Source organism: Notolabrus celidotus, chromosome 6 (assembly GCF_009762535.1).
Source record: "Notolabrus celidotus isolate fNotCel1 chromosome 6, fNotCel1.pri, whole genome shotgun sequence".
NCBI lineage: Eukaryota > Metazoa > Chordata > Actinopteri > Labriformes > Labridae > Notolabrus > Notolabrus celidotus.
In genome coordinates, this window is record NC_048277.1 from 29401415 (window position 1) to 29473503 (window position 72089).

The 72089-nt window shown below is 40.5% G+C and overlaps 3 protein-coding genes across 5 annotated transcripts in view; 1 reads left to right on the plus strand and 2 right to left on the minus strand.

Annotated features, from left to right (window-relative positions):
* Positions 1-4530: 4530 nt before the first annotated feature.
* fbln1 (fibulin 1) lies at positions 4531-46249 on the minus strand. 2 transcript variants are annotated; one of them, XM_034686592.1, is made up of 17 exons: positions 45981-46230; positions 39949-40057; positions 36504-36633; positions 33088-33247; positions 31104-31166; positions 30916-31002; positions 30689-30826; positions 30461-30598; positions 28949-29092; positions 28338-28463; positions 28059-28184; positions 27328-27447; positions 26792-26923; positions 26559-26682; positions 19088-19233; positions 17132-17272; positions 4531-5130 (listed from the first exon to the last, which is right to left on the minus strand). In XM_034686592.1, exons 1-17 carry the CDS (start codon positions 46033-46035, stop codon positions 4991-4993), a joined length of 2079 nt encoding a protein of 692 aa, XP_034542483.1. In that variant the 5' UTR covers positions 46036-46230; the 3' UTR covers positions 4531-4990. The 2 variants fall into 2 exon arrangements, with proteins under 2 accessions (XP_034542483.1, XP_034542484.1); XM_034686593.1 differs by lacking the exons at positions 4531-5130; positions 17132-17272; positions 19088-19233 and adding an exon at positions 21949-24611 and having other exon boundaries at positions 45981-46249.
* A 3551-nt stretch (positions 46250-49800) lies between these two features.
* Positions 49801-68580, minus strand: LOC117814770 (transcription intermediary factor 1-alpha-like). Of its 2 annotated transcripts, XM_034686279.1 has the most exons (19): positions 68412-68565; positions 67969-68303; positions 67647-67765; positions 65997-66144; positions 62307-62439; positions 62015-62131; positions 61693-61807; positions 61354-61500; positions 61038-61152; positions 59040-59416; positions 55769-55903; positions 55581-55686; positions 55437-55494; positions 55129-55261; positions 54220-54560; positions 53808-53937; positions 52036-52113; positions 51517-51666; positions 50559-51402 (listed from the first exon to the last, which is right to left on the minus strand). In XM_034686279.1, exons 2-19 carry the CDS (start codon positions 68261-68263, stop codon positions 51160-51162), a joined length of 2940 nt encoding a protein of 979 aa, XP_034542170.1. In that variant the 5' UTR covers positions 68264-68303; positions 68412-68565; the 3' UTR covers positions 50559-51159. The 2 variants fall into 2 exon arrangements, with proteins under 2 accessions (XP_034542169.1, XP_034542170.1); XM_034686278.1 differs by having other exon boundaries at positions 49801-51402; positions 67969-68580.
* A 2125-nt stretch (positions 68581-70705) lies between these two features.
* Positions 70706-72089, plus strand: part of LOC117814771 (aldo-keto reductase family 1 member D1-like) — a 5047-nt gene continuing 3663 nt past the window's right edge. Inside the window, exons 1-4 of the mRNA XM_034686280.1 lie at positions 70706-70755; positions 71340-71491; positions 71722-71889; positions 72050-72089. The exon at positions 72050-72089 is cut by the window's right edge and continues 77 nt beyond it. Of these exons, the coding sequence (XP_034542171.1) occupies positions 71399-71491; positions 71722-71889; positions 72050-72089 (301 nt within the window). The 5' untranslated portion in view covers positions 70706-70755; positions 71340-71398. The remainder of the gene's footprint in view (positions 70756-71339; positions 71492-71721; positions 71890-72049) is intronic.

The following is a 72089-nucleotide window of genomic DNA, read 5'->3' on the forward strand; positions in this document are numbered from 1 at the left end:
ACAGCAGATATCACTGGGCGCTGTGTAAACAGAATTTTCTAAATGTCACTGTGCAAACTGACGTTCCTCAGACCGCCAGGAATAAAGTAAACTGTCTGAGATAGTTCTATTTGCATGACTCTGTTTGTCCGCTAATATTGACATGGTCGAATTATCGTAATCAAGTTTCCTGTCACTGGGTTAAGACTGCGGCCAGGGTTCAAGATGAAAACCATGACAGATTTATCTTATGTATGGAAGACAGATTTTTGACATGTTCAAATCAAAAAGAAATTTAATCCAGGTGGGAAAAATTAGAATAAAAAATGGTTACTTGTTCCACTCAACGTCCAAAGTCATTCATGCTTTTATTTTTTCTCATCTAGGTTATATAATGCACTTTAACAGGTATCAGTCAGAGCTCCCTCTAAAGACTCCAACTGGTTCCAAGTGCCGCCCCTCAGATTATAACAGGCACAACAAAATACCAACACATCACTCCTTGCGAGCGTACATTGGCTGCCAGATTTTGAGATTTATCTATTACTTTTAAAATTTTAAATGGACAGGTACCAAACTATTTAAGAGATCTTTTAACCCCATATGTGCCTGGGCGGCCCCTCAGATCTGTGGATGCAGCTTTGCTGGATGTACCAAGATCCCGCCTTATAACAAAAGGTGACCAGGCTTTCTCAGTTAGAGCTCCAAGACTGTGGAACTCCTCAATACTACCGATTAGACAATCCACAACCTTAAGTGCTTTTAAATCTTCACTCAAAACCTTTTTATATAAGAAGGCATTTCTCATCCCCTACATAGAGGCTATTTTTCTGCATTCTGATGTCCTGTTTTGTTTTTTTACCTGTGTGCCCTGGTTTATCTGCTTTTTTATTTTCTGCATTTTTTGCAAAGCACCTTGTAACTTTGTTAAGAAAAGTGCTATATAAATAAAGTTTATTATCATTATTATTATTAATGGTTCAAAGTGAGAAAATAAGTTTATAAAAAATAGCGACACTGATAATTGGGATCATTTGAGGTAATAACTAACAGATTTAGTGCCGTACAACTGGTATATTTATTAGGCCTACTTGTTATATCCAAAATACTCATTATTTTAAGTATTTTAAAGGAAATTTTGAGGACACTATATAGTGCATACAAATTCAGAATGTAGGCACCAATGCTCTCAGATTTAAAATAGTGCACTAAACTAAATGAGGTAATAGAAAGGAACTTTTGCAACACATTTCTCCCATTTTACAAGCTGCTAAATGAAATTAGGGGGGCTATTATGTGGTTGCAAGTACAAATGATTTTTGACAAAGCAATGTCAAAATGTCAATATTCACTGCAGTAAACAAGGTTCAATTTTTCCTGATAAATCCATCAACAGAATCGAAATCCACCTCACCAGATGTCACAAGCACAGTTATTTTCCTGCATCACTATTGCACACAACATATGCATATAAAAAGTATACAACAAACACAAACAATCACTTGCATTTTTTAGTTTCAATGGAAACAGCATTCACAACTCCAGCTAGCAGTTCTGCAGACTGTAGCTAACATTGAGGCACCCAGCACGACATAAACACACAGCTTGAACTTACAGTAACAGTGCAGCTTGGTCCCTCTGACAACCCTCTTCATTCTTCTCATCTTTGTAAATCTCCATCTGCGGTGTCACAACGTCCTCCACCATGTTAGCATCCTCATGGTTAGACGCATGAGCAGTGCGTAAATCCTCCAAACCAACTCCTTCAGTAAGTGGTGAAAAAAGTAACGCTGCGCACAAACAGCTGATTAGCTTTCACATTATTGAACGCACAAACTTGAGTTTTCTCTAAATGCATTCATAAGTAGTAGTGGGATCTCCACTGACTTGTAGAGGCACGTTTGTTTACTCAATTTGAATAAGCCGATCAAAAAGCACCAGAAGTCACGGCCAACCTTGTACGCCTCAGACCTGACGCAGACGCCGCATTAGCTCTGTTGACGCGCTGCCACCATACGTCAGCGCGTCTGCCATATTGGAAGTGGTAGATCTGCCTTGTAAACTAATATAGCTTGAAGTGGACATTGTAGGTTTCCTGAATAAAAATTAATCAAATTAACATCAAATTGATTTTGGTGAATCAATGTTATGTCAAATTATTTATATCCATATAAATACTAATAATGACATTTACTGAGACAAAATGAACTATGTCTGCAGATAAAAATTAACAATGCAAGTGGCAGTGAGCCTGCTTCCTTTTCTCTTTTAGCAGTGAAATGAGATACCCTATGACAGATTATCAAGGCCGAGTAGTTTAGAGTAGTGATAAAAAGAAAAAAGTAAATGTGCAGTGGGCTACTATATAGAAAGGCCCAATATATTATGCACATCAGGAATTATCGTGTTTGTTTAAGCGTCCTGTTATGTTCGTTTCTCTGGAACAGCAATAATGTTCCTGGGTCAATTTGACCCGGGGCATATTCAATTATCCAAAATTGTCAGAACCCCAAAAAAACCCAATACACATTTTTTATGAAGTGATGTTGATAAATTAACACAACACCTCTTCCGCCACATGCTGCCCAGATTTTTATGATGCATTTAGCTAGTTTGGAAGGCATATATTGCCTAAAATAGACTTTAAAAAGGGCCAATTTGACCCGCAACATAACAGGAGGGTTAATATCGTATGAAGTGCTGGAGACATTTCAACTATTAAATCAAGTGAAAGAATAACTGTTTCCTCCTAACGGTATGGGACGAAAAGTACTGGAATAATACATACTAAACACAACAGACTCGTTCAAAATTCCTTTTTTTTCTACAGATGGCTTAGGTATGCCAAAAAAAAAAATCTAAAGTAAGCAGGACTTTCAGAAAGGAGAGTTACAGTACCTTTACCTGGTAACTTTCAGGTGTCCTAGAGTGGTTTTATACAAAGGTTTGACATAAATAGCCGTTCATATGAGAAGCTCTGCTTATGATGTATCAAAGTTGGTCAGAATTGGTATGGTCATTTATTATGATGTAGGATTAGGAACATATTAAGGATTTTAAAAAGTTATATTTTAAACTCAAACTTGTAAATTAATGAGAAAAAAACTCATACTTCAATGAGATTGAAGTCTTAGAAGTCTTAATCATACAGGCTGTGGTTTATCACAAAATACAGGGTGATATTAGAAGAGCAGCTGCCACCTGCACTGAAATGAGGAACATGGATCATCTTGTGAAGTTATACTCAACAGCTGAGGACAAACAGTGTTTACAGAATCATGCACAGGCTGAAATAGCCTTATCTATTTCATAACCGTCTTAGTTTCTTGCACAATCAATTCTAAATCCTGAAACTTATTATGATGTGGTGCTGGTGTGCTTAAAGACAGAGTATTCAGTTATTTTTCAAACCTATACTCAAGTATAACTTAAAAAGTTGCTCCACATTCCTCATTTTATGTTCAGGCATCTGGCCACTCTTCTGACCCTTCCCTTCAAAATAACAAACAGGCTAACCATAGCCTCAATTCATATGGTTTCATTTCATAAGTTTACAACCTTAACCTCATATATTTGTGATTTAAGTCTTGTAAACGTACAATTTTATCCCTGTAAATTTACGACTTCAATCTCAAAATCAAATTTTTGTGTCTTTTAAGGTTGCCCTAATGCTCCATTGTAATTCAACAACGGTCAGGAGGCATGTTTCTACTTAGTAGATGTAGATATGTAAAAAAAACAAACATGAAGAGAGCTAAAACTTTTTTTTTTTACACCCCAAAGCAGAATGAATGAGGCATCTTTCCAGAAAGCCACTTGCAGCATGGTGTAGACATCAACTTACAACCATAGACTGTAAAAAATATGGACGTAGGATCCGTGACGTCACCCATCTGTTTCTGAAGAGCTGTTTTGAGACCAATCGGCTGCGGCAGCCATATTGCTTCTGTCGAGCCAGTGTGACGTAAAGAGGCGGGCTTTGAGCCTCCTAGCCAACAGCTGCAGTGTTCCTGCAGGCAGCTGTGCCTTTCATTGGAAGACTAGTAATCACAATATCTTCTAAATTACCGAATTAGAAAAAAATTCACCCCTCTCACAGTGAGAGGACATCGAGAAATTAGCTATTCAGACTACACTCATCTTTTGTACCAGGCTGTAAACATGTTTATTTCTGCTGCAAAGATCGTCTTTTCCCCATTCATGTGTATGTGACTTCCGGTACTTCCGGAGCCAGCCTCAAGCGGATCCTCGATGAACTGCAGCTTTTAACACTTCCGCATTGGACTCATATTTTTAGACCGGAGGTTGCCGCTTGCTTACAACCCAGCAAGTCAATGGAGCATCTACATGTATGTGTTTGTTAATCACCTCTCACATTCCTGGGACATCATGATGTCAAGGAAATGCATACAATTTTAATCCATAAACAGTGAATTGTTAAATCATGATAAGTCGCCAATATTTATCTATTTACTCCCTCCATGAGCCAATAACTGTAAATTCAGTGAAATAATAAGCCATCAGTCTTAAAATAGAAATACAAAATACAAGTACGGTAAATAAAATAGTGTTTATTCCATAGAAAAAATACTTAATCTAATGCATACAGTGAGAAAGGAAAAGTGAATGCTACACAATAAAGGCTTAATATGTTAAAAAAAAAAAAAAGAATATTGTAGAATTGAATCATCATATCCTTTCTAAATGCATGCACTTTCAGTTTAAATACGTTCTGGAAACTTCAATTTTTTTTTAATCAAATAAAGCTTCCCATATTTGGCTCCATCATGCCGGATACAACACACGAGTGCAGTTCTGGCTGAGCTTGTCAAAACATCAGAACCACTCATCAAAAGCAGCTGAAAGCCTTTCATCTCAGAAACTGTCAGAAGTAATCAAACATAACATTGAAACCTGGACACTGAGCTATGCATTGATATTACAAAATTAATCTGCACAGTGTTGACAGCGTGTCAACTTAATACACATGGTGCAATTGAGTATCCATCTCTCAGAACCAAAACTCAGAGACGAAGACGTGGACGTTGATGATGTTCTGGCCGGAGTCACCCTGGTTTGTCAGGTTGCGCATCGACAGTTTGAGCACTGTAGTTACTGGACCAATCAGAGGCTTGACCTGGCGAACAACACCTGAAGGAGACAACAAAGGAAACAGTATTAAAAGGCAATAGGGACCATTGATTCAAGAAAAAAAACAGTGTGAAACTGTGATCCTGGACAGCAAAACCATGGCAGGGACAACCTGATCATGTACTTATCAAATCAATCCTTTGGTTAGGGTAATAAGGAAGATCATTTATAATGAATGGGTGTTTATGCAGGTTCGAATTCCTCTAGGGTGAGACAAGACCCTCCGCTTCACGTAGGGATCCTGCTCACCCTGTCAGGACTTTGTTGATTTTGATTCTATTGTGAAAGTTTTTATTGGGATTTTGTGTGAGAACACCCATGTACATGTTTTCCCACTTACCAATAATGGTACCGAGCAATGGAGCGAGTTTGGTTTTATGTACTGATGGTTTTGAGTTAGAAAATTCTACTGCCACCCCAAGACAGCTGAGCCCAAAGGGATTGTGTTTGTGGTGCTTTTGCTCATTGATAAATCACATTTTCAGAGGAGAAGTGTTTCTCAAAAACAACACTCTGATCTCAGGCTGTCAACACCACACATGTCTTACATGCAATCTTCAATTGTTTGTCTCACGCACATGTGACAGTTTTATAAATAATGTATATATAATTCAGTTTTATTCATAAGCTGTCTTAATTGGTTGCGTAAGAGCTTTGCGCCTTTCAGACCCAAAGCGTATTTGTACGTTTCAGCTCTTCTTTTCTTTTGACTTGTTTGTTGTTGTTTTTATGAAATGAGCCTATAGCAGTACTGTGTGAAGATGCTGCCATGTTGAGCCTTTTGTTAGCTGTTATTAATAAGATTTTATTATAGAGGAATATTTTTTCATTGGTTTTATTGGAGCTATTTCTCTGGGAGAAAATAGTCCAGTCATAGAAAAAAGGGTGAAAGGTTTCCCTGTGTGATCAAATTATCCACAACATCTAAAAAAAAAAATATGGACAGAAACAAGATAGTTTCCCTAACCAGTCGTCCACTTTGCTGACATCACTCACCACCAAAATACCTGTATTCAGGTGTAACTTGGGATTAGCTGGTACACTCAAAATGATTGTGTTGCTGGCAACTAAACAAAGCCCAGTGGTGTCAGAACACATGACAATCTGAATTTCATTTTCCCACAGTCTCCATGAACCTCCATCATGCTAAAACAGATGGGAGAATAAACATACAGCAACAGAGCCTTACTGAGTGCCCACAGAATTCATTGGATGCTCTTTTTCAGTGAACATGAGACTACAAGGAGAAAAAAAAAATTGTGTTTATTCAGCCTGTCAGCGGGCCTTTTCTCTGCAGAGAGATGGTGACATTTCAGCTCTGGCCTGTTTGAACAGCCATCGCCAGTGTGCAGCCAGGCAGCAAAATCCCTTCTCTGTCCACCAGTGACACCTTCAGCTGTCTCATTTCTGTTTCTCATGAAGTCCTTTTGGTTTCTCAGGGTTATTAATGAGTCAGTAATGTGCTGAAGTCTTTTTATGATGACTCAACGTTGATTAAAATGACTACAAATCACTGCCTGAATCATGACACCCTCTCTGTGGTACTTGTAACAAAGCATTAAAACCCATTTGGTTGTTGTTCACCACAGGACAAATGATGATCTTTTATGCGCCATCCGCTGCGCCCTCTGGGACCCTGGCATTGTGTGATTGAAGATCCCCTCCACCCACTCATTCTCCTCCTTCTCTTCCTCCCCTCTCTTCCCTTCCTGAGGGGGGGCCTGGTGTTTGTGGCACCATCACTACGGCCCACAAGGGTAAATGAGTCCCATGTGTTTGATGGAGGGGAGCAGTCACAGTCACGCGATTCAGCCATGGAGGCATTCCTCCAGGAATCCATCTTTAACTCAGGGAGCGGCCAGCAATGGGAGCTCAAACTTCCATCTCTCTCTCTCTCTTTCTTTTTCTGTCACTTTCTTTCGCTCTCTCCGTCCCTCTCAGAGTCAGATCTGTGGGAGCTCTAGGTTTCCAGCAGATTCTGGTGATAAGCACATGGCGGAGTGTGGATTGGGGCCCCGGTCCTACCAGGGTTGCCCCCTTGTTTTGGTGTTTGGTTCTCTGTTGCATGGTGACACTACATGGAGGAGAGCGGGGCTGAGATTTGACTGTTTCCGAAGCGTCAGCACCTTCAGACGGGGCTGACCTTTGCTTCAACCGAACAACAGCAATATGAGAGAACCATCAACATGGAAAAAGAGATTACATTTTGAGTCTGAAAATGATTCTCAGACATACACCAACTGAGAGCGCACAACACTGACTAAGATGATCGATGCAAACTCAGAGTGAGTTCAGAAGGTTCATGATTCTTCGTGTACTTAAACCAAAGAAAACCCATTAAAAGCTTCAGCGCTGGGTTGAGTAAGCACACAGTGAGGATGAGTAAGATATTATGAACACAATATGGACCACCTCAAAGACAGATGGGCTTCTGTCCATATTAAGCCTTTTTTTAATTGGAGGAAGTGTGGTCTGTGTGTAATGAAGACCAAACACCATAATAAGGGTAAACCAGGGGCAAGTTTTTCCACTCAAGACTCAAACCATTTTTTTTTTCTGATGAAAAGAAGCCAAAGAATTCCACCGCATAACTAAATGATGAAAACTTACACAATTTGTGTCTCATATATATTCAGTACGTCTAAATAGTGCAATATGTGGAATGTGTTTGAGGCCAATTAGTGTTTTGTAAAATGTTTTGTGGTCAAATTAGCACATGTGGAGAGAAACACTGTGATTTAGGAACAGAAATTCTGTGAAGTGCCCAACTGCCCCTCAAATCACTCACACTTTGTCCAAGCAGACCCTTTGTTTGGGACATGAGGTTTTGTTTAGTTGTTTTGGTGTTTATTAAGACGCTTGGTGACATAGTGATGACTTGAAATGGAACACAGAGTTAAGCCTTCCCAGTGAGCATGAACTGGGATTTTAATATTGAAAACAGGGTGAAATCAGGTCTGAATATCCAACACCTAAATTCAACCAGTTTTCAACAAGCTAAAATACTGTTAAGACTTCAAGGTGCCGAAAGAACAATCTTATTTCATATCCTTTATACTAGATTTTTGAAGTGAAAGGAGGATGGAAATGATTATTGTGATGGTATACCAATTTAATTTCCCTACAGTACTTGAAATCCTGTCTATGCACAGACATGATTTCAACATGTCTTATTGTCCATACAAAAAGAATCACTTCAATGCATTTCAGACTGTGTGACGATAACAAGAAGTTCAGAAACATGAAAAAAGGGAGCCGCTTTAAACTTTCAACACAGAGGAAGAAAAAAGGTAACTGCCCATTAATTGGTACTTAGGTTGTGTAAGACCCCTGGATGCTGACATTGTTGATTTATACCTTAGAGGAATGTGAATGACAGTGGTGAGCTATGAACTTGTATGCTGATGATCATGAGATTGATCTGAGAGGTACTTACAATTTTTCATTGGTGACTGGGATGCACCATAATCAAGTCATCGTTTTGTTGGAAATAACAACCACTCGTTGCTTAATGACTAACTCAGGGGTCTGTCTTCTTCACTAGGGGTTGACAGATATTTCGTTTTTTCAAGGCAGATGACAATCCACTGATTAGTAATACATGAGACCGTTAACTGGTATGTGGAACTGATACACATAAGCAGTAAAATGGATCATTCATAAAACTAGGCCACTTGGGGTGCCGTTGGCCTAGCGGTCTCGGCGCACGCCCCTTATACAGAGGCTATAGTCCCCGTCGCAGCGGTGGCAGGTTTGACTCCCAGCCTCTACCATTTGCTGCATGTCTTCCCCCACTCTCTACTCCCCACATTTCCTGTCTCTCTCCAGCTTTCCTATCCAATAAAGGCAAAAATGCCCCAAAACATAACTTGACATAACAAAAACTAGGCCACTTCATTACTAATTGCTACAGATGAATATGTGCAACAACAAGAAAGGTGAGATTTCATCTCTGTAAACTGTACACCTTTTACAGTTCATGTACGTATTAACCATAGACTGTATAAAATATGGACGTAGTATCTGTGACGTCACCCATCTGTTCCTGAGAGCTGTTTTGAAGCAAATCGACGGCAGCAGCCATATTGGTAATGCGGAACTCAACTAGGCAGAGTGTGATGTAGTGTGAGTCTCTTAGCCAATGGCTGTGTGTTCCCGACCGGGAGTCACGTCAGTCATGTCCTTATTTGGGCAAAACTCATAATCTTAATATCTTCTGAACCGTCACGTTAGAAAAAAATTCACCCCCCGTACAGTGTGTGCCATTAGAGAGATTAGCGTTGTAGGGCCAAGCCGTTTTTTGAACCAGGCTGTAAACATGTTTATTAATGCTGCAAAGATCGTCTTTTTCCCATTCATATCTATGTGGTTTCCAGTGTTTCTGCAGCCAGCCTCAAGCGGATTTTCGATGTATTGCAGTTTACAGCACTTCCGCATTGGCTTCATCATTTGAGACCGGAGTTTGCCACTTGGTATTAACCAGGAGTACCTGTCCTCAGATTTTTTACTGAAGTAAATATAGAAGTTGTTGGCGAGACATTAGATGAGACGGAGAGGTGAGTGAAAACAATCATAGAGGGAGAGACACACCTGCAGCAAGGTCAATGTAGCCCACATTTTAATTAATGAGTTTTATCAGCAATCTATAAAATTAAATGCTGATACAGATGATCAGACAAATGCCGAACATCAACTTCCATTAATCAGCCAGGCCATTAATCGGTCGACCCTTAGTCTTCACCGGTGAGCTGCATCATTTTTCTTTGATTCTTGGACAGATAAAGAAACACCTTCATGTTCAAACATGTTTCACTTCAGCCTTTGTGTAACTTATTTTCACTGCTCAATTCTGCACTAAGGAGCTTGATACCCAAGTCGGTGCGTGTGTTCATGATGACTCTATGTTTCCGTAAGCTCTCCATCAAAAGCACAGTGGTATCCTCAATGAGGGGAAAGCATCAGCTAACAGCTGGGCCTCTGCATACTCACAGTGAACTTGAGGTGAAACCACAACCACAAACTCATCCTTAACTTTTCATCCGCGCTGTGAGGCAAAACGCCAACAGCCACAGAACAGGTCGACTATGATTGGCGACCATACCACCTGAGATTCATTTAAATAAACAAGGGGAAATTTCCAAAACCCTAGAGCTGACAATGTGCTCTGTGACTGGGTTGCAAGGTCATGCCATTTAGGGGCCTGAAGTATACTCACAGGAGATCCAGTTGTCAAGCTTGAAAGGTTTGTGGTGTCTTTCCATCTCACTGAGGTATCTGCAAATGTGACTGCCCTGGCCTGAGCCGAAACCATCACACAAACAGCTGTACTATCTGTCCGCTCTCCAAAAACATTCCGCAGCACCATAAAGTAGCCCCTTAAGTAGAAAATAGCCTTAAATAAATGCATCCTAGTAGCAGAGACACTGCCACAAAACAAAGTGAGGCCAGTGCCAGGAGGCATTTGTCATCCTTCATGGCTACGGGGGCTGCAATATTGAAGGGTTACATGTAAACAGTAGAATTTCTGGGTTTTCTGGTTTCTACAACTCAGCGAGGAAGTGTATGACAGAATCCAAAATGAACGGGTTTAACACCAGAGACAAATGAAAAATATGCATCGGCCTCACCACAGTATTGTATAATGACACACTGGCTGTTGGGCTATGCATGCTCACTGCAGTGAAACCACTGGAGAGTGTCCAGGTGGTGTACAAAGTTACAGTTTTGCAAAGAGGGTACTGGAGGGCATTCGGCAGCATCATTATGGCTAAAAATGTGTTGTGTTTTGTTTCTAACTATAACAGCAATGTCCTGCTGAACACTGATGGCATAAACATGAACATGTCAAAGAGTTGTTTCTTCTTCAAGGGTTCTTTTTACTGCCTCAAACTTTTTCTGCAAAAAGTCCATAAAAAGCTTAGAGACATGCCAGAAGAAATGCTTACTAGCTCCCTTGTTACCCTATTAGCTAAGCAACCAATTTCAGTTTTGATAACCCATCATAAGGCAAAAATATAATACTTTCAAAGACTGTGTGTACCGGCCTCTAGGGGGTGAGATCTTGTATTTACGACTGGTCACAAATCGTTGGAACAAGGATGTCCAGTCAGGTCAGTCTGTCCAAACAAGCCTCTGTCCACTCCAAACAGAGGTCAGGAAACATGCCCACGCCTGCTCTGAAAGACTAACACATGATATTCCATGGTCAATTGACATTCAGTCATAGTGAGAGATCTCTCCAGTGGCCCGTGGGTCATTGTAGGACACCGTCACAATCTGGGTAGTGACATCATTGAGCGCAGCCGTAGGGAACCGGTTGGTTCTTTTCTAGGATTTTCAGTTTTAGCCCGTTGTGGGCCTGTGTGCAGCTGAGATGACATAACATGCACTATTATCTTCACCACAACCTTTGCGCTGTATTACAAGTGACCTTTCAAAGCAAAAGCCCATAACCAAAGAGCAGAAAATACACTTCAAAATGTTGACTAAAAGAGAGGATTTGACATGAAAATCTGCTGTGTTTGCAGTTTAAATCTGGGTTTAAATTTGTATCCTCCCTCTACATTATGGAAGGAGGCATAAAGTGCCTGGATGGGATGTTTAAGAGCTTTGCTATCTCTTTGGCATGATACTACATGAACATAGATAGAAAAAACCTCATTAATTTTGAGCTATTACTTAAACAAAGTTACATTTTCTTAAAATCACAGCGCCAGACAGCAAAGAATAAATGGGCCAGTAAACCAAGAGAGATAACTTGTGAGTTATTGAGACAGTTTTATTGCAAGGATTAAACTTTATGTGTACATACCAGCGTGTTTTTCACTGTGGTATGTCTCTGGGAGCGTGAAATATCTGAATCACTATCTCTTCATCAGTACATTGATGGCGGACCACCCCAGGGGAGTTTTTTGTGCGAGTCTGTGGGGATGTTTGGAGGAGAAGACCCTGTTTTGATTAGCTGCACTGTTCAGACAAGGATTCCTCGTGGGTTTGGCGCTCTCTGGTGGGCCGGCCGCTGCCAATGTCATGATTCATCCAAAACTCGAGGTGCGAGTTGTCTGCTTATCTCCGCCGCTGTCTTCAGCTCCTCAGCAGCACAGCCACAAGCCAGAGCCACAAGCTGCACCGGCTCTGAAGAAGTCATGTCTCACACAGTCGGCTCACATTCCTCCAGCATCTGTGGCCATGGCTACCTGCGCAGAGACAAACTGTCCGCTTCCTTCTCCATTCATCTTTCTGTCTGCCTCACTGGCTGCCGGCCGTGTGCCCATGGTCATCCAGAAAGAATGTATTCTCTGCACAGGATTTCAACCACAAAGGCATATTTCCACCTGCATTTCAAAAATGGTAGAAATTTAGCTGCAGTGTCCTGGATTTATTGAATCTCAAAAGGGTTTGGGTTGATTCTTTCAGAAGAGATATTGTATTATTTGTTGCTATTCAATGAGAAAAACATCAATTCTACATAATAAAGCCCTTTTCTGTCACTAAAACTGAACAGGGATAAATTCTGATACGATGGAAACCTTACAATAATTCAGATTGTATTGTAGATCTGAATTTGGCACATTTGATGCTGGTCAGCCAATCTCAAGGACAACCTGTATGTTACCAATCAGTGTAGTAGTACTGGGGTCCATGACTCAAATTTGAGAATGGGTGACTCAACTTTAACTCATGCAGTGAAGACTTAGACTTGACTCAGACTCGAGCAGAGGTGCTATAAATCGTTAGTTTTGCAGCGTATTTTACAACAAATCCAAACAAGATCAGTGAAACAGTCATAAACAAGACAGAGACAAGTTCAGACTTTTAACAGTCATCTGTTCAGGATGCACCCTGATGCTAAAGCTAGTCCATGTGGATAGTTGAAGACGTTGCTGTTCACAGGCTAATGGTAGCCTCACAAGAGACTACTGTGCCTAAACAATGAGACTACTCTCCATGAGCGTCTCCTTGCTAGGAGAGGTGCTGTGCACATTTTCACATGATGCCCAGCACTGTGATTTAACTGATATTTCAGATCTCTGGACTCACGTGTTAATGCTTGTTGTTGTCTATAACAATTACAATTAAATAAAACTAACAAATAAATAAAAAAGAATCTAATGTTAATCAATTGAGTATGTTTTCTGCACATCCAAAAGATCCCACAGTCAGTCAAGGATCATACAGTGAATAGTTTGGAGTGAAACAGCTGCCCTCCTTTTTAAACCCTGAGGTAATTGGACTCAATTAGAACTCGGATTTAGATAATCCAGACTCAACTTGGAATCTTCTATGGTGACTCGGTCTCAACTCTGGCGGCAACACTTGGGGCTCAAGACTCGACTGAGACTTAATTGTTTGGTGACTCAACTACAACACTGTTACCTGTACTGTATGTGCACATGCATTTGTATTAAGATTTAAAAAATGTAATAATTGTCAGATGATAGCTGATTGGTTCCCAGAGTGAATTGCAGCTTTTCTTTTAACTTATATTTTTTGCCTTTTTGTATTTATTTGATCGGACAGCTGAAGAGAGACAGGACATTTTGGGGAATAGAGAGCGGGGGAGGACATGCAGGAAATGGTCGACCAGCCGGGAATCGAACTGGCGACCCCTGCAACGAGGACTGTAGCCTCTGTATGTGGGGCATTCAGACCGCTAGGCCACCAGCGCCCCGCATTTCAGCTTTTCTGTGTGCAAACAAAACAGCTGAAACAGAGTTAGATAATAATACCAGGAATTAAAGGAGTACCAGAAAACTTGAGGCACCAAAAATCTTCCTTCCTAGCACACAATCTGCATCCATACAAAGATATCTGAACACACTGATCAGCTTATCAGTGTGGCCAAGTAAAATTGTAAGCCACATTATCGTATTGTTTCATCTCGCCGTACATTGAATGATTAGCACACCGCTTTTGCTATTTTAGTTGCGAACAGTGGGTTGTTACATTTTTTTTCCTTTCTTAGAATAATTTGAATCTGTTATTTTGTAAGAGTAAAAGCAAAACTGAAAGAAATGCCTGCTCAGTACCCTGGCCTTGTTACACAAAGGTAAAAAAAAAAACCTACACTAACCCATGAAATCTTTCCTGGGAGTGCTCAAAGACAATATTGATCCCCACAATGATGTATGTCACTGACAGATTAGCAAACAGGAGAAGCAGCAGCATTTTGTCAGAGGTGAGAGACTCAGCCCGGGACTTAACCCGTGCTTCCAGCAGAGACCACACTGTTCTCCAGTGTTTTCAAAGGGAGGACTCATCCATCCACCTGCTGTCTGCCAAAATCAATCATCCCATTATCTGCCCAATCCAAACAACCTGTCGCTAATCAGAAGTGGATGACAGTGTTAGCATGAGTAATGCATTCCTCCTCGGTTTCTGCTTCCAAATATGTTAGGATGTGCCATAAATGTTGTCTTAAGATAACTTTGGCGTCTACGTACCTGCAGGGGTTTTGTGTAGTTGCCAGTGTGCTACCGTTGTCGTCATGGGAATCTGTAAGTGTTTGATGGGTTCTGATTGTGTTTTCCAAGAGCTGAGGGCCGATTGTGTTTGCACAGATGCGTAAGGCTGTCAGGGTTGTCTACCAGATGTGACAGTGCTGGGAAAGCCAGTGATGGATGACCAGGAACTAGAAGAGACTGGTGTGGTTCTTACACTACTTGGTGCACTTTCAACCCCTACATGTGTGTGTGTATAAACGCTGCATGTGTGTTGAGCAGACTGGGTTTAGAACACTGAGTATAAGTGAGCATAGCTGAGAGGAGCTTAAGCCAATCAAACCTTTTAAAATTCGATTTTTCATGTTAGCAACGCATTCTTGGGATTCCTAATTGCCTCTTTTGTCCCTTTCAAAAATACAAAAGGTGGCCAAAAACAATGGCCAGAGTTTGCTTGAGTTCACGCACTTGTTCATTAGTGGAGCCTCAATGTCTGCTTCTTTTCACATCCCACCAAGCTGTAATACCACTGTTGGAGACACTGGAGATAGTGGAAACTCAGCTTCCTTAAGTGACACGTCAGCGAGCTTCATACAGTGGTTACACAACAGCAGCATCCAAGGGCCAAAGCACCAGCAGCACAACCCACTTACCAAAACCAAGAGGGGCCTTCATCGCACTGTGGACGCCACACTCCACGGCGAGCAGGCGGTGACCAAAAGGCACCAGTGCACAGGGCCTCAATTTGGATATGTGATGGGGCAACTGGTGCTAACATGCAAGAGCTGCATCCAATAAGCATCCATCCAATGGGTTTGGGAGAGAAGTGGCTCCTCACAAACACGCCTTTCATGTGGTCGTCGGTTTTAAGTGCTCTAATGCTCGGCGAGACACTGAGGCCTAGCGTGGGGAAATGGAACAATACATTTAACCACATGAAGCAAAGCGCCCAGGATTACTTCTGCACATATTTTCTCTCTCTCTCTTTCCTCTTTCATTGAATCGCAGTTTCACTCTTTGTCTTTCTCTCTCTCTCTGGAATCTTATTCTGTGCACACACATACATACTTGCCCTTGCAAATGAGCACCAGTATAAACAGGGAACCACTCTTAAATCCTCTTTACCCACAGGCAGAGACGCACTCAGTTGATGAAATATTACAAAATAAGGCTTATCTCTAATGCAGAAAGAGACGATTCCAACCAAAGCAAACCATTATAAGACAATAGAATGTAATGATAAGCTCTTTAAACAGTGAATTAAAGGAACTATTGCTAAATTTTTTTAATTTATTTATCTGATTTTTGGGTACGTTTGACACGAAAACATCTGTTTCTGCACAAGTGTATAAGAGAGGAACACTTGCGTGCACCCACAATCCAGTCTGAACCAGTGACAGTCACACTCTCTCCTCCTCCCTTCCTTTCATTTCATTCTATAAAGACAGATGTGCATACCAATGGGTTATCCATCCATCCATTAGAGAGAAGAATCCTCTGTCCTTCCGCTACCATCCTGCCTGCATCCCAGAACAAAACCAAAACAAAATAACACCTATAGGCAGACTCAACAACATGTCACCCTTAAGCTCATTCACCCAAAGCCCAGGCTCAGGTCTGCTCTCCTACAGTCGTGCAGCAGACCTGGGTCACCACCAGACTGAAGAATGGCTTTCACCCAAACATGTGTTGCTGTTACACACCACTGGAGATGGTATCTGCTGCTACAATTTCAGAGCTTGTTCAGTCTTTTTGCATGCTGGTGGTGGCTGAGCAGGTAGTTATGATGAATGTTGTGCCTGTCAAATGCAATCACCCATGCATATGTGCATTCGAATACACAAGTGCACTCTTTACTGTTCTTTAAAGGCGGTCATAAGTTATTCCGGAGAGTAATGATCGGCTCTAGTTATGCGTAGCCATAGATAAGTGAATTAAACATCGCTTTGTCTGACCACAAGCTTGTGAAAATCCAGGGCCAAATATTTGGTGGGACAGACACAGGACTGCGTCTGTCTCAGAGAGCCACTCAGAGGACAAGCACTGCAGAGACACAGACACTACGAAGCCCCCATGAAGACGATGACAGCTACATGATGCCACCGCATTGCACACACCATAACAGGCTGCGTCAGATGTACTTTAGTCAGGGCGTCCAGACATTCCTCAGGGGATATTTTTCTGCCTATTGTGTCCCTTCTCAATGTGCACATGTGAGTTTGATTTGCAATAAAAAACACATGGATTTCAAAATGAGAATTGGGTTGGAAAAAAAAAACGTCTCCCTTGTCAAAAAAGAGCGTACATATTTCCAAATGAGAAAAGGGAAGGAAAAATGCCCATGATGTGTTGAAGAAAAAAAGACATACTTATTTTAAAATAAGAATTGGATGGGGGGAAAAAAAGGCCCCTCCTTTGTCTAACACATAAAAAGGTAATCTCCAGTCAAGGAGTCTGTCAGGCTGCACGCTTAAAGCTTCCATTGTCGCTAATGCTGCTAATGTTTGCACTGGCTTGGTTTTAATCCAGACTCCACAACAACGTCAAATCCCCGTACTCACCCACATACATTCCATTCTCCACCCGCTTGAAGATGTCGAAGGCGTTCTCCACGTTGCCCTCTAAGATGTCGAACTTGACGTCGTAGGTGCCCAAGGTATGGGTCCCGTATGCTGGCACCGTCGTTCTCAGGAAGACAATTTCTGTCAGAAGATAATAATTAGACACATAAAAAGTGTTTCTGGCCTGCAGCTTTATTATCACACTGGGATTGTGTTGTTAAGCTAGCGCCTGCTCTTCCTTTGGTCTTTCTTTTTCTCTCCCTAAGACAAAGACAGTAAAGTTAGAAATGGAAAGGCCTGTGTTGTTTGTACATTGAGAGGGTCACATGAAGGTTGAGGCTTTTCAGTACTGTTCAGCGTTGCCTTTACACCCAGTCTCAGAGCTTACAAGAAATGACACAAGCTAAACTCCCCCTGACATTGAGCATGAGTGTGTGTGAAACTTGCGCTACATGCTAGCCAATAGATGCTTGTCAGCTGTCACTTTCTTCGACTGATTACCGAGCAGCATGGCGTTTACTGTACTCTCTGACTGCATGGAGGACATCATGGAAGAGCTAAATGGGAGTCAGAGGAAGTTGTAGGGATTTGGACAACTCCAGAGAAATACAGTTTGATGGGAGCTCTGAGATTAAGAGAGATAAAGTGGAGCTAACGAAATAACAGTGGAGGATCACACTGACATGAGAAACGACACAATATCGCATAGACTGTTACTTGTTTCCAAAGAATTTAACAGGACTTTCTTTTTTTTTTTTTTTATTCTACATGTATTTGTGAGCTAGTTATACATGTAGAAAAGGGGTTACTTTGAAGGTAATTATTTTTTATTTTATTGGTATGGCTTTTAAATAGTTCAGCACATTCACACAGTGGCTTTGTTCGTCTTAAATTCAGAGTGGGAGGCTAAAATTCTGCTACGAGATTATACTGCTGTGCTCCAGGGTGCAAATTGTGTAAAGTCAGGCTACCTGACATTCATTATCATTTCCTTCATTCATTATGAGTAACTGAAATCACATATAAGCCATATTACAGCTAATATTAGCATTCAACCATCCTAGCTAACGTTATGTTAGTAAGGAAATAATTCCTATCTTACTTTACATGACTTAAGACTTGTATTCTGTAACATTATCACAAAGTAATGTTAACACTAACCTTTTCTTAGCCGCTACAAATTGGCTAGGTGAAAGCTAATAATAGCACGTTACAACCATAGACTGTATAAATAATGGACGTAGTATCTGTGACGTCACCCATCTGTTCCTGAGCGCTGTTTTGAAGCCAATCGACGGCGGCAGCCATATTGGAAATGCGGAACTCAACCAGGCAGAGTGTGACGTAAAAAGGCGGGGTTTGAGCCTCCTAGCTAACAGCTATGTGTTCCCTTCCGGGAGTCACGTCAGTCATGTCCTTATTTGGGCAAAAACTTGTAATCTTTATATCTTCTGAACCGTCGCGTTAGAGAAAAATTCACCCACGTACAGTGTGTGCCAAGAGAGAAATTAGCTACGTAGAGCCAAGCCGTTTTTTGAACCAGGCTGTAAACATGTTTATTAATGCTGCAAATATCGTCTTTTTTGAATTGGTGTGTATGTGGTTTCCGGTGTTTCTGCAGCCAGCCCCAAGCGGATTCTCAATGTATTGCAGTTTATAACACTTCTGCATGGGTTTCATAGTTTGAGACCGGAGACCAGTTGTTGCTACTGGGTTATCAAAAAAAGATGATCTGATTTCCCTCCAGATTTTCACTATATGTCATCTATTCAGCTATTAGTCAATAAGGAAGCAATAATCTGTTCATGACGGTATTTTCAAAATGACAAGTTTGTATTTTCCGATTTCCCTTCTTACAAAGTTCCTTCAATGGATCTCGAGTATTTTTTCCCTCATCTTTTGCTGCATTCATTCATTTTCAGCATGAATTCACAGAAAAAACAGACTTGTACTTACCCTCTGGCTTGGTGAACTCTCTGAAGGTGGGCAGGGAAATGAAGGTGCGGGATATTGAGTGCGTGGGGTCCAGAGCACAGGCGACGTCATTTGGCTGACATGTCTTTAAACAGCGGATGGTGTCAGTGCGCTCAAGCCTCGCCACTCTAAAAGAGGAACAAACATACACACCCACACACAAAAAAAAGAGAGAAGACAAACACACACACGGCCTCTGACCTTTAGGTGATGTCTATAGAAAGACTTCAGAGTCGGCTTTTGTGGTTTTCAAAGGGCATCCTTGAGAGCAGGCCAGTGTGTAATCGAGAACTCAGTAAGACAACTCAAATGGCCGCCATGGACGTCAGCTACAGCAGTCAACATTAAAACAGTCAGATTTCTATGTGGCTTGGAGGGATAATGAACTGAAAATGGCCAAAAGGTTTATGCCGAAGCCAGACTTTGTAGCCTGTGGAGACAAGCTCTGCCATTGATGCGTTTCTGATGCACTATTTCAAGCTGTGTGGGAAATGAATTACTACACTCGGCGAGAATGATCCACAACCTGCTCAGGAAAATATTTGGATTTGCTGAACATCCCCGGCTTCACATCAGATAATCTCTTGAGGAGGATTTATGGGGCGGGGGAGTGTTCTAAAAGACTCCTAAATTGTGAGCAACATGACTAGACAACTCCCCAGCCTCTCCCCCCGAGGCAGCTCTCATCCTATTATTTAAGGCTTTGTTTATTTCACAGACTAATCACTGACAGGTCGGAGGGAATGGAGGGCCCCTGCTGGCTCCTAAAGCTAACGCCACCTAAAGTATTGCTATTCACTACCTGTCTGTGGCATAGGACTCAGAGAGGTTTTTGCAGCATTAACAAGCCCATAAATCAAGAGTTTTTTTCTTTGAAACCATGGGGAACTTGTGATTATAAAGCTCTATTGAAACAAAATAAAAGCCCTGACTTCAACATCCAAGATCTTAAATTGAAGCTTTGTCTTTGCAGAAGAGACAAGTCAGTACATGGTTATACTGGGTTATAAAAACAGCCAAGTTGCCATGTACAAGTCTACTTAATGTGTATGGCAGCCATATAGCCGCATTGTGAGTCATGTGAGCTGTGGATCTCTGGAGTTCCTCAGGGGACCTATAGGCTGCAGCTCAAAGCACAGGCCCGACTTGGGTTGCAGGGCTCCTTTCACAGAGAGCGAGGAGAGAAGCCCCTGACAAAAAGTCAAGCCACCACTGGGTAGGGGCTTGTAATTAGCAATTAGCGGGTGGGTCCAAGTTTTGCTTTGGCCCAGGCCAAACCCACAAAATGTTCTTCTAGTTTAAAATACTGCGGCCTGAGCTGCAGAAAGGCCTGAGCACGGCTCTAGAGGACGAGGTGAAAGCTCTGTTGGGGCAGAAAGTAAATTTATGAGAAGATAATGACCCAGGGTGAACTGCCCCCCCTTCACACAGATGGGCACATCAAAGCAGGCGCAGCAAGTGGAGCTAATTACAGCTCCATGTGTGTTTGTGCATGTGTATATCTGCAACAAAAAAGGCTTCTGTGTGTACGTTAACATGTGCATGTGTGTCTTTGTGCATGCAAACATGCTTGTGTATGTGTTTGTGCATGCACAGATGCACGTCCTCTTCATCGCTCCATGCCTCACGTGGCCCAGCCCAGGAGAAAAAACCCAATACTTTCAGACCAGAAAGAAAAACAGACTTTTTGGATGAAAGTCCTCTGGTCAAGCGTAAGGCCTTTTATTTTTTTGGTAATTATTATTTATAGTCGGCACATTGATAACGCCCCAACACAAACACTGCAGGGCATCATTCATTCTGTGCGCGGTGATGTTACTGCACCACAAATTGTTCAGACCACCGGCCAGAGCCCAGAGCCCCATAACTCAATGTCAGAGAGGAGGAAAAATCCTTCTGCGCGCCACTATGTTCTTATTTTAAGGATATCCCCACTAGGGACCGAGTGCATCCTTACTGGCCCTGACAGCTCAGGACAGGAGGAACCTACGACATCTGAATTTACAGTTATTATAAGCCACAGCCCTCGGGCAGCAGCCTCACAGCATGTCAGACTATTTATACCCTCTCCTGCTGGTGCACATTTCCCTCTCCTCTGCCACTGCATCCCATCGCATGTCACTTACTCAGCCTTCATTTGGGTTATCTGTCTGCTTTGGGGTTTACACCCGCAGTATGCAGTGGAAATCTGTGCATTTTACATTAAGCTGAAAATATAACAGGAGGTAAAGAGATGTGCATGAAAATAACCGCCACAGAAAGATGTATTTGTGGTGCATGGTAACCGATGTTTAGGAAGTGAGAGGAAGAATGCAATAAAAGGCTCAGTTTTGACTAGAATAATGGAGGTGTGGAATTACTTGACAGACATAAAGAGTGGCCAATTTTTGGGGATAAATGCACATCTAGCATAAAACTCAAGAGTTTGGCTCACAGATGTTAATAATGGGAACTGCTTTCTTGTGTTTTTGATTTAAATTTGTCAGGTTTGGTCTGTCTTATCAAACATAACTGCTGCAGGTGAACTTTAAAATCAACAGGAAAGATTTCTAACTGATAATAGCTAATAATGTTATCAATAAAAGTGTTTATAAGAGGGTTTAAAGACCTCGTGTGTAAACGTTTTACAGACTTTAGGAATGTTAATACCACTTTAAAAGCATGGATCATTTGATTCCCTCTCCATCAATGCCGTCTGAACAAAAGTCCCATGAAACTATGTGAGAAAATCTTCATGCCTCCATCTGTGATTCGTCCCTCACATTCCAGCTGCTCCCTTGGCTGCATTTGATTAAACCCCACAATGCACCATGATCAAGAACTGGATATGACTTGAACATGTGTTATTTCTATTTCAGATTTAATAGAAAACTGTTCATCCAACACATAAACCATAAAATACTGAAAACGTCAGACTGTATCATGCAACCATCATCAAATTACACTCAGTCATAGACAGACTCAAAACTTAACCATGACATTATTTACCCTGACCTAGAACGCCACCTAGCGGCTATCAGGAAGCCTTACCTCCAAGACAATACATTCAAGTGGACCTCATTTAGACTGCTGAGTATTGATCCTTATTTCTACTGTTAACAGCTGATTAAGTAAAATGCTAAAGTACTAAAAACTGAGCTTCTGATTTTGTGTTACTTTGTTATTTTTAAATCCACTCTTAAAAAATGATGTGTCATCTTAACACAATACTCAGGAAATAAGCCAAAACAGTTACCTAATGTGTAAATTGCAAAAAACAAGAATGAAAGAAATGTAAGTGATGACTGGTTGTGAAAAAAAATTCTGATCTTATAATAATCTCTACCTGTATATTTGTATTTGAATGTACCTCCCTTTACCATCAATGCAATCTCAGAACCAATCAGCAATTGCTTCCTTTTCCCTGCATGAAAAGTGGGTTTTTAAGCAGTAATCATCACTGTTAATTGCAGTGGAAGTTCAGTTTATGAGGAATTTACATGCTGCCTTTATGTTGCACATGTAAGTGCTGTCATTTCTTTGGTTTATTACATTCCTGGGATAGGAACGTATTTCATCTGTTTCAAGTACTTGTAGGCAATTCATCAGGAGACATACAGTGGGTACAGAAAGTATTCAGACCCCTTCACTGTTTCTACATTTTGTTATGTTACAGCCTTATTCCAAAATGGAATAAATTCCTTTTTTCCCTCAACATTCTCCACACAATACCCCATAATGACAAAGGGAAAAATGTTTTGTAGAAATTTTTGCAAATGAATTAAAAATAAGACACTCAAATATCGCATGTGCATAAGTATTCAGAGCCTTTGCTTTGAAACTCAGAATTGAACTCAGCTGCATTCTGTTTCCGAGACTTGTGGGATCAATGGAAGGATGAACGCAGCAATGTACAGAGAGACTCTTGACAAAAACCTGCTCCAGAGCGCTCTGGACCTCAAACTGCAGCAAAGGGTCACCTTCCAACAGGTCACTGATCCTAAGCACACAGCCAAGATAACAAAGGAGTGGCTTCAGGACAAGTCTCTGAATGTCCTTGAGTGGCCCAGCTAGAGTCCGGATTTGAACCTGATTGAACATCTCTGGAAAGACTTGAAAATAGCTGTGCACTGACGCTCCCCGTCCAACCTCATCAAGCTTGAAAGGATGTGAAAAGAAGGATGTGAAAAACTCCCCAAATCCAGGTGTGCTAAGCTTGTAGCATCATACTTGAGAAGACTGGAGGCTGTAATCACTGCCAAAGGTGCTTCAACAAAGTATTGAATAAAGGGTCTGAATACTTATGCACATGCGATATTTGAGTGTTTTATTTTTAATTCATTTGCAAAAATTTCTACAAAACATTTTTCACTTTGTCATTATGGAGTATTGTGTGGAGAATGTTGAGGGAAAAAAATAATTTAATCCATTTTGGAATAAGGCTGTAACATAAAAAAATTTAGAAAAAGTGAAGGGGTCTGAATACTTTCCGTACCCACTGTACATTTCACTCTGGCTCACTTCAGCAGTATGAACACAAAAACATATTTTCTTGTGACTTACTTACAATTTAGAGGTTTTAAGTTTGCCAATATATAAAAACATTCTACAAAATCCTAACTTTGTCAAATCCGTCCTGATCTGGGGAAGGTATCTGTTTACAGAGATTAATAAATCATAGTCAAATCACTGCTGATGGGAGCTGGGGTGTTATTACATTGGTATGTGTTACACCTGCTTTTGCTCTCCACACGGACTGTTTTTCCTGCATGCAACTAAAGCCTGCTGAAATGTGATTGGTCTGTTCAAATGTACTACAAAGGGAAACCAGAACACTCCCCATGCTACAAATCCAGACCCTATATAATTTTTATGTAGAATCTGTAAACAAAGATACCATCTATGTGGGTGAGTATGCTACACATATAAAGAGTACAACATATTTTTTCTGCATCTATCTTTGTCATATGTTCTGCAATCATTTGAATGTTACTGCATACTTTAGATTTCAAAAGACATAACTTATGGTTATCTGAGATGTATTTTGCTTATTTTGGTTTTGGAAACTTTGTTGGAGCATTTAAAATGACACATCGTTTTTTAAGAGTGTAACAGCTTGTGTGTAACCTTGCATAACTCTGGTGTTTATTCTAGAAGTGGGTTGTAAGGAACTCTAGGCTCCTCCTGGGTAACAAACACCAGCACTTTAGCGAGGTAAGTGCTACTTGCGCCGTAGCGCTTTAGGCTTAGCTCCACAGACAGCTCAAAGTCCTGCGGCTCCTTGATGAGCTTTGCCACCGACATCACACCGCCGGTGGGCACCCGCCCCGTCTTGAAGAAACCATCCTCGTTGCCAGCAATGATAGCAATCTGGAGGACATCGCCAAGCGCACTTTGGGAGGGGCCCATGCGGAAGATGTTGGTGGCGACGGGGATGTTGGTGGGGAAGGTGAGGTAGTAGTAGGTTATTTTCAATGGCATGGTCAGGCAGTCCGAAGAGCCATTGCAAAGCAAGCGTTCGCATCGACTGCAGAGAGAGGAGGATGGGGGACAAAAAGGACAATACGGGACATAACAAAACAGGCACAGAGAGAAAAAGAAAGAGAAAGAGAGACCGGGTGTGAATTTTACATTTGCCGTGCATAGCATGCAGTGTGAGGCCACTTCACAGGCCAGTCATGGTGCCCTCTGTGGGAGCATGCAAGACGTTCTGTCACTAGGTGATCAAACACAGCCTCTACTGTAAATGAGCAAATCAGAAAATATCCATGTGCATTTCATCCTTCTGAAACAACATGCTACAGCCGGCATCTCGTCTGAAGGCATTCCAGCTTTGTGCAAACTGGACATGCAGAGCCTTGATCCAAACATTTGAATGAGGGTCAGTTAAGAAGGCCTGAAGGTGGTCACTGATGGAGTAATAGCTTTTGATAGGATGATTGATCAACTTCAGACTCATCGGTGAGGAACATGGTCCTCGCTCTATGAGTGTTTATGCAGCTTCAGTTTTCTGTCAGTATTCACATTTTTAATGTCTATTTAATTATTCTCATGTTGGTATGAAAACAGGCAACACATAAAATCACAAAGCTATGAAAATAATATTCTAAAGCTCCTGTGAAGAGTTATTAGCAGGTTATGTGACAGAATGATATTTCTACATGACCTACAAAAACAAACCAGACCATCAGTGACGAGACTGATTATTTCTATTCAGTTACTTTTAACACTCGCATATCTTCTGTGAGTGCACAGTGTCAAGACCTTTCTGGATAGAGTTTCATAAAACATTAAAAGTATACTTAATATTGACCTGCCCTTGCAGTTTACTTCATTGTTCTTTGGAAGTGTAGATTTCAAGGCAAGGCCCAATGTAGGGATGTACAATAAATTGATTTAATCGTTTAATTCGCATTTTTTGTTTCAGGCGATTTAAAAAAAAGAAAATCTAGATTTACTCCGTGACCTCCTCAGTTTTTAAGGAGGTTTATTCTAGAAAAGACATTTTTTTTTCCAGAGAAGGTACTTTAATTGTTCCTTTTTTTAAGTAGTTTTGTTTCATGTTACTTAATGTCACAGTCAAAGAAATGATTATTTTTATGAGATGGAAATTTCAGTCTCTTTAAGTTGTACTGTAGCTTTGTTTCAAGCTAGACATCTAGCTGAAAGTTACACTGCTTTTATTACTATTTTCAGGGGAAAAACACAAAATCGATTAAAATCGTAAATTGAGCTTTTTGTAAAAAAATTGGGGATTTTATTCCTAGGCCATATCGCCCAGCCCTAGCCCAATGATAAAATCCTGTTTGGCATTTTGAGATGTGCTTGTAAAAAAAGGCATTGCAAGGTGCTGGTTACTTCCTTAACCCCCACAATACAGGAGTGGATTGATATAGGGAATTATATTTATGTTATGGAAAGGATTACTCTATGTGTGCGACTTCAGAGGGAGGTGTTTATCAAACTCTGGACCAAATGGACTAAATATGTAAAATTCCTACAGGTGGATTTCATGGTTGTTACCCTCCAAGGGCCCTTGTGACACTGTCCTGTCTTAGCAAATGACATGTTGTTGTTATTGTTTTTTTTGTGTGTGTTTCATTTTCTGTCATTTGTTTCTCCCTGATATGCTCCTGGTCACTCTAATGTTTACATATTGTCTCTCCCAGGGTTCATTTAGTTTAAATAATCTTTCAAATCTGAGGACTGCAGAGGACATTAACATAATTATCTCTTTAATATCTCACTACTCTGTATTAAAAACTGCCAAAGTTCCTGCAGGACTTCATGTTTTGTTATATGACTGTTTGTGTCTTGTATTGTTCTTTCTGTGTTTTTAGAATAATTTGTTCTGTACTGTTTCTTGTTTCTGACTTTGTTTGTATTGTATTGAATCAACACTGAATAATGAACTTGTGTTTGTGTGTACTTTTCAGTCTCAGTGGGTGCACTAGACAACACTCAGTGTACTCACGTGTCTCCCACACGTCTGTAGTTGCCGGGACAGTCAAAGGACAGGCATCTGAATCCTCCCTGTACATTGAAGCAGCTCTCATTCTCTGTGCACGTGTGTAGTCCTGCCACACATTCATCAACATCTGGGAGGGGAAATGTGTAAAAATGTGATTCCAAATTATTCATAATCATCAATGACTTGTATTACAGTAGATACAGGCTTAATGTGGCTTTACACTACAGACAGCTTACCCTGACAGCTGCGCCCATTCTGAGCCAAAGTGTAGCCGTTGGCGGGGCAGGAACAGTGGAAGCTGCCAGGAGTGTTGTGACAGCGATAAGAGCAAATATGACCTCCAGTGGGCAGAGCGCACTCATCTATGTCTGAAAATGTTACAGAGACGGACAAAACAAGACAAATTAGAAAACAGAGTTAAAAAAATGTATACCTCAAACACCTTAGGAGTTTGAAAATCTGTCATGTTCTTACTCTGAAGTTTCAAAGAATCCACTGAACACAAGAAAAAACTTAGTACTCTTTGGGATATGTAAGAAAAAAAATTTAAGTTATATTTTTGGGGCTTTTATGCCACAGACGATGGGACAGTGGATAGATTAGGAAACAAGGAAAGATGTAAGGACATGTGGGAAAGGAGCTGCAGGTTGGAATCAAACCCAAGCCGCCAGCTGAAGGACTACAGCCTCTGTACATGGGGGGCATGACCCAGCCACCAGGCTAAACCGGTGCCACAAGATGCATTGAAAGTATTTCAGTTGTTCCGCTTTACCTTCACATGTCATGCCATCGATGTCACTGAGCTGGTAGCCACGGCGACAGTAACATTGGTAGGAGCCGTACACGTTGGCACACTCTTGACTGCATGGGTTCGCCTCACATTCATTCAAATCTACACAGAAAGAAGATTAGAGATAGTCAGGAGGAGGAGAAGACATCCATGTTTAGATATCCATGACAGAGTGATGGATCCAGTTCTGTCTATTTGGGTATGAGCAGATACAGGAGCAGTTGATTTTATTGTATGCATTTTATTTCATTTTTCTGATCTTATTTTATTGATTTGATCATAATGATTTTACTTTTAAGGTGTCACATCCCTTTCCTTTCCACTTATACCTATTGTTGTTGTTTTCTGTCGCTCCTTTCTTTTGTGAAGCACTTTAGGCTGAATGCTTGAATGTATGAAAGTTGCTATATAAAATAAAAATTAGTTGAGTTGAGTAAAACTATTTTGCCTGATGAAGAATTTGCATGAAATGTCCAGTGCTAAGTTTTGCAAACATTTAAAAAACAGTTTCAGGCATGAGAATATAATGCAATTATCAAAACCATACGGATATTGAAATGAATGTGTCAGCTGTGATGAAACCCAAAAGGTAGACCAGCTCAGACCTGAAAAGGTGTTTTTATTGTTGCAGTCACTAGTACTATAAGCCCTGTGAGGCCTGTAGTACACCAACACATAATGAGTACTGTACAAAAGTATGATGTCCGTCTTACCGTCACAATTCCTGCCATCAGCTGAAAGCTTGAAGCCGGTAGTGCAGCTACACTTGTATGACCCCAGAGTGTTCTCACACTTATGAGCACACAGGCGGCCGGGGTAGTGCCTGCATTCATTTACATCTAAAAAACACAAAATGTCACCAAGGGAAGCTTTGATTTCTCTCATGCACGTATTGACCTGCTCTATTAGATCAATATATGCATGTTTTAATTACATACAAAAGGAAAAAGGCTCCTTGTATGAGTTTGTAAAATGTTATCGCCCACACTTACCCTCACAGACTCTGCTGATGCTGTTGAAGATGTATCCAGACTCACACTCGCAGCGGTACGAGCCCACCAGGTTAATACAGCCATGACCCTCACAGACCTTCTCAAGGCCTTTACACTCATCAATGTCTGGAGACAGAGACGCAAATATGAGAAAACACAACAACATGGAGCTCATCTATATCCTTACTGTGTGTATTTATTACTGCTGTTCACAGTTTGGATAAGTTACTATTGCTATATTTATTTACTTCCTGTTAAAAAAATGTTAAACCACTACATATTCATTAGTGTATAGCCTGTTTAAATTCATGATCCCGACCATCTATCCTATTTCTAATAGCATTATTCTGCTTTACATTCTATCATTTTATTCTTAAGTTTTTACGATCACACTTCATTATACTAGATGACTTTGATTCCCTTCAATTTCTTACACGGTTGTCCTTTAATACACAGTGTTTCGATCTTTGCTGGTGTGAGCCTGAGATTCACTACTTTTACTGCACTGGAAAATTCACTGTAACTGAGATTTTGACAATAAGGATCTTAAACTCAATCTTCGCAGATCAGTGAGGAGCTTTTTAAATCTATACTCCATTCCTCGGTCGTACCAACACAGCGTGTGCCCTCCTCATTGAGGTGGTATCCTCGTCCACAGTTCACAGAGTTCCTCTGGCAGGTGTAAGAGCCAACGTTGTTAATGCAGATGTGCCCTCTTTGGCATGGGCCCGCCTGACTCACACATTCATTGATATCTAAAAACAAACAGACAGTAAGACGTCAAATCAGGAATGCATTGCTCTGGTCTGTTCTATACAAGATGGGGTAAAAAAAAAATGGATGAACTTGTTCGTCTCTGTAGAAGATTGGGAAATGGCTTTATTAAATACTTGATACTGATTGGTCCCTTGACAATGGTTAATGACTCTGAACAGCAATGGGAAAACCAAAGACAGCGCACAGACGTCAAATCCATCTGTGGAAAGAAGTTATGGCACATCCAGTGTACCATTTAAGATTTCACCTCTTCCAAATTGAGATTGGTGAATGGCACCAGCAGAGAAAAGAAGACAGGAGACAGTGAGGAAAAGCAAGGGATGATCCAATCACATTGAAGGAAACAGACACAAAGCAATCACAATCTACAACACAGTGTGGGTTTTGGTAGTGTTACAGGACTGGTGGAGTGAGAATAAAATGCTGAAAGAAAAGTTATGTGGGAGAAGACCTTATACAGGTAGTGCTGTTATTTTCTTATTTTCTTATCTGAGTGTTAAAACTCTCATGTTTAGACTTCTGTTATGTCCTCAGCCTCAAGGAAACCTAGACACAACTTAGTGTATGACCTCCACTCTTCCCACTGCATGGAGAACCAGCAGCACAGGTTGGATTCAAGTAAAGCAGCAGTTTTGATAAACTGAGGAGATGGATCAAAAGATGTCTGAGTAAACCCTAAACTTCCCTAACAGAAAACTAAACCTTAAACAAATGACAAAAACTTTACCTGAGCTCCGAGGACAAAGAGGATCAAACAAAAAGGCCACTCACTCTTACTCTGCTGCTAAGTGTGCTCTATATTTACAGTGATCCTACCCACAAAATAATGGCAAGCTGACATTTAATCAAACAATCTATCAATCAAAATCTAAATGAACTCTATCTGAAAATGAGGCCTTTCCACAGTTTGCACAGAGGTTAGTGTTCAAATACACAGTCTAAAGCTGGTCTGTTGGAAGTGGCAGGAGAAGGAGTGAGCAGGCTGAGATTTTAAACCAGTGAAGTCCAACCTCATCCAATCAGGAAGCAGCAATTTGGTTTGAAATGGCCAATCAGAGGCCACACCTGCATCAGCACCTAATTCTTTGGCACACACCCACACACAGAACACCCCCAACACTCTGCAGAGGAAGAGACAGAGCTGCACAGCACAACAGGAACAGTTCACTAAACATATGATCTAGTAAGTTTACTGGGAAGAAATCCATTGACCAGATACTTCAAGTTCTGCATCATTGTGTCTACCTCCGTACTACACCTGCTGCAGGAAAACTGAAAAATCCACATGCACATATTTTTTTGGGGGGTGGGGTTATTTTGAAGGTCTGTTGTAATAAAGTGCTCACCAATACAGCTGCCGAGGGCATCCTGGATGAAGCCAGGTCCACACGTTGTCTTCGGGAGACAACGAAACGACCCCTGTGTATTTTGGCAATCAAACTCTGGTCCACAGTTATGGATCATAGTCTCACACTCGTCAATATCTGGGTGAGGGAATGACACGAGAACAGCCATTGAGTACACACTGTGTTGAAACACGGTGGTGAAAGGAAACCAGGGTCAGTCAGACAGACCTTTGCAGTTGTTGGTGTCAGTGAGTTCATAGCCGGTGCCACAGCTGACCTCTCTCTGACAGCGGAAAGAGCCCTCCAGGTTGATACAGCGTTCTCCTACACGGCAGTTACTGGCTCCCAGCAGGCACTCATTGATATCTGTGAGTATTTGAAGGTTCTTTTTCATTCTCATTGAAGACTTAAAAACATACAATTCAAATGTAAAGACAGAGTAGAGGATAACCTACCCTCACAGCTCCTTCCGTCTGGTTTGAGTTTGTAACCTTTGGTGCATGCACAGGTCATATTGCCCACACAGATATGAGCACACTTCCCTAAAAAGAACAAAGTAAGCTGTTTATAGCTGACACTGTAGTTTCAGGATTGAACAATTTAGTCACAGAATTTTTTTTCTTTGTGTAAATGTATTCCATACCATCACACGGATCACTTAGCACTGAATTATCTCCATTTTCCTCGGTTTCATCCTGGTTTGGTACTATGTGAAGGAACAAAAACATACTTGTGAGTTTAAAACACAGAATGCATCTCACATTTCACATTGTGTATCTCTTTTTTACATTTAGAAGAAGCTTGAAGACCATTAAATATTTTGGCAAAGTTTTACCATGTTCAAAAACTGACCGGCAATGACCATAATGCAACCACCAAAGACATACACCAGGGGGCAGTGTTGGCCTAGATGACACTAATATACTTACATTTGATGCCTTTGTTTTGACATTCAATTTGTTTCTTGTGTTTCACCCTTTAACAATCTAAAGCAATGACCTTGCAAATTCAACAGGGGGCAGTGTGGCGTTTTATATTTACACTTATGTGTTTCCAATTTATTTCCCCTCCTCTTAATCAACCACCATGTGTGTCCAACAGGGGGCAGCAGAGATTTATCTTGGACAACACAGGGCAGATGGTACATCTGATATCTACACTTTGAGCCTCTGTTTTCGAGCAGAAAGAAGCCCCAGCCTCAAATTAGGTTGCTATTTTACAAACTCCTTTATCAAGTAAGCAATAGCAAAAAAACAATGACCAAGAGGAGGCAGTGTTGGCCTGTAATTGACAACACCAGCTACACTCTTTACTTATTGTTAATGCCTCTATTTTATAGCAAAACAGCTCTGAAACTCCTAATTATATTGCTATTTTTATACCTTCTTGGAAAACTTAAAGCAACAACGTAAAAGCAATGACTGTTTGCATTCGTGGAATTTTCATAGTCTTATATATATGTATGTAAGAATGTTTAACTCTTGTATTCTCTTCCAGTCTCAGTCTCAGGGGCAGAGTAACTTCTCCTGAGTCAGCTGTGGCTACGGGGGGGATAGATGAGACAGGGTCAGTGTAGTAATCAAGCTCTCTCCCCCTGTTCCTGTCTTTATCTGTGTGTTGTGACCAACTTACTGTCTCAAGACTAGAGCACAGCTCTTCTTCCCAATTGTTTTGTTTCCTATTGTCCAAATATGGTTATCTAACTGTAGTGTCGTCTTTGGGGGGGAATAAAGGTACATGCCTGAGGATTTGTCTGGCAGAACTGACTTGGCATTGCTCTGCACTCTCCTGCCTGTGTACTGTTATGTTATTTCTCCTTGATCAAGTTCTACATAAACTATTGCAACGTAAGCCGTCAGAGTCTCCCGAGTCTTCTGTGTCCAGTCCAGTTTATTTGTGAATGCCATCACACTTAATGCCTATTTTTTCTAGAATAACAGGCCCAAGACTTTGATTTATGTTTTTGTTTTTTTTACCTCTGCAGAAATGACCAAAATGCAATGACTGTTTAGATTCAGCAGGGGCAGTGTTTGCCGAAGTTCAAAAGAACACATACTCTTGATATTAACATTTAGAACCTCTATTTTAGTGTAAAATATCAACCATTCAACCTTAAAACATGTTGCTATATTTGTGTACTCCTCTAACAAGGGATGCAATGACCATATATGTCCAACACAGGGCAGTGATGGCCTATGTTTGAAATAACAGTGGCCCATTATATCTAAGCTTAAAGCCTCTGTTTTAGAAAAGCAGTGATAAAACCTTCATGTATGATGCTTTTTTAACCTCCTGTAGTATCTAAAACAATGATAATGCAATTCCCACATACATCCAGTGTGATGCGGTGTTGTTGTTTTTTTTTATTAACACCAGTAACACATGAAGATAATTTGTTTTACCTATTAACCAAAAAGCCATGTGCATCCAGCTTTGTTAGCTTCTTAAATCAAACTGTTCTTCCCTCTTACATTTTTACCCCCAATGTTTGGAGATTCTGGACATATTTTGGAAACGTACTAATTTAAGCTGCTTTCCAAGAAGCCAGTTACCTCCTCAAATCCAAACAAACTCAAGGAATAAAGGTATATTTAGCCTACTTCATCCCTGTTTGTTTTCACACCCACATTCAATTCGTCCAGCGGCTGCAACCGGGTTGTCTTGGGCTATAAACTCGCAGCAAGCCCTGGATACCAGACCACACTGGTAGCCCACGGACAGGTTGTGGTCACAAGGAAGGCCCTGCCCCTTGGCGGCCTTCCCCAGAAGACAACAGTCACAGCACATCTGCAGAAGAAACGATAGAAAATAGTAGAAAAAGGTGCATTATGAAAAAAAAGAGAGAGAGATAAAACAATGTCACACGTAAGTATTTTCAACAACCGCCCAAGCTCACTTCTGCATCTCTGAAACAAAACCTCCAGATCAAAGAAAAGGATATTAAAGGGTGATGCTGGTTGGTAAAGCACTGCAGGTTTTTAGAGTAAAAAGGAGGAGGTGTACTTCACACAGAAACACAAGCTCTCAATCAACCAGACAGGCAGAGAGGAAATGATTGAGAAGCCAAGCTGACTGACAGGCTTCAGACAGACTGACAGACAGGCAGGTGAAATGCAGAGAGTCGGTAAGAAGCTGGACTGACAGACAGTGATGAGATGACATCATCCCCTCTGGCAGAAGCAGACTCTATCAATCATTATGGCAGCCAGGTAATGTAAGTCTGTGGAGGGGGGGATGATGAAAGGTGCAGAGTGTGGGGGATGGGTGTGTTTGTGTTTTACTTTGTGCAATAAGGGTATATACCTGAAATGAAACCATGTGTGGCATATTTGGTTGATTTTAAGATAGCACGACTGGATGCGTGCCTTAAATCTGCCATCAGACTTCTAATGCTGCTTGGGCTGTGTTGAGTCTATGTGGGTGTAAATCTGTGTAACATGACACTGTCCCAGAAAACTTTAGGGTTTTGGAACCGGAAACTTTCCAGAGCAGAGTAAACAGAAGAAGCTGTATCTACTTGAAGACTTTACATGTTTGAAAACCGTGCAAACTAAAGAGCCCACAAACAGAAAGTGATCCTTTTCTGATTGAACGGGAGTGATTTTAATCTGATTAAAATTCCATATCAGCAGGGCTCCCTAAACCGGGGTAGGCCACATTTTTCCATAACCTGTCCTCGACACTGTACTTCTCCTTAACTATACACAGAGATTTAGCACTCTCAAAATGGTAGTCATATATTTTGGTCAAATCTTTCCCACAGTAGTAAGTGTGGGCAACAAATGAACTTCTAATGAGAGTGATTTTCCATTCACTAGATTGTAAGATAATGACTCTTAATGAATGCAAACTGCATGTATGGATGCTTGTATTGACAAATGTCTCAGAGAAGATCAACTGAAAATGTCATATCATAACAAGTATGTGTTTACGGCTTGTTAAAATATATGGTTTGACACTTAAAGAAAATACTGCATATTAACCTATGCTTATTAACTATCTTAGTGAGTTAGAAAAGTAGCAGTCTGTTCAAGCACCACATCATAACCAGGAGATGGTTAGCTTAGCATAGCACCATGAGACAGGAGGAGTTTTAGCCTAGCTCCATTGAACTCAAAACTTTTATACTACTATTTCTAAACCTTGCTTGTTAACATGCTATGCTAATGTTTCTGTACTGATGTTTATGCCCTTACTATTATTTAGCAGCATCCACCAGATGGGCAGCCAAAAAATAGTCATGCACATAATTGCATAAACTCTCATTTGACAATTTATCTTAACCTTAAAGCTGCTGTTGGTAGTCGTGATATAAACATCAGTTCGGAAAGAGATTTCGAATGTCAACTCTACCCCTCCCCTCTCTGCTCCTGTAACCCCGCCCACAAAAGATCGTTGAACGCTTTCTATGAGGAAGTAGTGGCTTCCCAGCTAATCAGGGCGACGTAGTGGGGCCACCACTCGACCAATCAGGACAGAGGATTGGGGAGTAGCTATGATTGGTCCGTCATAACAGGAACGAGGGGAATAATAACATTGCTTGATACAAAGGCATTGGAAAACACAGAGATTTCGCGATAGTCTCAAATTACTTCACTTACAGATGAGTTCCGATTAGTATTATGACCTTTTCTCCAAACCCAGCAGAAAAAAGTAACGTTTTTTGACACCATTCCAACCAACAGCTGCTTTAAGGGGGAGGCACGTTACCTGTTTCCTTCTGTGTCTAGCCTTAATGCTATGTGAATCAAACCATCTCCTAGTTTTAGCAACCTTGCTAACATAAACATACTTGACAGGAGTGTGAATCTTCTTAGCTAGCTAATTCTCAGCTAGAAAGCAACTATGCTTATTGTTGAAAATGATTTATCAAAGTCATTTATTTAGTTTCTTTACATTTAAATTTCAGCCTCAGATTAACAGCTAACAGTGTTATTTGTGAATTCCTTAGCAAGGTCAGGAATAGGTCTGCACAATAGGAGAAAAAAATGTGATGTGTGATTACATTGTTCAAAATTACTGTGATAAAGATACAAAGTGCTATAAATTGAAAAATATTAGCATATAATAACATGAGCATACTAGCTAAAATTCCCTGTTTGTAAGTCTATCTGCTATAATCTTTATGTTTTACACAATAGGCGTGTTAACAACATGTCCCTCCTGACACCAAAGACAATCCAAATAGCTATTTAGTAGAAATTATTCAGAGGGAAGCTAACAGTATTCTTATTTCTTGTGATAAACTCAGTTTTTTAGATGTGTTTTTATGTAAATTGTGATGACAAATAGATCCCAATTAATTGTGCAATCCTAGTGGGTAATGTCATTACTTGTTTTTATAATGTAATCAGGGCCTTTTGTATAAAGAAGTGCATCCATAACTTACTGAGCCATCATAATCCCCTGAGATTACATGAATGAATCTCCCTCTTGTTTGTATCTTTTGTCTTATTAATGTTACCCTGGCACAGGTAAGCATGAGCCACCACCTGCATTTTACAACAGATCAAGTAAAGACAGGCTGTCTCGCTGTCAATTATCTCATCCTCTCGAGACAGTGCAAAACTTGCATCCAAGTCTTTTTATATTCTGCCAAGCCTTCATCTCTGCGACGTGTTGAAATGAATTATGTTGTGAAAATAAAGGGGCACATTGAGAGACGGAAAACATAGATGGGCTGAAAAGTGCTTGGACGTGCGCCCGTGGAAGATCCTGGAGTCAGAGCTAAATTTATAATGTATAATGTATCTGACAGCAACAAGCTTCATTCCTCCCTGGAGTGACATGCCTCATCCTGTTCATGGCACACACACATATTCAAGCGCACACACACAAAAAAAACTCACAGATACACTATATCCCTCATTAATCATTGGCCCTCTAAACTGTCTGTCCAGCAGAGTGATATACTGAACATAGATTGGCAGAGTGATATACTGAACATAGATTGAGTTAAGGGAGATTTTGATGCACACAGTGATTGATTTTGCCCTTTTTTTGTCCTCTGCACTCACACCCAACATATGTGGTCCCAACACACCTTTGTAGTCTTGGTCTCACAGGTGTTGGTGAACAAAGAATCGCACGCTCCCAGGTCTTTGGCCATGTTGATGCCAGTGTTGCACATGCTATCCTCCAGGACTGCAACACAGCACTGCTCCTGCACAATCCTGTCAGCAAGAAAATACACAAAACACAGGTGGTGCATTTATTCACTGCTCCATCCATAACCTCCAAGTCTGCCTTACAGGGTAGCCCATTAAAATCAGCCTGGGGCACGCCTGATGGGGATCTCAGAGTTGTCACACTGAGAACGCCTTGATGAGTGGGTGAGTAAGTCCTGTGTGAATTCTGAGGAGGGCATTGGAGGTTTATTGTGATTTGCAGCGCTGACATCACTGGGCTTCACATGGGTTGAGCAGCACTCCCGGAGGCCTGTGATCTGCAGACGGAGTGAAACCAGTACTTCAGTCCCAGGATGTCCACCTCCACATTGCTTTCTTCACGGTGGCTTTTTGTAGACGCAACTCCAGAATAATAACCACTAAAACAAACCGCTCCCTTAAAATAAGCATGCTGTGTCCTGTGAGAACAGCCGGGTGACTAACAGTTTCCAGTGCGTACAGTTTGCTTTGAGTTAATGACATCACTGGAGCGCAAACATCATTTCTTCAGAAATCAGTAATAAAAGGTTCCCAAACTCGTTTTCTCAATTTCTACAGAAAAATGCTGAATCTGTTGGCAGGGCCTTGAATTCGATTTTGTTTGGGATGTGCTCTGGTTTCCAGTTGAAGTAAGTTTGTTTTCCTAGTAGTATCCACCAATCACATATCAGCAGGCCTTGGAGCATGAAGGATAAACAGTTCATGTGGACAGCAAAAGCAGGCAGAACACAACCCCCTGTAATGACTTGGCAGCTGCCTTCTGCAGTAATCTGATGACTATAAATGTATCTCTAGAATAAATACCTGAATACAAGTGAAGCGAACAAACCTTTGAAGTGTTAGGATTTCAAGACTTTCTGGATTGCATAAGGCTCCCACCTCAGTTCAACAAGGAAGCATTTTAAAGGTTATCTTTTTTACTTGATTTGAATAGCTTGAATTGATTTTTTTACAAATCTTCATCATGATGTTACTATGTTGGCAAACTTAAAGGTGACATATTATGCTCTTTTTCATCAAAATATATTGGTCTAGGAGGTCCCCAAAACATGTCTTTAAAGTTTATTGCTCAAAAAAACACTTTGAAATCAGATTTTCTGTGTCTGTGCCTTTAAATGACAATGAGCTCTCTGACCACGCCCCCTCAGGAAGTGGATGTGGCCTCGGCTCTCCAGCACGTTGATCTAATGTTTACATGTTGGCTGAATATACACGGCTGCTCACTGACCCGCGTTACTTCAACCCTCTGAATTTGATCCAGAATCTGATCCTGACGGAGAGGCGCCTGCAGCAGGATCTTTCTGAACGATTGGTCACAGATTTTGTGTTTCTTGTTGTTTTATTTGTCAGCATGTCGACGTGTGTCTTGGTACACAGCTACGAACATGTAGCTATGTGGCTATGCTAACTAGCGCTAGCACTTTTCCATGAAAAATAAAAATCATCCACTAGATCTTCAAATCTGCAGCCGTGGGGAGTAAAACCGACCTTTGTGTTTATTAAGACAGCCTACAACTAGCATGCCTCCGTCCTAAGCTCCTTGTTAGCACACATTTGTGCAGGTAATGAAAAACAGAGGAGGGGTTGAGTTGTATTTTATACAGTCTATGGGCTGAACAAGCTCTGAGCTCTGACTTCCGTTACAGACCGGATGGTGTTATGACGTATGAAAAACACTGAAAACTGAAACGTCTCGTTTCACACACATTTACAGAAAGGTGGAGAAATTAAAACAGGGGCAGAATGGATTTTTTTCATTTTCGGGGGGTTTGTAGACATGCCAGGGAAACATATTTCAGGTAGAGAACCATTAAAAAGTCAATTTTGCATAATATGTCACATTTAAGACCTGTGCCAGTTAATCACGAGAAAATGGGTTTCTGTTACCGGCTTATACCACTGAAGAAAGCCAGAGTGAAGCCTCTGTGTGACTTACTATTTACAGTGAAACTGAGACTCACCAGAAACAGATGTACAGGGAATACTCCAGGGGATGTAATGAGCCAATTATTTTACAACTATTTTACCTCTCATACTTTTGATCTGTTACTTCTGAAGCTGCTAAGTGGACTGTAAACAATACAGCACAATCCTAGAAATGCAATATTGCTAACCGAATACAAAAGAGTTGGCCCTCGTTCCCAGAGGTATGCATTGTTAGAGATGATAGCCAGGAGGTTTAGAGACTGAAATGATACATACTGTATGTAATTCAAAGCATTTCTATAACTATGCTGAGATGAACTCTATGATGTACAGTGTAGGAAATACTGCATCAGATCTTGACCTCTGCATGCCTTGAACTCGTGGATCATAAGATGTAAATCTCTACAGGATCAAAGACAAGCTGCATACTAACTGCAATACTAATTTGAAAAGTGATGTTTGGAACGAACACACCCCAACACATGTGTGCATCATTACCATAATATCAGTCACTTAATATTCCTGTTTAATCACATCTCATTGTATTATCTGGCACTTGCTGTCTCTTAGAGCAGGCCCATCAGTTAAGAGTAGATGACTGTTTCTGTCTGGCCTTGATCTATCTCACTGTGATCTCACCTCTCCGCCTCCTCTCCCTCATTTCCAACAAGCCTCTCTATCAACTCTTACCAGAAATTTCATTCCACATAAACTACTGGAGATCTCAGATTCACGTCAAAGTACACACCTCCTCTGCAGAACCTTTTAAGGGCAAAGTCTCACTCCTGTTTTTCTTTTTCTACCTACTCTTTTCTCTCATACCTTTGTCTGAAGTAGTCGTCTGATTTCCTATTATTGCCTCTCTCCATCGTCACTCTAAGTCCTGTTTCACCTCCAAAGTATTTCCTCCTACAACCTCCCTCATCCCTTTCTCCCCACAATCCTCTGCCCTTTCCCTCTTCTCCCCTCTCACCACTGTAATTTAGACAAATTTGGGATCACTCAGGGTGGCGACGGTAAATGTGTTTGCCATCAGTGCTCACAGCAGCAGGTCTGCGTGGCCTACAAGCCTTGAACCTGTGGCACTACACCTTCTAGGGTTACCAGCAGACCTGTTATTATCCCATCACTATTAGAGCTCCCTGCTCTCACATGAAGTGAATAATGTGCCTCAAGATTTATGGTAGTAAGGTAAAGCAATCTTATATTAAGAACCTGCACACATTTCCCCCCATACATAGGCCAGATCCCTTAGGGCCAATCCTGCAGGAGCTTCTGTGGTGCAGACTGAAAATGAAAGATTGTGACGGTGCAGCAGGTAATGACATGTAAGTCTAAATAGGCACCAGGCAGGTCTTATGGTGGAGACAGAAGTGGCAGAAAACACCTACTTACATGCATGTGGTTGACCCCGAGATCAGAGGGAGGGACGTGCAGTCTTGGTTTTCAGAACTCCTCTTCTGACCATCCTTACAGCAGTCTTCCATCGAGATCGGTTCTGCTCCTAAAGACACCAAACACAGGGAGAAGGTCCGTTGTGTCATATGATCAGACAGTTTCTCATATGATAGTGTCTATTTTGCAGTGAGAGGACTTCTTCTTACATAGTCATGGCAGGAGAGGAGTAGATCCCAAATGTTACACTGCATCTGCATCTATCAGAGCTGCATGCATTTGCTTAAGATATTTGGCACACATCAACATAACATGACATACTCACCTTGAGACAAGTGCGAGGCCCATATTAAGAGCCTGTCTAATTGTCAGTAGGGGGCCCACTGTAGTAGTTCATGGTAAAAAATAATTCTAATACTATCATTACATTCATTAAAATGATCAACAAACCAGTCTGTACTTATACTTAACTTGATATATATCTTAGGTTAATAAGGATGGCTGGCCCTCTCTGCATGAAAGACGCAATATCCATTGGAATCTTTTTATCTGACTCGCACCTCAAACCAGCTACTTTTGCATGTTGCTTGAGTTTGGTCAGAACTGGGAAAAACTGCCTTTTGTTTCTCTGCTCCTGAGTCCTGGAGCAAGTTGCAGCAGCGTCTTGAATTAAATGCACTTTCAGACAATTCAGAGTCCTAATTCTTAACCTTTCAACCCCGCTCTGCAACTGTTTTAGCTAGGTTAACCTGTGTACATTATTGCATCATTTGTATCATTGGCCCTTCTTATTTTAGTGCTTTAATAGTCAATCCCCAACACCTCTTTTTATTATTTTATTTGATCTTTTAATTGTTTTTATATCCAAATAATAATAATAATAAAAAAACTATCCTATTTGATTACTTTTATACTCTTGATGCATTGTTGCTTCTTTGTGTCTGTTTTTTAAATGTCACTGTAAATGACTTGATATCATTGTAAATGAGGGTTGCCCCTCAATGATTTCTCGAGTATAAATAAAGGCTGATTGATTGATTGATCTTAAAAAGTGGCATGTTTATTAAGGTTAGTGAATCCTGTTTAGGACAGGATCAAAATTAACAGCTTATTCCTGGTAGCTGCTCAGGTATTTTGTGGCTAACATGTTTATTAGTCAACCAGGACTGGGACACAGTAATGCAAACACCCTCTGTTGATCAGATCTGGTGCCTTTGTTTCCAAAAATCAGATGACGTCATGGTTGCTTGGTCGACTTCTTTTAGGTAGTTCATTATTTTTTGACAAACATGTTTTCTCTTTGGAAAAAAAAAGTATCATGATTGACATCCTTTACTTACAAAGTGATAAAACTTGGATATCTACCTCTTAAAACTTGTGCCATTGTTGACTAAGGGAAATCTGTTGTGGATGGAAAATCTGAATTCACAATCTGTCTTGCAAATTAAAATGCCTGTAAGCATTATATTTGCCAAAGACAATGAATGATAGCTATGTTGTTGCAGACATAAGAGAAGCTTTTTTGCCTGGAGCACGACCAGCACTGTGGTAATCTGGCTGTTTATTCACGTGGATTAGAGAGTGTGGAATGTCTCGACTCTGTAAACAATCAACCCTCGCAATCACATCATCTACATTCATCCGTCTGTGGTTTTCATGTGATCTGCCAAATGTGAAATAGCTTTGGCAGATCAGTTCCTTGATTTTTTTTTTCTTGCCTCTAGCTCAACCCAGGATCAGTGAGTCAATTTGTTATTATCAATACGATCCAGAGAGAAAAAAAGAGAAACAAAGTCAATGTGAGATACGTTTTGTTGATTCACTGTAATAGGATACCAATTGTTGCTGGTTGCTGACTCAACTCTCTGAATTAATTGGGAAAGTGATTGTGAAATGCACTGAACAAATCCAGCTGCGTCTGCTGAGAGGTCTGACAAGATTTAGCAACTCCAGATAGAACGTAGATTTCGTAGGGAGGACAAGTGTCTGGAGGAGCAGACCACAGTTTCGTAGATTTGCTGCTTTCTCCCAGAGGGACAGGAGGAATTTTATTATACCCATTAAATTAAAGATGACACAAGAGAGTAGTTATCCTCACAAACAGCATTCTGCACTGATGAACTTTGCTCAACACTATGCGAGCAGTGCTTTCAAACTTTCAATTTCTCAGAATTGTTTGCAGATTTCTATAAACTCAGTCCTGGAGTCCAGAACTAAGTATGTGAGAGATATAAAAATGAGTTGATTAAAATTAACAATGTGGTTTTTCTGAGGAGAGCACGTCATTTTTCAAGCATGGACCTATAAGGAAAACAAAACTTTAAAACCACTTCTCCTAAGTGAAGGATCAACCTGGCAGAAAGGAGCAGATATGTGCTGGGGATTTAATAGGCAGACACATTAGCTGACTCACGACTGACTTGTGGAAGTCTGGCATATCCCAGAATCCTCTGGCCCATAAACCTTGTAGCAGCTGGATGAAATGAGATGGCACTTTAGAAGCTTTTCACATAGGCTTACCAAGTAGGTCGTCTAAAAGTCTCTCCTTGTCTCTAAATGCTAAAGGCCTCCATCTGTTAGCAAAGGAGGATGTTCCAATGAGAGTGATAACAATATGTTGAAAATAAGATCATAAATATGAAGGTACAATATAGCCTCATATTTAGAGTGAATGATAAGAAGAGCAACTGTGAGCACTCTTACAAGTTTTCTTTTATCATTTATTAGTAGGGTTGCAAAAGGATGGAACATTTCCAGTAAATTTCCATGGGAAGTTAAGCTGGGGAATTTGGGAAATATTCCAAATTGGCAACTTTTCATGGGATTTAATGGGAATTTATGGGAATTAACTAAGAATTAACAAAGAATTGATGGTAATTTAATGGAAAGGTATCATATCCAAGCATAAATATTTGTTTTGTTATAACAATTATTTATAAGTAGAACTTTATCAAGTGTTATATATTTTATTGAACAATCAATTATTTCATTGAAGAACAAAAACATGAATGTTGACTTAAATATTACTCAAATTGATACTGATATTGGTCAACGCTAAGTTAGCTTCCCCTGATACTAGCATGAAAATAACTAGAAAACCAAAAATATTAAGTGACAGCTGTATGCTATATTTCTATCCCTGTATGGATGTGAAATGATTGCTATCATTGCTGTAAAAACGTACAATGCTAACGTTAGTGCTACCTTAATTCAGGGCATTATGGATGTCCTATGTCAGTTTCAAAGTGTTAAATTCAACCTAAAAACTCATTTAACTTTTGTTTTACTGATTTTAATTACCTTAACTGTACATTTAAAGAGAGCAACCTTGAGATTTGTAAATGACAGACATTAATTGTGGACTTTTGCTAGCTTTCCTACACTACACTACACTACGCACTTTCAACGCTGAGGTCTGTCATCCTCAGGACTGAAACGCACACACTCACTTTGATTTTAAATTGCACTATAGCAAAGTTTTTGCACTGTTTCAAAACTGTATTTTATTATTTTTATTAGCTTTTTCCTATGTTTATCTGGCATAGTCATTGCTAGGGTCTGAGAGAGAAAGGTAATATCAAATCCTCTGTATGTCTGGTGCATATTGCAGTTTTTGACAATAAAGAAGACTCTGAACTTTGAACTATCTGCTAGCAGCGATCTTCTCTTCACAGCTGCTTTAAAACATTTGCTAATCACAGCCATAATAAAAGGTACTGCTGTTAAGGTTTCTTTTGTAAAAAAAAAAAGAGACAAAAAAGTTTAGTTTTTGAAGCACTAATACATAGTGATATTGGTTCAGTGCATAAACTGAAGTGTTTGCAGATGAAAAATATGTATTTCACGTGTTATGAGAGGCATTTCCAATACTGGCATCAGTATTTAAACAAATCTGCTGACATGCTTTTGCTTAACTAAGCACAAATTTGAATTAGACTAGAAAGGGAAAATAGGAGCACTTAAATAAAGCATAACAAATATCCAAAGATTGTCCAACCAAGGATGCAGCATGTTGGTTTTTAAATGACATGAAAAGTTGGTCTCAGACTATTACTACTCCCTCATCTCTGTCCATAAGCTTTCTCCTAAATGTAGCTCACCGCTAGTTGATCACTAACTCTAACCCACCAGGCATCACAGACGCCACCACTGTCTGCTGCTCTGAAATCCTAAATTGAAAGACCAGAAGGGCCTTTAAACTGTGTGCTGCTGCTGTTTTATCAAAAGAAGTAAACCAGGCACAGCCATGTCCCTCTCTAGATAGAGCCTGCAGTAGTTCTCTGTCTCTGCAATGCATTGTCTGTAAGGAGAAGCCAGATTTCCATCTTGGATGGCGGTGCTGGTCGTGAGGGCTACTCTCTCTTGGCAGAGCAGCACATGGCTTGCCTGCGTCTAGACGCCTCATGTAAACATGGCTTAATGATCCCAGTAGCAGAACTCTGCCCAGACAGAGTAGTTAGCCATAACCAGACATCACAAGAGGAGCGTGTGCCTCTATCACAGGCCCTGCACTCCAGGCTTTTATTTTGAAGGTTGTGGTGATAAAAGCCCTGTCCATCTGTGAATAAGAAGTGTTCAGATATAGTTTTTTCACTTGGCAATGTCAAGTACCCAAGAACTTGGTCGATTACATTATTGCTTATAACATTTAATAGCACCAAACTTTTGCTGATGTCAAAGAATAATTTACCTTCCTACTGACCGACCGTCCGACCAACCGACCGACCAACCATCCATCCTTTGATCCATCCATCCATGTTTTATTCTGGATTATCTACACATGAACATTAACCAATAGTATATTTCCCTTCCATACCAGAGCTATACAGTAATTTCCATCATATTTATAGACGACCACTGTTTGCTGATAAGACTTAGAGTCCGATAACACTCTCTGCAAGCAAGACACTTATGTTTAGCCATATACTGGTGCAACATGTCAGCACTCACTGCAGTGGTACTTCACATATCCCAGTAGGCGGAAATGGACATGCATTGTCCATTCTATATACAGTTAATGATGCAGACTCACTTCTATAGGATTTTATATTGTAGCCAACATGTTCATGTAATTACTTGAGCACTATCGGAGGCTGTTACCAATACTGGTAAAGTTACTGGAACCAGTCTGCTATCTCTCTATTTACCCATCTATGTCTATATGAAACAGTAATTACCTTGGGGGGTCTGGGTAATTTAACTGGTTCAGCTGAAAGTTGACCTGTGACATAACTCCTAAAGTAGTCCCGCTGACTGTGAAAACTGTCCCATGTGTGACCATGGGGGCAATAAAGGTTTGGATATGGCTCATACCATGCCTGAGTGACCCTGCTGTGGGGGTTTAGGGTATAAATCACCCCCCTCTGACTCTCCTGGTGAGACCCTGGTTGTACAACTGCAGCATCCAAGCATACCAGGGCACTTGGCCTTTGACACAGGGGGATGTAAGACATCATGGACAGGAGGAACTCTGAGGTACAACTTGGGAAACAGCTTTTTAACACATTTTATGTTGAATGACACCTTTGACTATCACCAGGCTGTGAAACATGAGAAATGCAATGAAAGGAATAGTTTTAACTTTGTTGATTGATTTTTTTTAAATACAGATTTTCAAGAGTTACAAGATTTTTAACTTACTCAAATGGATTTTATGAACACTCAGTAGAATTGCTTAGATTACCCTTATCCATAAAAACAATGGGAAACAAAAAACTGCCAACTGTCAAACCTCTTGTATGCACTGAATAAGAAATTTGAGCACGATTTGAGAACAGACCAGAAAGTCTTTGAAGCAGCCAACTCTATGAACTGTACTTTCATCACATGCCTCAACTAGTCCTGTAGCACATTCATCACCTCCCTGGGTCTCACTCTTTGTCAGTTTGATTCCATCTCAACAGAAATGAACTTATCTTGCAATATCAAACTCACACACACCCTCATCGCACAGCAATGCCAATCTTTGCTTATCTTTAACTTATTTAAAAGACGACACGCTGTAAACAGTTACACACAGAAAGGTAACTTACCTTGGCCAAGGAGAACTCCGAACAGAGAGCAGAGCAGCACCACACACGGACCCATTGAGGCAAAGTGAATTCAAATAAAGAGATAAAAGAGATTTCCGAACGTCTCAAAGTCACTTATTCTGCAGGGTAAGCGAATTAGTGGCAGAGCTCCTTTCAAAAAGTCCGAGGCAGAGAGAGGTGGATGTGATGGAGTTGGGTGAGTCGCAGTTGCAGCGTGACTGGAGGAATGAGCGTCTAATTATGGCACTGTGAGGGGCGGGCTGGGGCCACAGACACAGACCACTTACTGCTAATCAAATCACATTGTTTTTTCCATCATTAACTCCAAACGAAAGCTAGGAGCTGACAGAGATATTGAGACTTTTAAACGTAAACCAAAAACGTATTTATTCAGTCTGGCTTTTATGTAGGGTTTAACAATTGTATTATTTACCTTTTACTGTGATATTGATTTAAATGTTGCTTTATTGTTTTAGTAATTTTAATTGTTATCTTATTCTATTTTTATTTATTTATGTATTTATTCATTTATTTATCTACTCAGTTTTATTGATATTTTTTAGTTTTGTTTTCAACTCTTATCCTTACCCTTTTTAAAATCTATTTATTTTACCTATTTGTATTCTTAATTTTGATGCTTTAACTTGTTTTAATTACACATTTTTTATTTTTGGTGTGCATTAGTCTCCATTTTATTTTTTTATTTTAATTTGAACTTTTACTATTAATATTATTATTATTATTATAATTATTATTATAATAATAATTATTATTATTATTATTACTATTATTATTATTATTATTATTATTATTATTATTATTTTCCCCTAATATGTCTTGCTATTGTTTTATTTCTGCTTCTTTCTTGTTCTTCAATCGCTGAAAACTATTTGTATTCTTAATTTGGTGCTTTAACTTATCTTAATTACACTTTTTTTGGGGGTGTGTGCATTAGTCTCTATTATATATATATATATATATATATATATATATATATATATATATTTTTTTACTATTTTTTTTTTTATTATTTATTTTTATTATTATTATTATTATTATTATTATTATTATTATTATTATTATTATTATTATTATTATTGTCTGCTTCTTTCTTGTTCTTCAATCGCTGTAAAGCACTTTGGGTTGCATCTGATTTGTATGAAAGGTGCTATATAAATAAACCTTGATTGATTGATTGACTAATCACGTGCTCATTTGCATTTTATTTCATTTAAAAAATAAAGTTTGTCTAACATATATATTTGCCCTTACAGGATAAAAGTTCCAACACCCAAAATGATTTATAGGCTACATCAATATATCCTTATAATTTTGAGAGGAATGTTTGTACAGAAGGGCTATCCTTTCAAATATTTTATATGATTGATTCATTTATGCATGTTGGAAAGTGTTGGACCTGAAATACTACCTTGGGAGATGTGGGCTGCCATATTTTTTATTGCCTGGCTGCAGGAGGAATTAAAAGTGTCTTCAGGCTACTGTGCTGCAAGGTATGCATGCACACATGGAAATTGTCTTCCCATCAATGGCAGAGCAGACTTTCTCTGTCTGTGACTAATGACTGTGCTGATTACTCAACATCTGGAGCCAGTTTTGGGGTATTTTAAAAATCTGTTGTGGCTATGTCCAGACTGTAAGTTTCGCAACCTTTTGGAGATCTCAGTCGCAGGAAATGAGAGAAATCAGAATATCAATATTTTCACTATCATCTTCTGCAAAGAAAGGTGTCACTTACTCTCTTGGGAGAATGACTTGAGTGTTGCTTTGTACTGTTGCATCCTTCTGCTATTGATACTGTATCTGTTATTAAAAACCCCAATGGGCTTTCTTTTGAGTCTATTTTTCTCTTTGGTAACTAAAGTTCAAAGCTTTACCAAAGAAAATGAGTCACTTTCCTGCTAAGTTAATGAATTAAAGCTTCTGTAACAGTGCCACAGATGTGGGCTCACCATCAGCCAAAGTGATCATGAACTGTGAGAGGGAGCAGGGTATAAACAAGCCACAGACGCACAGACACAGACGCACACACACGAGTCTACCAGAGTTGGCAAGAAGCTGCAGAAATAATTGCTAGACTGCATTATAAACATTTTGTACCAACTAAGGCCCTCTGCAAATTCAATCAGTCTGCTGACTCTGGGCATGGTGACAGAGAGAGGTTAAATGATCGTCTAATCAGAGCCATATGTCTCCACCACCAGTCTAGCCGGTCTAGAAACATCACCAAAGACTTGATATCAGCACACCACAGGCATACAGGGCAGCCCACAAGTATACGACAGTTATAAATGGGTGACTGGTCTGTTTTAGTGTGACGGCTCTCATCTCAATCTGTGTTCCCCAGTCCACCACAGTCTGCTCTCTGCTAGTAATTACACCCTGTTTACAGTCTTCCTAAAAGACCACATTTTAATAGACCATGCCAGTGTTTTGGATGTTTCAGCCCATTAAAATGCATAATTTACATTTATGAATGTTTGTTGTACCTTCCAGACAGCCACTTAACTCCAGTAACAACACACCGGAACACTGCTGTTGCAGAACTGAAGTACAGGGTAGAGGAGCTGGGGGTTTGAGTTTAGATTTCACTTCATTTATCTTCTTTATTCTGACAATACAACTGCCTTTATCAATGCAAGTCTTCAAGAGTCAATTTGTTCCAATAAAAGCTGTTCAAAACACCACTCTGGTGTAAAAATGAAAGAACCAAGGGGTGATCCATCAAAATAAACAGTCTTCTTTTTTTCTTTGCATTAATGCATGGTAAGGCATTTAAGATTATTCAATCTACACCTAGCTTTGACAGACTTCAACAAAAGCAGAAATGGTGTTTGTTGTAATGGATTAACTTTGGATCTTACTTTAGCAGCCTTTCTTCAAGTTGGTAGTAACACTTTGAGAAAATGCTGAGCATTGGAAGGTAAAGAGAGAACTGCTGCACAGCTTGAATAGTTATGTTTAGTGTAGAGAATAAAAAGAGCATGCAATAAGAGTTAACTTATAATGAAAACATATTTAAATTTACAAGATCTCTCGGTTCAGACTGTATCTATCACAGCACTTCCTGACATCTAATAGTTATCTAACAGTTAATGTACCCCCCTTCTTTGCAGTGTAACAGTTATCACAGCAGCAGAGGACTTCCTGTACTGATCTTTTCCTTATCACTGCCATGGTGTACTGCTGAAAAGAGATAACAGGTGTTTACAGGCAATAAAATAAATAGAGAAAGCCTCGATTGACTGCAGAATCAGTGGCACTCTCCAAGTGTACAGTAAACACCTGAGCTTTCCAGAAACCTCCAACCCTCCTCTCCAACTTCCAATCTACTTCAGGGCTTTAACTAGAACCAGCAGGGCCCGCTGACCCCCTCGCTCGTAGGTGCGGGAAGTTGGAGTGGCCGAGGTCGCTTTCAAACAGTGATAATCTTGTTGTTGGGGGTGAAGTACAGTTCCTTTGAAGCTCAACACAGCTTGTCCCGCCACGTCTGTGTCAATCAGCTGAGGGCCACTAACACAGCAGGGCCATCAGCGGGGCTGCACCGTGGGGCCCAAAGGACTGGGTCACTGTTGGGAAACACAACTGTGGAAACTTGTCAAGGGAGGGGAGAGTGGAGTTAGCTGATATTTAAAGCTCCTGTGAGAAGTTTTTCACTCGTTATGAAACAGACTCAAATTAATACTGATGTCTCTACATGACCAGTAAAAGCAAATGAGAGCATCAGTGACATGATTGATTCATCTTACATTGTTATTATTAATGCCTAAAAGTGCTGCTGCAGGGTAGGTGTCACACAAAGTGATAAGAAGCTTTTTATTGATTCTTTTTCAACAATTTTCAATGTACATAAACTTACATGAAGTTATGAGGTAAAGAGCTGTATGTTCAATATCCATTGAACAAAATTGTGTTTTATTCTACCCTGTAAACACCTCAAACTTCCCTCCTACGCAAGCAGGTTTTTGGTTCTGGGTTCTGGCTCTCAGATTAAAAAATCAAAAGTTCAAAATGGTGATATTACTGTTTCAGAATTAACTTTGAAAAAAAGTCTATGCTAAGCTCTTCACAATGACAGGTTTTCTTTAAATAAACATTAAAGCTTGGGTTGGTAGTCAGATTTAGAAATACTTTTTATTATACTGGTTAAAATTATCTTTATGTCCAGATAACAATCAATACATAATGTGTTCCTAAAAAAGAGCGGAAAAAAAAGCCGCTATCTACAGCCGGAGTAAACCTGGGAAAACACCAACCAATCCCTGCCATCAGGAGCCAATTTATGAAACCAATCAAATCCCATCCTGCCGTTCTGCCCGCCTCCTGTGCATACATTTCATGTTTGTTTGTGTTTCTAACTTTCACTATGGTAATGTTTTGGTGTTTTCTTACTGTTGAGTGAGACATGAGTTGAAGTGGTGCAAAACACAAACGACGTGCTGAGGACCGGTTTTGAATCAGTCACCATCATATGGTCATGAATCAGCGGCACTCATGCATGTGAGCGGGGGCGGCGTTTTAGAGGAGCTCCGAGGGGAGGGGGGGAGGGGTTAGATGGAGTCCCGCGGAAATGCTACATTCAAATTCATGCTAGTTTTCCGTGGCTACCAACCCTAGCTTTAAAACACAACTTAACATTTACCTGTGTAACATTAAATCTGCACTTTTGCACTTAAATGAGTTTAAATGAGTAAAAATGGCACATCGTAAACAGTTAGTGGTGTTAACACATAGCTTGTTACCATTTTACTTGCCCCAAAATAACTTTGGAACAAATCCTTATCCTCAATAGACAGCAAACAATATCAAACACAGAGCTTAGCAGGAAGAACACACCAGACCTGAACAACCCAGTAATTAGCTGTGTCAGTCACCTGACGTGTTCTGTGAGAAGTCTTATAACTTGGTAAGAGAAAACTGATAAATCAAACTGGTAACAAACCACACTTTCCAGTTAGTTCCACCCTGTAAACACATAAAGGAGCTGCATGCACATACTTCTGCATGAATCCAAATTCTAAACTTCACCATTCAGCCGGAGACTGAAGGTGCTTTTACAAGTATATCTTTTATCAAAGTTTGCTTGCAGTATAATTTAATAGTCAAACATATAAAACCCTTTGATGACACTTGAAAGTAAATTTGCATCACAAATGTTGCTTCATACGACTCCCTGCTCTCCACTGGGGCAGCTCAGTGTATCCTGGGAGTCTGAACACGTGCGCTGGCGCTTTGCAGGAGGGGACACATTGTGAAGGAATGAGAGCTGAGAGTGAGGAGGGGCAGCGGGACTCATCTCAAGTTTGATTTCTGGAAAGGTCTGATCAGGGAAGGTAGTTTTCAAATGCTCTTCAAACAGATCCTTCAGCTTCACGCCTGCTTTGAAAACCTCTGTGTCAGCCTCCTGTGAAATAAGTGGAAGGAATGAGGGCAAAATATTTTAAAACAAGGTGCCAAGAGCTGTTCAATACAGCAGAAAAGGAATTCTCACAGACATTGGTAGTTATCTCTACAGTACCTCACTCGTACAGTTCCCAAGGACAAGCCGGATGTCTAATACAAACTCTGCAGGGCTGTGGTAGCACACACTCTGTTTAGCCTCCAGTCGTTTTTTCACAGTGCAGAGCTTCACTGGTCCCCTTATAGTCAGCCTGTCATTAGCACATAGCTACAGTATTTGGAGAGGGAGAGATAATACGACAATAAAACTTCATGGGAAGATGTTGCAGTGAAATGGAGATTAATATCTCACACAGAGCTTATGCATGCATTGTGCACAAGAGGTTACGGGTAATGTAAGGAGTGTAATCTTTCATAGTTAATGTCCATGCTATAAGCCATACAAGCCCTGTGTCAGCAAAAAAGGCATGTACAATAACAGTATCTTATTAAAGTTGCTCTGCCTCAGACTTAATTTCTTTTTTTTCACTGATACGTACTGCATAGTACACATGATTAAAATGACACTTATAGTAACACAATGCGACATTAATCTTGTTAACTTTTTGTTTGTAGGCAGTCATGCTTCCAGACTCACCGAGGGGGGTGATGCAGGTTTTTTAAAGCTTGGGCTCAGGTCACTGCAAAACAAGAGCAGCAACAGCTTCTCGCACTTCTGCAGCAAGAGAAAAACACATCTGACTCAACACAGAGCAGAGAAACCACGATTTCAAAACTATAATTATAATTATAGTCTATTGCATCCGTGCAGTTTATTATTAACCTGGCACCCAAGAGCAACAACAGTGTTGAGGTTTGTCTTTCAGAAATTATCTTGCAAAGTTTGGCACCATCGTATGACAACATGAAGAGTTTCAAATTTATAATGAATCTCAGATTTGATGGATTTTAATCTCTAAATATTCCTCTTCTTGTGCACAATATATTCACTGGATAATAGTTCAGTCTAACAACTCATACTGTATGAATCAAAACTGTATTGCAGCAGCAGACCAGAGGTTGTGTCCGGGCTCTGAATCTCACCACTCCTTGCAGTTTGACTTTACATGCATGAATCGAGGAGTGATGAGATCATATCTTTAACCCCTTACAGCCGGAGCCTGCATGTGGATGCTAGGGAAGTGGTGGTGCTGAAAGCTTGGGTGCAGCTCTGATGCATGGCAGTGGTGACATTAGCAAAGCAGAGGCAGAGACCGGATATCTTGCAGCTGAAATAGACCGCCTCATTGTGAGGATACATTTGTAAGGGGATCGTGAGAATGAGACGTGGCAAAAATGAAATCAGTGCAGCTTGAGATTCCTGCCTGAACTAGCTTGCAAGCGTTGCTCCTTTTATGACTACATTGTTGCTACGTAAACAGTTATTAGGTTATGTGATGTATTTTTATTAGGGAAACTTTGTGATTTTATCTCCAAATTGTTTTAGTATGTGTTCACAAACTACTTTAATTTGCTCACCTAACTTCCTTTAAGTTCCATTATCCAATCATGGACGTGCACACACATGCACAAAAACACAGCAGCCTGTTTTGGCACTTCTACTTTTTCTCAGCCTGTGTACGTCTGATTTTTTGACTAAATTAAGTAGCGATCCAAAAGATACTGCAGAACCAGCTACTCAGAACTGTTAAAGTAGCGATGTGGGGGGTGTTGGTGGCCTAGTGGTTTATGCGCCCCACATACAGAGGCTGTAGCCCTCGTCGCGGAGGTCGTCGGCTCAGCAGTTCTATCATAAAGGCAAAAACGCCCCAAAAACATTATTAAAAAAAAAAAATAGCAAGGTGAAAAGGATCATATTTAACGCAATACGTTACACGTCAATCAATGCATTAACGGCCCTGGTTAACATGGAAGACATGCATTTGTGGCATAAGCTAGAACTCTATACAATAAAGAAGCTAGATGAGGGGACTGTAATATCTGCAAACTATTGCATGCATCTGCAAACAAGCTCCAATCGGCTTTGAACAGGGGGTGGAGACTGAAACAGATCGGCATGTTTGCGATCCAGAAGATTGATTTGAAGGATTTTGGGATGTATCATCATAAAAAGACCAACAATGTTATTATAATGACATCATATGTGTTAGGGATTTGCAGGGGAATATGTTCAACTGCGTTGCATAGAGTGAGAGAAGTTACAGAGAAGCCTTAGTTGAGATCATCGACAGTTCATTGTTCACTGATGTTTACCAGCTGATTGAACAAACAGAGCTAGATCTCTCTCGCTAACTTAACAATGCTTTATCCTGACTTTGTGCCTACCAATCTCACTGTCTGATTACTGAAACGTGTGTGATCTTTAGTTGTGAGAAATTGATTTTTTTTATTCAAAAAATGAATACTGACTAGTTTGTCCACAGGGGACAATCCTCCTTCAGAATCAGGTTCTGTCTTCACTGTTTTGGCTTCAGGTTTGCTTCCATACTCCATCCCAGGCACTAATAGGTCACGACAGAGAGAGCAAAGCCAATCCCCGCTGGAAAAAGAAGTCCAGACACAATAAATCTCTGTTAAAGCCAGTAAGCAGGAACATCTATTAACAACAGCATAACGCTGCCGTCAGCTCTAAACCTCACACCTCCAAAATATGAAAACAGCTCATCAAAAACTCATTGTTACACAGCTGAAGGGTCTTTTTCATCTCATGGAGGATCATAATTCCTCACTTCTAGTATAAACTTCAAAATTAGCTATAACATGAGTTATTAGATTTCCATCTGAGATCAGCATTAGATACATTTCCCCTGACAGAGCTTGCCTGGGAGATTTGAGGAGAGCTGGAACGTGGCACGAAAGGTGAAACTCCTTGAGACACTTTTTGCAGCGCAGCAGTTCTCCTCCAGTCCGGCACACAGCACACACAGCTTCATTAGAGGCTTCCAGTGGAGCTTGGTGCTGGTCTGCCTGCTGTTCTCCACCCAGTAAGGGGATGGGATTTAGAGCATTGGTCTTACTCTGGTCCCTGAGGCTGTTTGGGCGGTGACGTTTGTCGTCAGTGCTTTGAAGAGGAGTTAGGATTTTGTTCGGCTCGCCTTGGGCACAGGTATGAGGTTGGTCACCTGTGCTATCAGGGAGGCTGGCTCTTTGGTTTGGAAGGACCTGAAATCCACAACAAAGAGAGAACAGTGCTGCATAACTAGTCTGATCATTAAACCTGCTGTGAGGGGTTTCACAAGTGATGCCTCCAGATATTACCAATGATACCGACTGTTTCAGAGGAAGCAATGTACCATCATTATCACATGCACCTGCACCTGCATTTCCCAAAACAGTTTGAGTGGAGGTGGATGTGTCAATACAAACACCAGACTTTGTTTACTTGGATTTTATGCAGACTTTTCCTGTCAGCTTTAGAAAAAGTCTGGGTGAGCGGATGTGTGGACACAGCAGGTAATAGTCTGGAGCATTGTGGGCAAGCATGTGGGCAGGATAATGATGTTGTTCACATTGTGCAGAGTTTTGCTGCTTTATTACATGATATCAACCCAGAAACGATTGTGTTTATGGAGATCTAAACCCCCTAAACTCAACACTCTTCACTTTGTTTGTCCAGTATGTACAAACCTGGTCTCAGTGCACCACTTTTAATAAAAGCAGCTACCAAAACTAAATCTACTGTACAGATGGAGTATATTTGGCCGGTATTAATAATTTATTGTCTCCTTACATAGCTACTGTCATCATCCGGCTCATCTTTTATGACTATGATTGGCCCTACTGAGGACCTTCGTCTTCTCTTGGCAGCTGATCCCACTGCTCCACTCGCCTGGTGTGTTTCTGGAGGTTTCCAGGAAACAGACCTGGGGAGAAAAGCAAGGACCACTTTGAATAAAGAAATCCACAGGAGAGAATAAACGGCACAAAGGGACTAGGGTTCCTTTAAATGTAGTCGTATTCAAAGCAGAAGAATAATCAGAGAGAGAGAAAGAGAGAAGCAATCTAAGCTTGTGTGTGTGTGCACAGCTGTGTCCTCACCCTGGTTTCTCCTCCTGGGATACAGCAGCGTACCCTGGTGAATACTGCTGTCCTTGCACTTGAGAGAATTAAAAATGTCCTTTATCAAAAATACAGCAAATCACACAGTCTGCACAGTAAAAACACACTGATGCACAGACTCACCATTTCTATGTGGTAGAGTAGGCAGCAGGCTCTGAGGATAATTTGTTTTCAGCATACACATTGGACCACCGGACTCATTCGTCCTATTCAGGTATGCAGGCTCAATCTGAACACACAATGCATGTTGTTCAGGACATTATTAAATAAATATCTCAGTGTAGTCTACATTAATGGATCCAGTCACTTGCCGTGTGCCTGGACTGAGATGAACTGACGCCCCCACTGATGGGCACAGGTGTTATGTGGCTGTACAGAGGTGAAGAGGAGAGCACGTCCACAGGCTTGGGTTGATAACTGGGGCTGCTTCCCGTCATCCCCAGAGGCTTTAAATAGAAGAAAGAGAAAGAGAGATATTAAAGAGAAAATGATGCAATCCTTTTCATGTACATTCCTGTCGGCTACTCCATACATGTGAGGATGGAGTTGGAGATGAAAGGGTGCACCTTTAGTGCCCTGATGATGGCTGTGTGGGTAGACACCTTCTGGCAACGACTGGAGCAGAGTATAAAGCCATTAAAATGAAAGAAGGACTCTATGAATCCAGGATGATCTTTTTTTGTGGCCTGTCAACCTTGATGGTGCAGCTAGTCGCCTGGTTGTTTCAACAGAAATCTAATATCCAACTAACAGACGAGTCTAAAGTTAAGAAAACATTAGGGAACAGTCAAAGTTGAGCACAATTTATTCATCATAACTCAACTTAGGATCACAGAGTCTAGGTAAACAATGCTGAAATGTAGTTGCCAAGTGCGGCTAACATTGTTACAGTGGAACAAACATCATGTGGTGTCATATTACATTCAGCTATTGTGCGCCAGGTCTCCACGTGCGCTTTTTAAAGAGGATCAATACGCAACAACGACACGGATACGAAGGTTGACAACTTTAAAGAGGACATTTCCTCACTTTTGGATATAGATGCCAACAGACTGGTGGGAATTGCTAGAACGCTATGTTTGTAGACCAGGAACATCGGAGCTGAAAATTAGACACTGTGAGTCTGTTCAGTTCTCTGTGTGCAGCAAAACCACAATTAGTAGTACGAGCCTTCATTCATAGACTGTATGTCCCCGGAGAATATTCTTATGAGCCTGATCGTTGATATTCACCGTGTTAAACACGTTGTACCCTATTTAATACCATCAGTTATATGTATTTTGTTGCTGTGGAAAATATCATTTTGGGGGGAAAAAATGTATTTTTTATTGTTTTTGACAGAAGAAAACAAAATGCTTTTTATTGATTAATCGATAATTGATTGTGAACATTTCCAAAGATCGTTCAGGGAAAATACTTGAAATTTACATCTCTAATTTGTATGCTTCAAAATAACTTAATAATCTACTTTTAATACATTGTCAAGCTGCATAATACTATTCTTCCAAAATATAGTTATACATTATATACATTCAGAGCGTCCTCCAAACTACTGGATGGCAAAAAACAGACACAATGAGCCTCTCTCCATGGCTACACACAGTTTCTATCTGGTTTCTATTCATCCATAAAAAAATCGACTATAGGTCTATGGAGTCTGATCAAAAATGTAAGTGGAAGCAACGCGTAAGACACAAGCTAACACTTCAACCACCACCTCAACTTATCGGCTTTTCCAGAGTTTACATGTTTAGAGTAATGCTAGTTGGCCGGCAAAAAAGCCATAACGAAAAAGTGGTTATGTCAGGATTCACCTGCATTAGTAGACTGGTTTAATATGATGCATGACATTTGTGTAACGGAAGAACTAACGTTTACCCTGAGGCCCAAAAGTGATGTGTTCGATAAATATTGGAAAGGGTGGATTGAGTTCATTAACCCACATAGAACAGATTTCAGGTAAAGATCTACAGCTGTACTGCAACTCCCTTGGTTCCCTGTTACACATGGACTGTTATGTTTTATTTGTTGTTGTATTTTTGTTTGTCATCTGTGTTTTCTTTTGTGAGAAAAAAGTGCTCATTTGAGAATGTGTTGTATAAATTTATCTTAAACTTAAATAAAAAGAAAATTGAAAAAAATAAATACACAAGATAACCGTTATTTACAGCATTTCAGGCATAGAATTATGAACTAGTGATAACAAGTAACTGACTAGTTATTGTGGTGCTGACAAGCGAGAGTGATGACATTCATTAACTTAGTAAAAGTAAATGGTTAATGGACTTGTACTTATATAGCGTTTTTCTAGTCTTTCTGACCACTCAAAGCACTTTTACACTACTTGTTCACCCATTCATACCCATTCACTCACTGATGGTAGAGGCTGCCACAGTGAGGGCCCATCAGTGTTAGCTAATCTCATTTGTTCACATTCACATACATCTGAACAACAGAGGTAGCAATTGGCGGTTCAGTGTCTTACTCAAGGACACTTCGGCATGTGACTGCCAGAGCTGGGATTGAACCGCCAACCTTCCAATTGATAGACAACCGACGCTACCCACTGAGCCACAGCCGCCCCATAAAAGTATACATAAAAGTAAATTCACCAGTGGAAATGTTTTTCTCTCAAGCCACTTGTTAGCATAATGCTATCAGTTTTTGTCATTTTACATATGACAAACCTATTAGTTCTTACAAATCCACACCCAAACACTAGGTTTTAGAGTTAATCCTTTTTTTTAACTACGCATATATAAGCTCATTAAATAATTAATATTTATACAACACACTTGGGATAAAAAGCCAAGAGGAAATTGGCCTTAATACTAACCACTTCTTAAGAGGCTGGATTCTAAGATTGGAAACTTTCCTGATCATGTCAGTCTTTCTATTTATCATAACATTATCAATCAAATGGGGTCAAATTTGCACATGATTTAGACAGCTACACTCCAAATTAATAACAAAACAGAAAATGTTCTGTGCTTCTTATCTGATGATTAAGTATAAAGAAAAAAAACAGCAGAAGTGACTTTTAAAAACTCACTTAAGCACTCTTAAAACCTTTTAAAAAACATGAGTGTCCTTGCTTAGTAGTAAAAGATACAAAAACACTGTATATTTCTTCACCAAGGAGAATACTTGAGAGTCTGTTATGCAATGATAACAGCTTGTTCCCATCAGTGTGACACAACTAATGTGTTCACTTCACATGCCAGTATTGTCCCAAGAATGAGCCTATACTTCAGGGCTGAAACCAAAACACCCTATGAACTAGACTAAACAACTGATGAGATGATATCAACCCTTTCTTATGAAACCTTTTGTCTGTTCTCTGTCACGTTTTGGCTCCTGCTGCGCTGCAGATTTTAGCTCTTCTTCTTTTTTTTATTTTGAGTCCTCAGTTTGTCTAAGATTGAAATCTATCTTGACAAGGAAAGACACAAATTGCCCCGGATGTGAAGGCTGTCAGCTCTATTTAGGACAATGCCATCTGCTGTCGGTGCTTGTTAAGAGGCCTTGTCAGTCACACGGACATGAGCGCACACGCACACTCACACAGAAACACACACTAACCTGGGGCGTAAACCCAGGGCTCGGTAAGCTGCTAGTTGGGCTGACGTGGTTGGGGGCAGGCACCATAAACCTGCGTCCTGTTTGGGGCTGTATACTGTGGGACGGAGAGCCTCCGTGTAGGGTCCCTGGGATGGTTCTCTGCAGACGGACGCTCTGGTACCACGTCCAGGGAGGAGGAGGTGGTTGGGGCTGCCAGTGGACCTGCGGGTTCAGCTTATCCACCTGCATTTGGAGCTGAGCCAGAGTGTTATGGGGAGCTCCCGGGGCAAAGCTTTGGGGTGAGCCTGAGGGGGCCTGCCCGGGGTGGGAAAGATGGTGAGGGATACCCTGACATCCACCCAGTTGGGGGCCTGGCACACTCTCCATCACTAAAGAGCCTGAGGAAATATACACACAGAGACAAGATGAGCATAATAAGTAAGAGTGACGGAAAAGATAACAATACTGGAAAAAGTTTAGGAAACTTTTATGGTAAGAAAACTATCTGGTCCGGATGCATTAATGCTAACTTTATCAGAGTCATAACTTATAATTTATAGCCCTTATTTATTAACTGCTACAGTTTCCCAGCATTTTAAGCCTCTGTCTCTGTCAAGCTCTACACCATCAGACATATTTTCATCTTTACCCTAGTTTGGAATCCTACCAACTTTCTTAACACCAAAGGGACTGGTTTTTGTCTTTTGGTAGAAAAGCTTCTGATGTGATTTCTGGGAACCATTCTATTTTAATCCGTACAACTGTTCAGAGAGCAATGATCTGGAATCACTCAATAATTCAAGTGAATCAGGGCACTTAATGGGGGCACTAATCACGACAAATGGCATGCGAAAATGTGATGTAACTGATGTAACAAGACATGGCTTTTTGCAGTGGGTATTATTACATATTAGCACATATCGAGACTTAAACAAATGTATTGATTATCTTGCTTAGAACACATTTTAACTGCACATTTTCCCTGCATTTTGGATCTGTTAATTATAACTCAACTCAACTCAACTATATTTATATAGCACCTTTCATACATAAAAACATGCAGCCAAAGGTGCTTCACAGAATAACAGAGACAGAAAACAACAGCAATGGTGAAATTATAAAAGGCATGATTATAAATAAAATACTTAAAAATAGAATAAAATCAATACAGTAAAATTAATAAAATAAGTAATAGTGGAAAGAAAAGTTAAAAAAGGTAGCGTTAACAAGATCAGATGAATACAAGAGATGAATAGATAAATAAATAATTAAATAAGATAAATAAATGTTAAAGCAATGATTCAAATAATAATGATTCAAATAATAATACAAAAATAATAATAATGCAGTCACATCCATAAACATTACCTTCACTTAGCTGTCTTATACATATGACAAGAGACAAGATTAGAAGTAAGTCATGCAATGTGTATGAGGATGGTGGCACAAAGTGATCTAAAGTACTTTAGATGTATTAAATCTCAGATTTAATCATCATCCTTTACAAAGTGCATGGATAAAACCCAAGTTTCAACCCCTATAAATAAAGTAACAATAAAAGGAAACTTTGAGAAATATTAAAGTAACTTGTGGTGTAAAACTTCTCGTAAGTGATGTCTAGGTACGATTCCTTTTTAGTGTTGTCAGAGGAAAAAACATGGTTTTAAAGTGAAACAAGAAAGGACAATAATAACGACAAATAGTATGTGACTGATGGAAAGAGCGCACGCTTTTTGATGTTGCATCATGTCCCACTACCACTGTTGTCATGCTTATGTAAGAAGTCCATCAGGCTCCACTTCAATCTGAACTTTTGTTCAAACTATCAGCCTGGACTTTATACGTGCCAAAGTTTGTGTGGCCTTGACCATTAAACAATGTTCTAAAATAAGACTTTACTATGGCAACGAATGTGGATGATGTTAAAAAGACAATAAAAAAAAACAGCATCCAGACCATTATAAATCTTTCTCAGGTTTCTAGATTACCCTCTACAGTAGAGAAATATCCTGGCCTTACCCAGATCAACATTTGAGGCCCAGTAGGCAGCTCGACACTGGAAGCGTGCGGTGCTCTGTGGTATAAATGAGGTACTACATTTTGCCCGCAGGAGGTTTCCAATCTGAAACAGAATCTGCAACAGACGGGGTGGTATTAATAATTTTTAGAGAAGGTCACTTGTGTGTTACAAAAAGCATATGTTCCCACTACACCCTGTCCAAATAGAGCAGACTCCAAACTGGCTTTCTGAGCTGAGCTGAGTTTCACATCAAGAAAACAAGACTGTGATTAAATACTTTTTGAGTAGATCACTGTTCAGACACCCAAACCATACCAAGCGTTTACAGTACAACAGCGCCGTGCCCCCGCTCCTGGCTGTGGCCCATTTGGTGAACTTGATGACGTGATCCAGGTGTCTGGACAGATAGCTGATGTCCTCTTGTTGTTTCCGCAAGACACTCTCGTGATCCTTTGTTACAGCCTGGAAAACATGAATAAGTGAACATCTGCAGTTTTTAAACAGCTCGAGGGTATGCGCTCAAGGCCTCAGGGTAAAACCGTCAACAGAGATTGCAAGAAAGGGATGTTCTTCTGGATTCAAGTCTACAGCATGGGGTAAAAGTGAGACACGATTTTATCCAAATGTCTAATATAAACCAAGTCTTTGTCATACCTCAAGTTGATTAAGCAGCATCTTGCCCTTTTTGTTTATCTCCAGAATCAAAGTGCAGATGGACTTCTTTATTTCATTATGAACAGACGAGCGGTTCTGATCAACCTGAAGGAGTCTGAAAAGCAGACAATGAACAATCAATAGTTCAAAAAATTATCTCCAACTATATATGACCCGGTTGTTCTTGTTTATACAATGATATTTAAAGGTCATATGGAGAGGAAAACACTCTGTTCTACACAGATCTTTAAAATATGAGTGTCTTCATTTATACACATTCTTGCATTCTCATGCATGTATGTTATATTGTGTAAACACGTACCCATTGTTTATGGAGTTTGATACCTCCTCAATCAGTTTCTTTTTCTCCTGCAGCTGCTGGGTCAAGCTCTCCATGTGCTGTTTGTGGTTGTTATAAGCATCTTCAAGGAACTGGTAGCTAAAGAAGCCAAAAAGTACTTTAGTATATGACTTCAAATATCATCTACTAACATATAAGTTAAATCCACTGGACTACATTGTGGAGTGCAACAGAGTTGACATATCTGCACATGGTGTATACTCCTCAATATGATGTATCTTTATTATAGTATTTTGTAAACTTTAAACTGTACTTGTGGTCCTTGTGTTTGGCCAGTTGGCAGTCCCGGCAGGTTAGCAGGTCACAGGTCTCACAGAACAGCTTCAGTGGTTCTTGTTTGTGGACATCGCAGAACATCGGCCTCAGAGTGGACCCACCAGGGACCTCTTAAAAACAATACAAGGTTCATCATTTGGGGTGAAAGGCAAAGGCTGATCCATCTCTTGCTTTGGTACTTCAGATCTTACACTGATGATCAAATTAAAGCTTGTTGTAATCATCTATAAAACCAGTGGGTTTAACAAAAGAAGACCTGCATGCATAAGTCGAGGAAAGGGTAGATTTTTATTTATTCAAAACATGTATAACATATAGCTGGCGATCCAGAGCGAGTCGGCTCGCATCGAGAGAGAGACGACTCCCAGTTTTTTCCTTTCGCTGCTTAGCTCTCACAGTGCTCAGCCCCAGCTCTGCTCACAGCAGAACTTTGTTTTGATTGGTCAGCATGGCGGCCATGCGGCCAATCATGTGAGGATATAGGATATAGGTGATGGAGGGGAGGCTGTGTATCGTGGCTACATCTGTTCCTTCCAAGAGAGTCTTATCAAAGACAGGGAGGAGAAATCAGATCAGCCCATCCAAGCTGAGGGATCTGATTTTTCTCAATGCCAACCTGAACTGAAGACATTAATAATGTTTGCTCCAGTTTGGTTCTGGTTCTGTTTGCTTGAGTTGGTTCTGGTTCTGTTTGCTTGAGTTGGTTCTGGTTCTGTTTGCTTGAGTTTGGTTCTGGTTCTGTTTGCTTGAGTTTGGTTCTGGTTCTGTTTGCTTGAGTTTGGTTCTGGTTCTGTTTGCTTGAGTTTGGTTCTGATTCTGGTTCTGTTTGCTTGAGTTTGGTTCTGGTTCGGTTTGCTTGAGTTTGGTTCTGGTTCTGTTTGCTTGAGTTTGGTTCTGGTTCTGATTCTGTCTGCTTGAGTTTGGTTCTGATTCTGGTTCTGTTTGCTTGAGTTTGGTTCTGGTTCGGTTTGCTTGAGTTTGGTTCTGGTTCTGACTGCTTGAGTTTGTTTCTGGTTCTGTTTGCTTGAGTTTGGTTCTGGTTCTGGTTCTGTTTGCTTGAGTTTGGTTCTGGTTCTGGTTCTGTTTGCTTGAGTTTGGTTCTGGTTCTGGTTCTGTTTGCTTGAGTTTGGTTCTGGTTCGGTTTGCTTGAGTTTGGTTCTGGTTCTGACTGCTTGAGTTTGTTTCTGGTTCTGTTTGCTTGAGTTTGGTTCTGGTTCTGGTTCTGTTTGCTTGAGTTTGGTTCTGGTTCGGTTTGCTTGAGTTTGGTTCTGGTTCTGACTGCTTGAGTTTGGTTCTGGTTCTGTTGTGTGGATATGTTTGCAGTTTTTTGTTAATTTGTACAATACAAAAGTTTGATTAAAATACTAAACAAAAGTAAGAATGGTTTTGTAACAGAATAAATGCACAAAATTGGGCAATTATAAAGGCTTCTAAAAAAAACACTGTACGCAAAAACCATTAGTTTTTGCAAAGTTAAGGTAAAATATACGGCTACAAAAGATCCTAAATTAAGAGCTGTTCGGGAGTCGAAAGAGTCGGCTCTTCTTTGGGAGCCGAGTCAAAAGAGCTGGCTCTCTGACAAGAGCTGAACTTCCCATCACTACAGCAGGGGAGGGAAAAAAACAAGCGTCAATCTCCGGTCTAAAAATATGAATCAATGCGGAAGTGTTAAAAGCTGCAGTTCATCGAGGATCCGCTTGAGGCTGGCTCCGGACGTACCGGGAGTCACACACACATGAATGGGAAAAAGCTGATATTTACAGCAGAAATAAACATGTTTACAGCCTGGTACAAAAGACGAGTGTAGTCTGGATAGCTCATTTCTCGATGTCCTCTCACTGTGAGGGGTGTGAATTTTTTTCTAATGCGGCAATTTCGAAAGATATTGAGATTACGAGTCTTCCAATGAGAGGCACAGCTGCCTGTGGGAACACTGTAGCTGTTGGCTAGGAGGCTCAAAGCCCGCCTCTTTACGTCACACAGGCTTAACAGAAGCAATATGGCTGCTGCAGCCGATTGGCTTCAGAACAGTGTTCAGAAATGGGTGATGTCCCGGATACCACGTCCATATTTTATACAGCTTATGGAAAAAACATATACAGGTTCTCTGCAAGGGAGCCCTACCAACATTATACTCTGCATCTACACATGACACACTCTCTGTCAGAGCTTTACAAAATGAGCAGCAGAAGTAAACAGGTGATAACCCTGGCATTCCTCTTTGATCATGACAGTGAAAGAGAGGAGGGTGTGTCTGAAGATGAAGACCATCTTTTGGTCAATTCTGAGTCTGATGATTCTGATTATAAACCAAATGAGGAAACAGATATTCATATTCCTCCAAGCAGACATTCACATCAAAAATGGGGAAATACAGCGATCTTCATCCCCAAATATACGTCAGGCAAAACTGTCTACAGAAAACATTATAAAGACAGAACCACTAGGATAGCAGTGACTTGTGTAACAGACATTAAGTCAGCTTTTGAACAGGTCATGGTAAATAGTAAATGGTTAATGGACTTGTACTTATATATCTCTTTTCCAGTCTTCTGACCACTCAAAGCTCTTTCACATTACTCGCTCACCCAATGATGGTAGAGGCTGCTAAAGTAAGGGACCATCAGTATTAGCTAATCTTATTCTAGACATTCATACACCACTGAACAACTGAGGGAGCAGTTTGGGGTTCAGTGTCTTGCCCAAGGACACTTCAGCATTTGACTGCAGGAGCTGAGATCGACTAAAGACAAGCTGTCAGCCATTAGAACAGTGAGGGACAAGTGGGTGGAGCAACTTCCACTATATAACCCAGACCCTAATGTCACAGTGGATGAAAGGCTAGAGGCATTCAGAGGTTCGTTCCATTTTAGGCAATAATCTATGTCATGTAAAACTATTGTATTTATATTTAGGTCTTTCAAATGTACAATAAAAAAAAGCTTTAACATGAATTTTCATAAAACACGAGTGAGTTATCCTCATTGAACCATGATCTGTGAGGATTAAAGAACACCATTGCACTAAATATTGATTTATATTGTTAGTAATGGAATTAATAATGATATTGAAAAATGTGTATTGGGATTTTTTTGAGTTCTGACACTTCTGGATAATTAAACATGCCCCGGGTCAAGATGACCCACGAACATTATTGCTGTCCATAAGAAACGAACATAACAGGAGGGTTAACATGTGTGGCTCATGATAATAAACATTGGTTGTCTGCTTCTTGACAAACAGCATACCCAGATAACTTGTTTCAAATCTAATTCTGCTGCATGTAATCTGCAATTCAAAACAGGGTTCATTATTTATAAGGGAAGTGTAATTTACCACATTCCCACAACATACGTGGAAAAAATACATATATTATCATTAAAATAGCCATTAAACATACCCTTGGTTGGCAGCAGTGATACCAATTGATCATATAGTGCTACTGTTGGCAAGGTTATCTAGTCTGGATGATGTCATTATATGTGTACTGTGTGTTTGTTGTATTAAATTGATTATACAAGACAATATTCAATTTGGATGCATTAACCCTTTATCATCTCAACCCATTACGCAGTGTGACACTTCAAACAGCTCTTTCCTTTGCTGTGGAAACACCAAACATACTTCACAGATGAAAACACTGAGATAAAGACACCAGTTAGAGTACCTTGTGTTGCTCCTGCTTTCTGCCGGATGGTGTGATCCCTGGTGAACTTGACTCTCTGGTGGGCCTCCACACAGGTGGCACAAAGGTACTCGACACAGTTCACACAGAACCCGGCTGCTTCAGTGTTGTCATCACAGGTCATACAGAGCTACGGGTAAGACGACACACGTATCAGAAGCTTAAACATTCAATGAGGATAAAGAGGTGATGCAGCAGGAGAGATCCTCTGTTGTGCAAATTAAACTAGATCTGATGTTTGAATGGAAGGGTGAAAGGACAGACATATGACAATTTTAATACCTTGATTTATAATGCCAATATTGATACCTAGATTTAGGTGCTGGCTGATACCCTGAACCCATCAATACAACAGTGATACACATGCCTACTGAGGGAAAACCATAGACTGCTCGGCTCGAAGTGAGGCCGCCACAAAAATTACTCCCCCTAGTGGCTGGCTGCAGTATAGGTCAAAAACTCTGCCTCTCACATCCGTATGCTGTGGTGATATGTGTTATTATTTGACTGTTTTGTGTTCAATGCCTCTTTTTTCTGAAAATTTTCTTTATCGTTAGTTATCAGAGGTTAAAAAACTGGGTTTTACATCCGGGTTTGCTTTGATTGACAGCTGCTGCAGAGAGAAACTCTGTAGGACCTCGGGATGGTACGCTGTAGGGGGGAGCTCGTTACCGTGGAAAGAAACACACAAATTCCTTACTGCGCAGACTCTGGCTGCAGAAAATGTACAAGATGTCAGCTTCTGGAACAGGATATTTCGGCTTCAAAACTGTACAATGGGAAAAGGCGGAGCGACGCTGTCCATTATACATACAGTCTATGGGGAAAACAGTGATTGCTGACATTTATTTAACTTGCTTTGACTAGCATTATACTCCCTGATACAGCTGTAGGAAATATTGTATTGATGATATTATGATAATTTACCTTGAAACTGGTAATTTTTTTTGAAGGGGCTAATAGTTTGAGTATCCGGGGGGGTGCATTAGCTGGCATACTTGATATTTGATAGCATAATTTAGGAGTTTAAGATCAGCACCAATTCTAGCAGCAGTATCAGACAGTGGCGGTTCTGGGGAGGGGCCGACAGGGGCCAGTGCCCCTGAAAACTTAACCTGGGCCCCCTTGTGGCCCCCCCTCCACACCAAGATAATATTATACAATAAAAAAAGCTTTGGTATTGCGCCAATGTTACAGGCTGAACACATGCGTGTGGCACTTGGTTCCAGTCCCTTAGAGTGCTAAGGGACTCATGTTGAGTGTAAACAGCCAAACAGCTGCTGTCAGTCTGCATTTTGATATAGTACACAGTAGTATATATGTGTAGTATATAGGGATGCACTTATGTTTTGCCAGTTAGTTCTCAGCCGGTCCACGCCCTTCTCAGTCTCTTTTGTGAGGGTTGAATGTGTCCCTCTGACAACACCCTTGGCCCCAGCCTGGCCCCCCTAATAAATTGGTCTAGAGCCGCCACTGGTATCAGATGAACTCTACCCAAAACCCTAGCATACTGAATTATGAAGTATTGAAATCCCCAGTTTAAATTCCCCTTACTTATCCTGTAGGTTTCATACACATATCAGACAATAGTTACAAACCTGCTCTCATATTGTGATGCATTTGATCACTAACCTGGACAGTCCTCTCCACTGTGCTGCTGGGAGCCTCCACCCAGTCTTTTACAAAGACGTTCTCCATCACATCTACCTCCATACACTCCTGTCTGCACACTGGGCAGCGGATTACATTCACTGGAAACACAACAGCATCACACACAGGTTAGGTGTAGTCAGAAATCTGAATGTATGCCTGCTTCTTGTACATCTAAAATGACTGACATGAGAAATGAAGCAACCACAGTGAAAAAAGGAACAATTTTTCACCCTCTTGTATGACTGAAAGGTGATCCCCTCTAACTGATCCCTGGTCAGTGTTTGTAAACAAAGTGACTCACGTGGTTTGGTCGCCCTGCTGTCAACCTGTGAGTTCGGCGCCTCTGTCATGGCCAAATTCCTGGAGGGTAGAGGCAAACATTTCTTGCAGAAGGAGTGAAGACACGGCAGAAGTTTGGGCTCTCGACTGTGAAAGTTCAGACAACAAACGGGGCAGGTGTCCAGGTCATTCTGCTCGGTTGTATCGGACTTTCCCTCACTGTGCACTTGCATGCTCTCCGCTTCATTCTCTACGATGATGACAGCAGCAGCATCCGCGGAGTCCTGTTCACCCGTGCGTCCCTCCATTTGCTCCATCACCGTGGATTTATTCCTCTAAGTGTTTACGTGATTTTTCCTAACAGGTGAGCAGAGCAGGCTCAGAATCCTCGCACCGAGTAGAGCATCTTCACCAACCTTCTTAAAAACAGTGTTACAAACGGCGCGCGCTTAGAATTGTACTCACATGCAACCTTTTCGTAAAACGACGACATATCCAGGACTGGAACTGTTGCCAAAAAGATGAAATCTCTCCGTTTAAATCTATTTATACAGTCTATGGTCTGAAGGGGTTTCACAGTCGCGTGCCGCGGATGTTGCTCAAATCGCACCGCTCGCGCTCGTTGCAGAGGGGTGGGGTCAAACAGTGCGCGTGCTGCTGAGATGCTCAGAGAGTGATGAAGCTCCACCTTCAGAGGCTGTTTGTTTAACATTTGTTAATCTACAAGTTCATTTGTCAACATTTGACTCATTGTTCTTTTAAAACGTTATTGACATTATGCTGGAGAAGGTGTGGACAAATAGGAGACCACACACACACGTCTTTTGGGATTGCCCCAAAATTCAGGAATCCTGGATAAATGTTAAAAGGACAAATGGTGCTATTTTAAATGTCACCGTGCTCTTAGATCCCCTGATATTTTTGTTGGGAGTTTTACCCAAAGATTTATATCACAGAGATCAGAGGTACATAATGCGTATACTTATGTTGATTTCCACAAAAATGATTAGGCTACTATCAAAGCTGCTGTTGGTAGTCACAGAGTAAACATCTGTTCAGAGAAAGGGACTTTGAATGTCAACACTATCCCTCCCAACCAGATTTCCTCTTACCCCCCCCCCCCCAACACAGATCGGCGTGCGCATAGGCTAAGGTGATTCTTGAGCCTGGTGGGACAGCTCATGGTGTTGTAACCCTTTTCTGTCCATGGTTATCTGTGGTGGCGGGAGGAGGAGGGAGGCAAAGGACTCAAGAGGTTACAGGATACTGTGGACCAAGGCACCAAAATAAATACATAAAGAAATAAGGAAGAAGAGAAAGTAGAGAAAAGTAGAGAAATAAAGAGGTACATAAATAAAGATAAAGTAAAGTAAAGTAATGAAAAAAGAAAGAAAAACAAAGAATAAGGAAAATAAAGTTAACTTACGTAGAGAGTTAAAAAATGTGTGTTTCATGTTTTAAGTGTACTGTGTGTGTGTGTGTGTGTGTGTGTGTGTGTGTGTGTGTGTGTGTGTGTGTGTGTGTGTGCATGATGTGTGGTAGTGGTATGGGCTCAGGTAGCAGTGGCAGCAGTGTGCAGTCATGATTGTGCCGGACTCATAACCAATCGGAGGACGTAGTAGGGGCAGTCCCTTAACCAATCAGGACGGGGGATTGGAGATTAGCTATGATTGGTCTGTCATAACAGGAACCAGTGGAATAATATCATTGCTTGACACAAAGGCATTGGAAAACGCAGAGATTAGTCTCAAATTACTCCACTTACCAATGGGTATTATGACCTTTCTCCAAACCCAGCAGAAAAAAAGAGACGTTTTTTACACCATTCCTACCAACAGCAGCCAGTGGCGGTTCTAGACCAATTTTACTGGGGGGGCAGGCTGGGGCCAAGGGTGTTGTCAGAGGGACACATTCAACCCTGACAAAAGAGACTGAGAAGGTTGAGGACCGGCTGAGAACTAACTGGCAAAACATAAGTGCATCCCTATATACTAGACATATATACTAGACATATATACTACTGTGTACTACATCAAAATGCAGACTGACAGCAGCTGTTTGGCTGTTTACACTCAACATGAGTCCCTTTGCGCTCTAAGGGACTGGAACCAAGTGCCACACGCATGTGTTCCGCCTGTAACATTGGCGCAATACCAAAGCTTTTTTTATTGTATAAGATTATCTTGGTGTGGAGGGGGGGCCACAAGGGGGCCCAGGTTAAGTTTACTGGGGCACTGGCCCCTGTTGGCCCCTCCCCAGAACCGCCACTGACAAGGACACAAAGCCACCAACAACTGCATAGTGGAAACAGAGACTAAAGACTAAAGCAGGTCTACATCATGGAACAGATGACAGCAAATCTACAATTGGAAAAATACTTTTTTATGCAAAGATGGAACTGCGTATTTATTTGGATATGTAACCATGCGATATGCATGACATAGCTGAGCTCAGCATAGAGCGTGGTTATATAGGTGGCCCTGACCCCTGCTTGAAATGTCTGTCAGTAGATTGTGTTATTCTTTTTTTTTTTTACCACTCATTTGTATTATTAATATATATATATATATATATATGTATATATATATATATATATATTTATGTATTCAATTTATATATACATTTTCATTTTATTTATTTCTTTATTATAATTTTTTTCTTTCATTACATAGGCGGTAAGTAATGTAGAAACTGTGTGTCAAACTGTGAAAAATCAAAATAAACTTTTGTTATTACTTGCCAGGTTATACTGCCTTACACTTCTGGTTTAGAGTTACAATTGGCTTTCGTCTGCCTGGAAAACAACTGGGTAAGTCAAAAGAATCATTATTTCAGTGCTGTATAGGTAACACTTTACAATAATGAAAGAGTTTTCTTAGTGAAATAATACTTAATTAAGTAATGCATGACTCATGATGAATTTCTGTATGAATTAATAATTAATTCCTGTTGTTCACCATGAACTAATGATCCTGTTTCTATGAATTCATGTAATGACAACGTGTTTAATACATTCTTAGTTAAGGTATGGTAATTAACAGTTACTTCATACATCAGTTCATATATGACCAAATTTGCTTGAAATAAAAGGTTTTTTTTTTAGGATAATTTCATATGAACAGCCTTTCAGGCTGAATTTTTAAACGTCATATTTCTGAGAACAAACTGAATGGTGTGTGTGTATATATACATATACATATATACACAGTATATACACACGTGTGTAAATACTGTATATATGCATATATACAGTGTATAAACACACACACACACACACACACACACACACACACACACACACATATGTATGTATGCGTGGGTGTGGGTGTGTGTGTGTGGAGTGGTGTTTATGTGGGTTCAAATTTCATGGTCATCCAATAAATTACCTATTAGCAACCACCCTGCTTGCGAGAGCAACTAAAGATCACTTCAGTTTATCAGCGTTCACAGACATGAACATGACTGCAGAGAGCCACAGCATCCCTCTAAGCGATGGGAACCGGATTCCACTGCTGGGACTCGGCACCTATGGGGACCCCAGAACGGTACAAATACAGTTGATTTGTTTTTCTGGATTTGCATGGATTTATAAAGTCTTATCTACCAAAAAGGACTCTCTGTATGCAGGAGTGCTGGTGTTTATGGCTTTCAGGAAGTGGATAAACATTAACAGTTGTTTAAATAGTCTGTTTGCAAACAGTAAAACATACTGTATCTTTGGACTGACTGCAGCAAACCAGGTCAAATAATATTTACACTTTCTGTCTTTCAACAGACGCCGAGAGGTACAGCACTTGAGTGTGTCAAGCTGGCCATAGATGTGGGTTACAGGCATTTTGATGGTGCTTTGGTGTATTTCAATGAGCATGAAGTGGGTCAAGCTATTAGAGAGAAGATTGCTGAAGGAGTTGTGAAAAGAGAGGACATCTTTTACTGTGGAAAGGTAAAACACGTGTTGCTTATAAGGTACTATAATTATTATCATATATATATTTACATTTGATCAGTTTAAACAATTTTATAAAAGGATACCATAAAATATGTGTCGTTCTTTATATGCTTTTCAGTCAGTGTTTTATGTAGTTCTGTGATGTCTTCCTCAGCTCTGGAATACCTTCCATCCACCAAAGTTGGTGAGACCAG

Bases quoted from the DNA above. Each gene is read 5' to 3' on its own strand.
- fbln1 (XM_034686592.1), bottom strand. From the start codon at position 46,035: ATGGGTCCGTGTGTGGTGCTGCTCTGCTCTCTGTTCGGAGTTCTCCTT. The intron at 26,924-27,327 runs GTAAAGCGGAAC...TAACATTTTCAG, and splicing joins CGATGGCATGACATGTGAAG to ACATAGATGAGTGCGCTCTG. The intron at 26,683-26,791 runs GTAAGCTGTCTG...TTCCCCTCCCAG, and splicing joins GAATGGGCGCAGCTGTCAGG to ATGTTGATGAATGTGTGGCA.
- LOC117814770 (XM_034686278.1), bottom strand. From the start codon at position 68,263: ATGGAGCAAATGGAGGGACGCACGGGTGAACAGGACTCCGCGGATGCT. The intron at 53,938-54,219 runs GCAAGCTCTGTC...TTCTTTTTCCAG, and splicing joins GCTCTCCTCAAATCTCCCAG to CGGGGATTGGCTTTGCTCTC. The intron at 51,403-51,516 runs GTACTGTAGAGA...CTTATTTCACAG, and splicing joins TTGGGAACTGTACGAGTGAG to GAGGCTGACACAGAGGTTTT.